The sequence below is a fragment of the Rhineura floridana genome, chromosome 1, assembly GCF_030035675.1.
Source record: "Rhineura floridana isolate rRhiFlo1 chromosome 1, rRhiFlo1.hap2, whole genome shotgun sequence".
In the NCBI taxonomy this organism is placed as follows: Eukaryota; Metazoa; Chordata; class Lepidosauria; order Squamata; family Rhineuridae; genus Rhineura; species Rhineura floridana.
In genome coordinates, this window is record NC_084480.1 from 149,022,465 (window position 1) to 149,080,065 (window position 57,601).

Consider the following 57,601-nt stretch of genomic DNA (forward strand, 5'->3'; position numbering starts at 1 on the left):
CCAGGCTTCATCCCTACAGCACCAGGTGCGGTCAAGCTCTTGAGGTACAATCATCTGCCGCATCATGACAGGCATCACCAGACAGCACTATGCCCCATGCTGAAGCCGCTCGTTGTGTGGGTCGGAACTGGTGTACCAGCTTCCCAGAAGGCGGGTTGCCGTTGCTTACTGGGAGAGGGGATGAGACACTGGGGAGGTTGGCACAGAGCTTGGGAAAGTTACTTTTTTGAACTACAACTCCCATCAGCCCCATCCAGTGGCCATGCTGCCTGGGGCTGATGGGAGTTGTAGTTCAAAAAAGTAACTTTTCCAAGCTCTGGGTTGGCATGATGCAAACACATAGAGCAGGAGTAACAGATCAGTTCTGTTGGTACCTTTGCATCATGGCAACATCCCCTCTGCCTTGTCCCTTCCCACTTGCTGGGAAGCAGACAAAATGACTCCACCCCTCCCGGTGAAGCTTCTACCCATATCCCCAACAGACTTCACCCCCTGATTTCTCAGTCACTATCCTTTAGGTTCCAGATTCTAGAATCTGAGCCTCAGGACCAGGAGTGTAGTTGTCCAGGGTTGCAGGGGGGAGCAGGGTCCCAACCAGGTCTCTATGTATGAGCTAATCATCATGAAAGGGGAGCATGTTAGCCACTGAAAAGAGTCCTTGTCCTTTCATGCTGATTGGAGCCAAGAGTGAAAGGAGATGAATTAGCCACTGAAAAGACTCTTCTCAGTAGCTAATTCACAGGATCCCCTTTCATGCTGATTGGCTCACATGGATGTCTGTTGTAGTGGAGTGTGAACTTGGAGATGACACAGAGGGCAAGGGAGATGAGGGAAAGTGGACAGCGGGCATTGCTGTGAGGGCGTGTGGCTGTGACTATCATGAAGGAATCCTGTACTTCTGAATTTGCCACTACACTACTGCTCAGGACACCTGGAAAACCTAGTTCTCCCTTTCACAGAGCCCTTCCACTTCCATCTTCAACCAAGAAACCAAAGAGATACTCAGGCAGAGGCAGATGTGAAATAGAATTTAATTTTGAGGGTTTGATCTGTTGTTTGATTTTTCTCTGGGTTTTTTTTCTCTCAGTTTAGGTGAAACTTCTGGAAGTCAAATAAGAAGTGAGAGGAGAGCAAGATGGGAAACAGGTGATAAGAGCGCTGTGTGACCGAACAACCAGAGAGAGAGCAGTCTGAGCAGAGTGCTGATCACAACCTCACACCCACAATGCACTGACCCACGACACCGCACAAAGCACACGGCACGATGACCCAGTGTATCACAGCAGCAAACTTTGCCTTTGTGTTTCAGAAAAACACAAATCAACGCAACTTTCAGATCAGATGCAACCTTACTGCATACACAGGTATGGCACCACACACACACCCCCCCCCCAAACTGAAAAGGATACTTGAAGGCTGGGAGGGACAGACTAGGACACACACACAACACACACACACACACACACACACACACGGAGCAACCAGCTATTGGCAATCTGCACTACAAAGTTTTAAACACTGTCATATCAAGTAGCAAAGCACAGACTTCAAGTGGCAACAAAAGAGTGGAAACATAGGACAAACTTCAGTCACGCACATCCTTGCCACACATCCTGGCAAACATGGTAACAGCACTTTTACACTTGGATATACATGGGATTCAAGCAGGCCCAGAGAGCAGACACTGCGCAACATACGCAAAGCTGGCTTGGAGCACCATGACAGGTAGGGGGAAGCTTCGTTCTTGGTATGTCTTGGGGTAATTCCAGTGTGGGGGCCAGAGGAGGTAGCTGGAATGGGAAGAGGAGAAAGAGGACACTGGAAAGATGGAGGCTGTGGTCTAAGGGGCACTCAGAGTCTGTGGACTGGGAATTAGCAGGCAAGCCAGAGTGTGCCAAGGGCAGTGTTTATAGGACACTCGGGTTACGGAAGTTGTGGCCAGCAAAGCGGGCTTCATCGCCAAGCTCCTCTTCAATCCTGTGGAAGGCAGACAGAGAGAGAATGAATGCAACTCACATCACAAACTCTGCTTCACAGAATGGGCACAATCCAGAGAAAGTTAACTTCCACTGAAATGGAAGCAGAAAAGCTAACTGTGTTAGGATCCATTGATGTACAAGCGATGAGTTGGGAAGGCCCCTTTCAAATCTTGCATTTCCCGTGAAGTCACTTGGTGGCCTTAAGCAAGCTTCTACTCTTTCAGTCCCATCTGCAGTGCGGGTATACCGTGTGCCTACCTTACAGGTTAGCTGTAGGGATTACTAAAACAATGTATGGGAAATATTTTATGAATGTTTTGTGTTTCAACAGAACACAAGCTCAGCTGCATCTGATGAAACCATTTCCTTATGCCGTCGGAAAGCCAAAAGTATGAGCACATTTTCCTTTTCCTGCTAACAACTTTGTTGGACTCTATGGGCGATATGAAAAACCTAAATAGCTTAAGGTTCAGGGACATGGAAATCAAACTCCTGTTATGGACAGCTTGGGAAGCCCATGCCTTAGAGGCCAATGCTAGGAGCAGCTCAGTGATTTTTGCTGATTTAGATGGAGCAGTGCAAGCTGTCCTTGCATTGATGGAGAATATGCGCCTGAATTCCCTGCGACATTGCACGATAGAAGCTGAAAGAAATCATAGACTTGCATGCTGTTTGCATCACAATATGTGTGTGTGCAGCGGAGGGCTTCAATTGTACACCTACAGGCAAGCCTCTCCTGGGCTCCGGAAGGTCGCCTGCATGCTTTTGCCTGTTCCACTGAGACTGACTCCTGCTGGAGGATGAACTGATGTACATCAACATTCCCCCCACCCACCCCTGTTGTGTTTCTTACCTCATTAACTGATTATATTTTGCCAGTCGCTCAGACCTACATGGAGCTCCTGTCTTTATCTGTAAAAATCAAAGCTCAGTATTTTTTGGAGAATATTGCCAAAGGACACAATCCTGTCATGGGCAAAGGCAGCAGTCCACCCAGCGTGAGTACAACATTCATTTTTTAAAAAAAATTTTTTGTCTGAGCAGCTCTGCAAAGTGTCAGCAGTTTATGTGATATATGACACGTCAGAGGTCTATGGGAGTGGGAGGGGAAATAAAGGAAAAATCTCTACCTTTTGGCAGAGTGAACGTAACTGCCAACAACTTCTCACTTTTGTTATGGCTAAACAAGCCAACAAGGAAAAAGAATTTGGGACATTATCTACAAAGGACAGATAATGAATGTGCTTGTAGGAACCAGGGGGAAGGAGCAGCCTCAACAGCTGGTTGCAATCCAGCATAAGGAGGGTCTGCAAGAGAAAAGCAGGTGCTCCTAGAAAAGGTGGTCTTATAGAATCATAGAATAGTAGAGTTGGAAGGGGCCTATAAGGCCATCAAGTCCAACCCCCTGTCTTGTATCAGGATCATCTAGTTCAGCCTTTCCCAACCTTTGGGTCCCCGACATTGCTGGACTACAACTCCCATCAGCCCCAGCCAGCATGGCCAATGGTCAGGAATTATGGGAACTGTAGTCCAGCAACATCTGGGGACCCAAAGGTTGGGAGAGGCTGGTCAAGGACCCAAACTGGGAACCTCTTGGTTTGTGCACTGCTATCCCTTATTGCGGAGAAAGAAGGAGCAGTGTTGCTGTTTAGGTTGCAGGATGGCTCCACCCCTATGGGTTCATCCAAGTGTGGCCTGTCTATAAATACTTCCTGGTTAGGTGTGGGTCCTTGCCTAGCCCACAGACAGACTCCAGGCTCACTTTTGCAATTCCCTGGTTTGTTCTAGGAACATCTGCCTGCCTGTTTTTCCTCTGCCTACCAACTCCCTTCCCAGCGTATTAGCTTCTCTGTTGACTTCTTTGCCCACATCCTAATTCTGCCTCTTCTAAGCAGCCATCTCTGCTCAGCCCTTGGCTTGCTCTTGACTCTCTGGCCTTCTTTAGATCTGCCACCACACTCCATCTAGCTCTGGCTGCAATTCTGTCATGGCTAGTGCTTCAGCTTTCAGTGTTCCTACCTGCCTACAGCCTAGTGCTGATGAGCACATGTAGAAGAGGCCTTAGAGCCAGACCAATCCCAACACGCCTGTGAGGAGCCAGAACTCTTGTTCTTTGGGAGGAGGGAAAGATGGTGATGGAGAATGGCCAGCACTGACCTGAAGGGAAACAGATGGTTTTGCCAGGGGATGAAAGATGGGTAGTGAAGCCATGGGGCATAGGTGGTGCTGCAGGCTCATAAAGGATGAGCTAGAATTCTGTGTATGAAGCCTGATCCCTGCCATTCCTTGCCCACTTCCAAATCCAGTGGCAGATTGCAGCTGACCACAGAGTTCTCTCTTCTTCTAGGATCTAACTGTTCTTCCTCTTTTTTGTTTTTTTGTAAAAGATCTGGTATCTTGAAATGTTTGTACCTTTTACACATACTTTCCCAATTTCTGGCCCATCCTGATGCCCTCCTACCATGGGACATCAAGTTAGCTCTGACTGGAGAAAGAGATGCTGTCTCTATAACGGTGCTGCCATTCCAACCTTCGTCTGTTTCTTCTCAATGGGGCACCTAAGAAATGTTTTCCACCCAGCCAAAACTTACCTGCCCAGTACAGAGTCCCACCACCAGGTCAGCAATGAAGGTGTCCTCAGTCTCCCCTGATCGATGACTCACCATCACCCCCCAGCCATTTTCCTGAGCCAGTTTACAGCTGTAGAGACAAACAACAAACTCAGTGGATTTGCCTCCCATCAGGTCTAGAGTTCTTGGGAGGGGCATGACTGGGCACTTGTGGAACATAGCGGGTTGGTGGGAGAACTCACGCTTGGATAGCCTCAGTGACTGATCCAATCTGGTTGACTTTAAGCAGAAGACAATTGCAGGCCTTTTCTTCGACAGCTCTCTCAATGCGCTTGGGGTTGGTCACTGTCAGGTCGTCCCCCACAATCTGAATCCCAACATTGGCTGTGAACCTGGACCACGCCTCCCAGTCATCCTGATCAAAAGGATCCTCAATTGACACCACTGCAGAGAGAGAGAGAGAGAGAGGAAAATGAGAGTACTGCAGCACCCCCAGGGCTCAGCTCCCATCCTGCGAATTGCAAAACTCCCAACACCTGGTGCTCTACTGCTAAAACTTTGGGGGCACAGTAGGCTCACCTGGGTAGTCCCTTACAAAGCTTTGGTAGAGATCACCCAGTTCATCAGCAGAGATGTAGCGGCTGGGGTCATCAGGGGATTTGAAGTCCAAGTCATATTTGCCATCTCTGTAGAATTCCGATGCAGCCACATCCATGCCAATCACAATCTTGTCAGTGTAGCCAGCTTTCTCGATGGCTTCCTTGAGGAGTTCCAAAGCTGAGGAGCAGAGAGAGAAACAAATTCAGATTCACAAGCATCTGGCACATCTGAAAACTGAAAATGTCTTTGAAGAATCTGAAGTATCCCTTCAGTTTCCAGACCAGGTATTTCTAAAGCATTCATGCTGACATGTTTGCACAAAACGTGTGTGGAGGCTATATGACATTGCCTGTTTGTTGAGTGTTCATCCTGATATGTTTGCATACAGGTTATACAACATTGCCAGCTAGTGGTTGTTCCTCGGCACTTTTTTCTGTTCAATTTTTCATCATGCTTTTCTTATTGAATTATTGGCAATTAGAAAAGCGAAGGGATAATTGCCGTTGAAAATGTGGGATAACCACAAACGTTTGTGCACCTAAACAACCAGTCTGGAAGTGCCCAGAGATTTCCAAAGAGCAATAAGGACAAAACATATTTCGTGTATATTGTACTTCCATGTATATTGTCTTTAACTCATTGACAGAAAGGCAAGATATAAATTAACAAGCAGAAGCAGCATCTATCGAAGCTTTATATTTGTGTGTAACATGAAGTCTGGCCCTCAGTTCCTACTCGAGGCAACAGAATTTTATTCATTTATTTTACAGGATTTCTATATCAAAACCTAGAGTCTAAGCAATTTACATAAAATATACACTTAAAATACCAATAAAATAAAACGTTAAAAACAAGTTGAAGCAAATATTCAAAGTGAATCCTTAGGGCCAAACAACATGTTATATTATATTTTTTTGAAAAAATAAGGGTGATTGAGTTTACTACTTTGATATTGAAGGAAAGGCAGCTGTGCAGGGCCCCAACCTGGATTGTGTTCCCAGTTGCGATCAGCACCCTATGTCAATTTCCTGCCAAAAATCATCCCTCTGGCTCCTCTTGACCCCCCAAAGCAGTGTTTTGGGGGCAATGAGCAGCCAGGTGGGATTTTTGATGAACAACTGGCATGGGGCTCCAATCCAGATCAGGAGTGTGTTCCCCACACTCAGGGCTTTACACAGCTGCTTAACATGCTTAGATTAAGCATGCTTTTAAAAAGTGTGCTTAATGCAGCGTTCCCCAAATCTGATGTCCTCCTTTCTGTTTTGGACTACAGCTCCCATCATCTCAGTGATCACAGCCATTTACCCATCAGCCCCAGGTTCGTACAGCTGTGTAGGCTGGGGTTGATGGGAGTTGTAGTTCAAAACAGCTGGAGGACATCAGGTTGGAGAAGGCTGGCTGATGGTAACCTATAGTTTAACCCTTTGGCTGTATGCAGGTATAATGCTTAATCCATGTTTTAACCCTGGTTGCATTGAGACAATTAAATTTTGCTTAATAAACTGAGATATGAACGAGTGTCATATATGCAGGGGATTGCAATGATGCTAAATGGACTCTAAGCTGTTTTAGGAGAATGTGACTTTTACTATAACAAAACATAACATAGCAATTTCTCCCTTGTAAACGAATCCATAATTTGCTATTTGTCACTTTATATTTCCCATTGCTGCCACGTACTACACCCATGCACTTTTGCTATTTGTTGTCTCTGTGCATTCAATAGTACGGGGCTGAGCACTCTCCTGACTGTGTGTTGTTGTCACATGCTGGAAGTCAGTGGAATCTCTGCCAGACCTATTCACATGAGAACATGTGAATAGAGAACAAGCTTTTTAAGTTGAGGCCTATCCCAGTCTGCATCTGTGTTGGAATTGCTTTTTAATATGCTCTTAAACTTTCTTTTTTAAAATGTTTTTAATCTTAGAAGATGTTTTGATAACTTGTTTTAAGTAACATTTTTGAAGATGGTTTGTTTTAATGTGTTTTAAAGTTTGTTTTTATGAAGTTTTAATGTTTTTAGTGCTTTTGTATGCCGCCCTGGCTCCTGCTGGAAGGGCGGGATATAATAACAATAACATGGCTACTATGTGAACCATGCCAAGGCAACTTCCAGGCAACTTCCAGATAAAATTGTTGCAATGCCTTATACAGGGGAACTGTTCTTGAAGACAGATCAACAAATTCAACTGGTACAGAATGTAGTTGCTCAGCTATTAAGAGGATTGAGCTGCTACAAACATATTTTACTAGTTTTAAGACTTCACTGTTTATCATTTGGTTTCTAGGCCTAATTCAACATATTGGTTTTAACCAGGCATGGAGAACCTTTTTCAGCCTAAGGCAGCCTTTCCCAACCAGTGTGCCTCCAGATGTTGTTGGACCACAACTCCCATCAGCCTCAGCTAGCATTGCCAATAGTCAGGAAGATAGGAGTTGTAGTCCAACAACATCTGGAGGCACACTGGTTGGGAAAGGCTGGCCTAAAGGCCACATTCCCTCATGGGCATCCTTGGAGGGCAGCACATGGCATTGGTGGGCAGGGTCAGAGCCAAAAAGTGAGCGGAGCAACAGATGTGACTTTGTACAATAGGCCACATTCCAACCATTAAAAAGTGAGGGTTTTCCACACGCACACCTCTCCAGCCAGGCATTATAATATGGAGTGTTTTCAGGTGCTTCAGAAAAGCCCCCTCATATATGATCCATGTATTGGTAACCTCAAGACTGAATTAATGTAATGTGCTCTATGTGGGGCTGTCCTTAAGGCTGATCCAGAAGCTGCCACTGGTATAAAATGCAGCTGTTTGGATGCTAACTGGAGCAGCTAACACCAGTGCAGAGCAGTACTGATTGCCAATTCGTTAACAACCAAATTTAAGGTTCTGTTGCTGATTTATAATGTCCTAAACAACTTGGGGGGGTGTTCTTTGCCTGAAGTGATACCTTTGTCCACCTAGACCTGCGTAGTTTATGATCTCAGGATAAGGCTCTCCCTGATTATGCCGCAGTCTGCAGAGAGTGGCAACCAGGGAGGGGGCCTTTTCTGTTGTGGTGCCTAGCTTGTGGAATCAGTTCCCCCCTGGAGTAAGGCAGGCACCAATTAGTTGCTGGCACCTCCTGAAAATGTATTTGTTCACCAAGACCTTTGCTAGTTATTGATACTAAGCCATTGAGAATTGTCCGGCTACTGTAGTTGTTGCTGTATTTACTGTATTTATTCCATTTTAATGGCCTATTTTTATTGAATTAGTATTTATGCATTCTAAACAGCCTTGGATTCTTTAATAAAGGGTAGCGGTCACTCTCTCTCTCTGTATGTGTGTGTGTGTGGTAAAACAGAAGGAACAGAACAAACTGGACTGAATCCAGATAAGATACCCATCCTGCTAATGAAAGCAGTCAGAGGGGGCTTTGTTGAGTGGATAAGGAGAGTGGTCGCTTCCTTAGAGGAGGTTATAGTTCCTTCCAGTCAGACCTTTCATGACAAAGCCCTCGCTGAAAGCCAGCATGTTGGATCATTTTTGACTGCCTCAAATTTGCCGTTGTTGGGTAAGGTTTTTGACCATGAACTGGCATCTAATTTTTAGGAATACTTGGATGAATGGCTTATCTAGACCTGGTATTGGACAGAGACAGCTTTGGTTGCGCTGGTAGACAATTTAGATGGTAACTGCACAGGGGGAGTTTCCCTGTTGATTCTGCTGCATCTCCCAGCAATGTTCAATACCATTGACCATGCTATCTTTCTGGACCGCCTGGCAGAGATGGGCTTAGAAGGCACTGTCTTGCAATGGTTCTAGTCCTTCTTTGAGGCTCAGTGCCAAAAGGTGGTGTTTGTGATTTCCGTTCAACACCTTGGCTGTTGGCTTATGGTGTTCCACAGGGATTGATCTAATTCTCCATGTTATTGAACAGCTGCATGGAATCTCTGGGAAAAATAGACCAGGGATTTAGGGTGTATTGTCATCAATATCTGGATGATGTGAAACTCTAGTTCTCCAAGTCATCTAACACCAAGGAAGCTATTGATGTTCAATGGGCTGGATGAGGACTACCAATGGAGGCTTAATCCAGACAAGACAAAGACATTTCTGGTGAGGAATGAGATGGACTCAGGAATAGAGAGTCAACCTGTTTTGGATGGGGTAGTACTCCCCCTGAAGAGTCAGGTGCATAGTCTGGACTTGGCTTTACACTTTAATGAACAGGGAATGCTTTGGGCCAGGAGTGCCTTTGGCCAGGTGATGCTGTTGCACCAGCTGCTCTTCTTCCTCAGAAAGTCAGATCTGACTACGGTGACCAATAACTTTGGTTGGATTAGTGCACTCTACATGGGCCTACCTTTGAGTAGTCTTTGCGAACCTCAGCTGGTCCAGAATGCAGCAGCAAAGATGTTGGTGGGTGCTTACTCGTGGGATCATATTACACTGATCCTGTGACAGCTGCACTGATTACCAATTTGCTTCATAGCACAATTCAAAGTGTTGGCAGTGATTAACTTTTAAGCCTTCAATACCATATGTTCAGGATACAATGGACCTAAGCGATAGGAATTGCCTCCTTCCATACCAACTTGCCCACTCTTAAGGAAGGAGAAGGAGAAGGAGAAGGAGAAGGAGAAGGAGAAGAAGAGGCCCTTCTCTAGATCCCACCTAGGGTGGAAGCATGACTGAGGGGAGCAAGAGAAAGGGGCCTTCTCAGTGGTTGCACCCAGATTCCTCTGTGAAGTGTGGTTGGCCTGCTCCCTCACTGTTCTTTGCTTTTTATTTTGGCAGGTTTTTATTTTATGGTAAGAACATAAGAAGAGTCTTGCTGGATCAGGCCAAAGAGCCATCTGGTCCAGTATTCTGTTCACACAGTGGCCAACCAGATGCCTGTGGGAAGTCAGCAAGCAGAACCTGAGCGCAACAGTGCTCTCTGCCACCTGTGATTCCCAACGACTGGTAGGCAGAGGCATACATACCCATCATGGTTGGAGCCACTGACAATAGCCCTATCCTCCATTAATTTGTCTAACCCTCTTTAAAGCCATCCAAGGTGGAGGCCGTTTTAACTATGTACTGTGTGAAGGAATACTTCATTTTGTCTGTCCTAAATCTTCCAACATTCAGCTCCATTAGATGGCCCTGAATTTTAGTATTATGAGACAGGAATTTTTTTCTTTATCCCCTTTCTTTACACCATGCATAAATTTATAATTTTGAATAATGAATAAATGTATGCATCTTTATCATGCCCCTCTTACTAATCTTTTTTTCTGAAGTACCCCCTCCCTATGTAGCCAGTATTTTTATGGTTTTTAAACTGCCAACTCCTGTCTCCTTTGGAATTATTTTGTACCTTTTTTAAATTAAATTGTAATTTTTTTATATATTGTAAGCCACCCTGAGTGGTGCATTTGTACTAGAAGAACAGGCAGGCAGGATGGATAGATAAATAGATATGGTTAGGGGCTCAGATGATCCTAAAAGAGACAATTCCACATTTTTGCACTCCACATGCACCCCACGGTTTATAGCTTGGGAGTCACCCTAGACCCAGCACTGCTCTTGGATATGCACATAGCAGTGGTGACTAGGAGGGTCTTTTGCCAACTTCACCACCTGTTCTCTTTTGTTGAGACCTTGCCTTGGTCATTCATCCTCTTGCCATGTCCAGATTGGGTTACAGTTATGCACTCTACATTATTTTTAGTGTTTTGCTGTATTTTAGTCTGTTGTTATATTATCTTTTATCATTGCAAGCTGCCCCAAGTCTGGATATAAAAAAGACAGGATATAAATCATATAATAAATATGTCAAGGGTATGATCTTGGGAGAGGCGATCAGGGACACTAGCAAAAAATCAATTGAGGAAAGTAAAGAGAAAAATATACCTCTGAGTGAGTGAGGAATTTGGGATTGTGGAAACTCCAAATAGATAATACACATAAGAATATTTTGTCCTGTGGGAATGGAATGTTCTTCAGAGGCTACAGGAAGAGAAGTAATTATCCTCTCTGTTCTTTTTCTCACCTTCACTGTTCTCCAGGATGTTAGGAGCAAAGCCTCCCTCATCACCCACATTGGTGGCATCTTTACCATATTTGTCCTTGATCACACTCTTGAGATTGTGATAGACCTCAGCACCGATGCGCATGGCATCCCGGAAGCTCTCGGCCCCAACAGGCAAGATCATAAACTCCTGCATGGCCAGCTTGTTTCCAGCATGGGAGCCCCCATTGATCACGTTGAAGGCCTGGAAGAGTTCGGCAAGAAGTTAGAGGTGAAATTCACATAGAGCACATTTACATGATCAAATTACAGCAGTTTGAACCTGGTTTAACTGTCATGACTTCCCTCAAAATCCCCTGGAAATGGATGTTCTGTGAGGGTGCTGAGGATATTTTGTTAGCAATCCTGAGGTTTTACACAGAATTAAAATACCAAGTTTCCTTGGGTTGGCAGCCACGACAGTTATGCAGGTCTGGAACTGGTTTACATTTGTAGTGTGGTCATAAAGTGTATACAGAGGATTATGGTAGGTGTGACCTCCCTTCTGCTATTAAGGGAATGCAGTTTCCTTGCACCTTTAGTTTCTCTACAGCCCCCTGCATCCCTTTTGTGTTGTCTTTGTGAAATTAGGAGTGATTGGATTCTTACAGGTACTGGCAGAATGAGATCTGAATTTCCAGCCAAGTCAGCAATATGTCGATACAGAGGAACATCTTTCTCTGCAGCAGCTGCTTTGCACACAGCCAGGGAAACACCCAGGATGGCATTCGCTCCAAACTTGGCTGTGAACATTTTCAAAATTAGATAAGCACCATCAATGTGCATAGCACTTCACATGGAACAATGCACAAAACAAGATAGGTCCCTTGCCCCAAAGATATTACAATCCACTTATTACTCCACAACATTTGCTAGTAGTTGAGCCTTAGATTCCTTGCATATCTCAGCTAGCGCCTTTATATCAATCAAACTTTTATTAACAGTGTGAAGGAATGAATACATTGTTCTTTAGAAACTATAGTTAAGAAGAGATAAACATATTGTTTAAACTTGACATTTTAAAGGATATAACTCAATGAAGTGATTACTGTGGTTTAAAAAGAAAAAGCAAGAAAAAGAAAGGAAAGGGGGATAAGGTGAAGGAGAGAGAGAGGGAAAAAGGGAACCGTTTAAGATTTAATATGACATTGCCTATAATTGAATTTATATTTTGACTAACAAATACTTTACTTGTTCTAATGTGTTTTACTTGCTTTTAATGTTGTATTTTAGATTTTGTAACCTGTCCTGGTGTCTACTGGTGAAGGATGGGCAATAAATATAATTAAATCATCATATTATTAATAATAATAGTAATGTCATAAAGCTCTCAATTGCCCTTCCAGCTTGCCCCTCTGTCCCCAAGACCTTTTTTTGTATTGAATAGAGAGGGTAGGATTACATTTATTCTCTGTTCCATCCAGCTCCAGCATGAGGTTGTCTATCTTCTCTTGCTCCACTACTGAGAGACCCTGCAGAAAGAAATATATCTTAAATTGAGGAAGTCTGGGTAAAATAGCACAGGGTGTTTCCACACTGAGGACACCTAGTGCTACAAATCATTGGTCTTCTGTTGTCAGCTATAAGTTGAATTGCAGCTGACTATCCACCCTTCAGGGGGTCTAAGCACTTGTGTGTGTGTATGTGTGAGTGTTCATTACGCTGTGTTCCATCTAGATAGCGGGCATGACGTAGTAGGATTTGGCCTCTTCTTTCACCACTCCTCATTGGTCATCACACATCCCCTTCTCCTGATATCTTGAGATGGGCGTGTCTCAGTGGTATATTAGCACCCAGTTTTTTATTTATGCCTGTGTGTATGAGTTTTACAGTTCTTGCAGTGGTATATTTGCAAAATTTAAAAAGAGTGCCTGCAGCACAGAGTAAGATGATTGCAGCTAATCTTACTACCAAGTCAACATGGTTACAGATTGGGCTACAAATTCCATAGATTTCACCTGGGAATCAATGCCTATTCAATTCTAATGAGGTGTCCAGAGCTCAGTCTTGTCATGTTTTATTGGATGAGTTTCAGTTGGTTCAGCTCGAGGACGTGGACAAGGTGCTTGGACAGGTGCGTGCTACCACTTCGGTACTAGATCCTTGCCCCTCTTGGCTAATAAAATCTAGCAGGGATGGAACAGCTGGCTGGGCCAGGGAAGTGATAAATGCCTCTTTACGAGAGGGAGTGGTTCCTGGCTGCCTGAAAGAGGCGGCAGTGAGACCGCTTCTGAAAAAACCTTCCTTGGACCCAGAAAATTTTAACAGCTATAGACCAGTGGCGAATGTTCCATTCCTGGGCAAGATCCTGGAACGAGTGGTTGCTGGCCAGCTCCAGGCGCTATTGAATGAAACCGATTATCTAGATCCATTTCAATCGGGTTTTAGGCCCAGTTTCGGCAACGAGACAGCCTTGGTCGCCCTGTATGATGACCTTTGTCGGGAGAGGGACGGAGGGAGTGTAACTCTGTTGATTCTCCTTGATCTCTCAGCAGCTTTGATACCATCGACCATGGTATCCTGTTGGAGAGGCTTGCAGAGCTGGGAGTTGGAGGTACTGCTTGGCAGTGGTTCCGCTCCTACCTGGCGGGTCATCTCCAGAAGGTAGTGCTTGGGGAACATTGCTCGACACCATGGGCTCTCCAATGTGGAGTCCCGCAGGGGTCAGTTCTGTCCCCCATGCTTTTTAACATCTATATGAAGCCGTTGGGTGCGGTCATCAGGAGATTTGGAGTGCACTGCCATCAGTATGCTGATGACATGCAGCTCTATTTCTCCTTTTCATCCTCTTCAGGTGAGGCTGTCAATGTGCTGAACTGTTGCCTGGCTGCGATAATGGATTGGATGGGAACTAACAAACTGAGGCTCAATCCTGACAAGACTGAGATGCTGCTGGTGGGTGATTTCTCTGAGCAGATAGTGGATATACACCCTGTCCTGGACGGGGTTACACTCCCCCTAAAGGAACAGGTTCATAGTCTGGGAGTTGTTTTAGATCCTTCCCTGTCACTTGAGGCTCAAGTAGCCTCGGTGGCACAGAATGCGTTCTACCAACTTCGGTTGGTGGCCCAGCTACGTCCCTATTTGACCAGGGAGGATCTAACATCAGTAGTACATGCTCTGGTAACCTCGTGATTGGATTACTGCAATGCGCTCTGCGTAGGGCTACCTTTGAAGACAGTTCGGAAGCTGCAGCTCGTGCAAAATGCGGCAGCCAGATTGATAATGAAGACCAAGCGGTCTGACCACATAACACCTGTTCTGGCTCGCTTGCACTGGCTGCCAATATGCTTCCAGGCCAGATTCAAAGTGTTGGTTTTGACTTATAAAGCCTTACACGGCGCGGGACCACAATATCTGCTGGAACGCCTCTCCCGGTATGAACCTGCCCGTACAGTACATTCTACATCGAAGGCACTCCTCCGAGTCCCGACTCAGAGAGAGGCTCGGAGGGTGATAACAAGAACTAGGGCCTTCTCAGTGGTGGCCCCTGAACTGTGGAATAGTCTCCCCGATGAGGTGTGCTTGGCGCCGACTTTGCTATCTTTTCGGCGCCAAGTTAAAACCTTCCTCTTTTCTAAGGCATTTTAATTTAATTTTAATTCTAATCTAGTTTTAAATCTGCTATAACTGATTTTAGATTTTTCATTTTCTTATATGTGTTCTTGTGGTATTATTATGGGTTTTTATTGTATGTATTTGTATTTTTGCTGTACACCGCCCAGAGAGCTATGCTAGTCGGGCGGTATAAAAATCTAACAAATAAAATAAATAAATAAATAAATAAATTTCACAACTAGCTGGAATCAGACAGCCTGATCTAGTAATTTTCACAACCTACCTAGGAAACTTGTGGATTGCTTTTCCCTGCTTGTTTGTAACACTATTCTGCCATAGTACAACCTCAAGGGAGAAAAAAACAATTTTTGTGGGGAGGAGTGCTTGCAGCATAGGGTGAAGTCCTACAGGATTACAGTTGGAACCTACACAGGGTTACTCAGATGTAAGCAATACAAGGTTAAATATAACTTTACAGGATTATACTCAGAACCTACAGTGATATTTTTAATGTAATCTACTAATTAAACAGCTACTTGACATGTGTGGTTTGAGGAAACCTAATTCTAGGAAGCAAGCAATTAATGAAACCTGAGAGCCAGTAGATCAGGGAAAGGACTTGCACTGCAGGGCATGAAATGGTTCTGAAGCTGGAAATAGGCAGCAAGCAATAGAGGTGAGATGAGGAACCTGTGGCCCTCCAGGTGTTGTTGGACTCCACCTCCCATCAGTCCCAGGAAGCATGGTGAATGGTCAGGGATGATGGGAGTTGTAGTTCAGCAACATCTGGAGGGCCACCCCTAAAGTAGAGAAAAGTGGGGCATCCCATACATGTCATCCACTTTCCCCAGGGACTGTTCCTCCCACTGCACCTCAGTCATGCATTTTCTTGTTCAAAGCTGCAAAGAGATTGTGCTGGTGCTATTTTGCTTTCCCCCTCCTTAACAGATTTTTTTTTTTTTTTTGTAGTAGGAAAAAAGTTAGGGAAAGGGGTGGGAAAGTACAGGAGGATTACAACGTCGTCTAGACCCTCCATAAAACTGTGTGAAGGAGGCATTGGGACTGCACATTAAAAGCTTCACCTGGAAGTATCCATAGTGCTCTGGAATGAATTTGCCACAAATGCTCATGCTCTATCATACTACCTTCAAGTTTCAGAAAAGCTGTTGCCTTGTACCCAGCATTGGTCATTTCGTTGGCCTTTACAATGGCCTCCACAGGAAAAGATATTCCTCCATCCTTTGATAATGGGCAAGCACACACACACACACACACATGCGTTTGCACGCAGACACAGAGACGGTGTGCCTGGGCATCCAGAAAATAAAGTAGGATGATGGGAAGGGACACACACACACACACACACAGAGAGAGAGAGAGAGAGAGAGATGATGAGAAAAAGAAGAGGAAAGGGGGATCCTTACAGCGCTCAAGAGAGCAGGGGCGATAGTGCTGTTGATGTGGTCCACCGCCTGCAGGACCCCTACAGAACGAAAAAGACACAGAGAGTGTCAGAGGCAGAAAGAAACAGAGACAGACTAAGAAAGGCTCACAAGATCATCAGCTCTTTTCTGTGGAATTTCACCAGCATCCACCTCCTGTTGTTGCCAGTCCAAAAACAGTCCATAAACACACACATATGAAGAAAGAGAGAAAACTCTGACATCATTGCTTGTTGTTCATTGGGCAGAAGTTGGAATACCCCTACCTTTTCCAAGGAATCTGGATTTATCATTGTCACGCAGTTCCAGAGCTTCGTAGATGCCAGTAGAAGCACCACTGGGGACAGCTGCCCGGAACATTCCTGAGGATGAGCACAAACCAGAGGTTAAAACCATTAAGGAAAAGAGCAGCTGAAATCATCTGAGCCCAGAACTCTTCCCTGATTATACAGCTGTCTTTTCATTTTATTTTAAGTAAGTCACTAGCTCCTTCTCTCTCTTTTTACTTTATTTTCTGTTCAATTGCTCTGTAAGTAGTGAGCTGGTTTCCACTTTGCAATGTTATACCAGTGAGTCTGAAGGCATTATAACTTAATTTAATAAACACTATTTATTAAATTTAATAGCTTTAAACATATATAGTAACCTGTTTTCAAGTTTTTTGCTTGAAAACTTGATTTCAGAATCCCTTCATTATGTACATTTAAGCCCATTAACTCAAAGGTGTTTGGCTTTGGCTCAGGTTTAAACTGCTCTGCCAAGTTTTGCAATCCTTGTAGGATTTATGTGTGATTAGACCCATTGCCAGCTGTGGGGCTGCTCCTGCAATTATCTCTGTCCACCTTGTGCACAGGCTGAGGTTCAAAATGGGATCCGACTCCAGGGCTCAGATGTGCCATCAGTCAGCAATACATCCTATAAGGATCTAAGAACCACCTTGCAGTCACGGGCCATCAAGTATAGTGTATTGTTTCCAACATCACCCTGCAGGTGCCTTTGGGAAGCCTACAAGTAGGGCATTCAGGAAACAACTCTTCCTCCTCACCCATTGTCTTCAGCATCCGCTATGCAGGAGTATCTCTGTGAGACCCAGTGGATCAGCCCTAGTCCCTTGCTCAGAGATGGCTGCTGCCTGGTATGATACCAGAGAAGGGCAAGGACAGGAAATGCTAAGTGGAATAATCCTAGTGGTTCCATAGGGACACTAGATTTGAGTCTGATTTTATTCTGACCACCTTTTGCGAGCCACTTTGAGAGTCTATTGAGGCTAAAAAGCAGGATATAAGTATTCTACATAAACAATATTTTGTACCGGTGGAAATGCTGTTCTTCCCCCTAAGTGCACATTAATTCCGACTGGTCAGTATTCCCGTCAGCACTAGGATTACCATTAGTGCAGTAGGACTTCCCCCCTCTACTCCCCACATGCATGCACCATGCCCTCCCCACATCTGCTCTGGAGGGTTGGTAGAATCCCTAAAATAGATTTAGGGGCACACGGAGGGGGAAAGGGAGGGAGGGAAGGTCCCACTGTGCTAGTAGTAATCCTTGCACGACCCTGGCTCAGTGCTTATGTTGAACATAACCCACTGTGTTTAGGGATTGCAATAGCGTGTCCAAGGCACTAAATAGATGCTATGGTTAGGTACCAAGAACTGCCTCAGGATCACTACCATTTGTGAACCTTTCAACAGGTGCTTGGAGGCGGTGTGGTATTTTGATATGTTAAGAAAAACACCACTGAGATACTCACCTAGCCATTGAAAGCAAAAAGAAAACATTAGCAATTAACAGCAGCAAGGGTATCCTGCGTAAAAATCAAAGGAAAGGCCATAGCTCAGTGGGAGAGCATTTGCTCTGCACGCCTAAGGTCGCAGGTTCAATCCCTGGCATCTCCAGGTAGAGCTGGGGGCAGGTTATTTTCTTCTTGGTTTGCTGTTCACTCTACCACCAATATCCATCAAACTTAACCCAGCCAGGCTGTTCCCCTGTCCATCCGATGCCATCCTCAGCCCCCACCAGGGAGCCAATAGGCTCCACCCCATCCCATAAGGCTCCACCCCTCAACCTGTAAAGCACCATCCTTTCGCTCCCAGGTTCCACCCCCTGAATATCAGTTTATGTGCCTAAGGAGACCTTGGCAACCTTATAAGCACTCACAGGGTAAGCCACAGTTACATGAATTTCAGGAAGTGGTGAGCAGTTCCATGAACTCTGAATGACAAATTCACACATTTAAAGAGAATCTGAAGCTGAATTTTACACATGAACATTCCTTATGTTAGTTTAAATCAGTGCTCAATGTGAATGTTTGTCCAAGCTCTAGTAATTTGATGGGGGTAACTGTTATACTCTCATCAGTAGCTATAGCTCCCATAGAGAGAAATTATCCTAATGCAGCAAATCAGGATCCTCCTTGCAGAGATATACTTATGGGCCTTGCCCTATGATCACAAAAAGCTAGGGTGACAAGATGCAGCTTGTTATGTAGGGCTGAAAAGCTGCACCTGCCAAAATCCCATGTTAGTATGGTACAGGAGAAAGCACATTTTACCACTGGAGCTCATACAAACTAGATATGAAATTAAACGAATGAATATGCATGTTTTTTGTTAGCCTTGGAGGAACTGAGCAGCCTCAGGACTGGAGGGAAGTTTTAACTCTTTCTCTTTCTCTCCCTGTCATGGTCTGACTCCTGCCAAAATTTGCCTCTCTGAAGCTGCTATTTGCATTTCAGGGAAGTTCCCATTGGTGCTAATGGAGGCTTTCACGGTACGGAAACAGCAGCTTTAGAGAGAAACAGTTAAACTTTTCCATGGTCCTGAGACTGCTTAGGCTTCCCCAAAAACACGCACAATCATTGCATTCACATAATTAAAACCACGTAGTTTGGCCCTGACTGATACTCCTGCAAGTCATTTTTCAGTGATCATAGGAAAATACACCATTGTGATGCGACTGGGAAAGCCTTGCTGGGGAGTATATAGCATTGCTGTGGTGGGATAGCTGCAGCTATAACAAATAATGAAACGGTAGGTACCTTTTAGAAACATAGGAAGCTGCCTTATACTGAGTCAGACCATCGGTCCATCTAGCGCTGCATGGTAGTGATCCTGAGGCAGTTCTTGGTACCTAACCATAGCATCTATTTAGTGCCTTGGACACGCTATTGCAATCCCTAAACACAGTGGGTTATGTTCAACATAAGCACTGAGCCAGGGTCGTGCAAGGATTACTACTAGCTGGCAGTCAGTGTAAACCATGCAGCGCTAGATGGACCGATGGTCTGACTCAGTATAAGGCAGCTTCCTATGTTTCTAAAAGGTACCTACCGTTTCATTATTTGTTATAGCTGCAGCTATCCCACCACAGCAATGCTATATACTCCCCAGCAAGGCTTTCCCAGTCGCATCACAATGGTGTATTTTCCTATGATCACTGAAAAATGACTTGCAGGAGTATCAGTCAGGGCCAAACTACGTGGTTTTAATTATGTGAATGCAATGATTGTGCGTGTTTTTGGGGAAGCCTAAGCAGTCTCAGGACCATGGAAAAGTTTAACTGTTTCTCTCTAAAGCTGCTGTTTCCGTACCGTGAAAGCCTCCATTAGCACCAATGGGAACTTCCCTGAAATGCAAATAGCAGCTTCAGAGAGGCAAATTTTGGCAGGAGTCAGACCATGACAGGGAGAGAAAGAGAAAGAGTTAAAACTTCCCTCCAGTCCTGAGGCTGCTCAGTTCCTCCAAGGCTAACAAAAAACATGCATATTCATTCGTTTAATTTCATATCTAGTTTGTATGAGCTCCAGTGGTAAAATGTGCTTTCTCCTGTACCATACTAACATGGGATTTTGGCAGGTGCAGCTTTTCAGCCCTACATAACAAGCTGCATCTTGTCACCCTAGCTTTTTGTGATCATAGGGCAAGGCCCATAAGTATATCTCTGCAAGGAGGATCCTGATTTGCTGCATTAGGATAATTTCTCTCTATGGGAGCTATAGCTACTGATGAGAGTATAACAGTTACCCCCATCAAATTACTAGAGCTTGGACAAACATTCACATTGAGCACTGATTTAAACTAACATAAGGAATGTTCATGTGTAAAATTCAGCTTCAGATTCTCTTTAAATGTGTGAATTTGTCATTCAGAGTTCATGGAACTGCTCACCACTTCCTGAAATTCATGAAACTGTGGCTTACCCTGTGAGTGCTTATAAGGTTGCCAAGGTCTCCTTAGGCACATAAACTGATATTCAGGGGGTGGAACCTGGGAGCGAAAGGATGGTGCTTTACAGGTTGAGGGGTGGAGCCTTATGGGATGGGGTGGAGCCTATTGGCTCCCTGGTGGGGGCTGAGGATGGCATCGGATGGACAGGGGAACAGCCTGGCTGGGTTAAGTTTGATGGATATTGGTGGTAGAGTGAACAGCAAACCAAGAAGAAAATAACCTGCCCCCTTGTTTTTGGCTTCCCAGCCTCAGATTTTGCTCCTTTCCTGGGGACTGAGAGGAAAGTTTCAGATTAATCCCAGAACCTTGGCAAGCCTAGGCGTTTGCGGTTGAATATATATGTGAATGAAAGCATCGTTATTGTTTGTCTCTTAGACATCTAACATTACCAGTACTGCAGCTATGGAAACAAGGCAGGTGATTGTTTCGAGGGCTACGCTCAGCACCTCTACCCTGAGGCCTCTCTCTCTCTCTCTATGTATGTATGTATGTATGGGGGTATGTGAATGGGGAATGATACCCATGCATTGCTGCCTGCTTAAAAAGAACAGCAGTGCTGAACAGAGTCTAAATATCTCACATTTCCCTTCCCTTTACCATAGTCTCCTGCTTCAAAAGTGGGAATGCATCACAGAGCACAGCTAAAATTAGATGCTTTTGCTCTATGGTAAATTTCCTAGGGACAGGAAGCAACAGAGAGGCATAGCTCCACTCCTGGGCCATCCCCATTTGGCGCCTCCTGCCTTTGGACTGAGCTAACTTGTTAGCACAATGCACTGGCCTGCAGATTAGATGCCAGCTGCCCACAGTTTGCTTCTGTTGTATCAGTACATACCTTTAGCAGTGTACAAATCCACCTCAACGGTAGGATTCCCACGGGAGTCCAGGATCTCACGAGCGTGAATCTTCTCAATACACATGGTGGGATTGGTCTTTCCTGGAGGAGAACAAAAAGAACATCAGATGCACAGTCCAATGAGAGAAAGTGGGACATAGATTGTATCCTTGATGCCCTGATCTCATATATCCTCGTCACAAGACCACTTGGCCTCAAATTGGATGGCACTGAATGAAAAGCTTCAGGAGGGTGTGGAGAAAGAACAGAGCTAGCTGACATGGTGCACTGGTGAGAGCATTGGACTTGGAAGATGAGGGTTCAAATCCCCTCTCAGCCACGAATCTCACTGGGGGACCTTGGGCCAGTCACTATCTCTTAGCCTAGCCTACTTCACAGGGTTATTGTGAAAATAAAATGAGGAGGGGGAAAACCATGTATGCCACCTTGAGCTTCTAGGAGGCAAGGTGGGATATAAATGTAACGATCAATCAATTAATTAAAGTGCTTTTGGCTTGGAAATGGGTTTGCCAGCAACCTAGAATTTTACTGAATTTTTGCCCTCTTGGTGCAGTTGCCAGAATTAGAAGATATATGGCTAGAAAGTATCCAGTTGAGCTACTGCTGCTATTTCTGTGCATGCATGTGCCATCAGAACACAAACTGTGAGACTGCATGTGAATCTGTAATGTAGTGCACATGTACATGCGGTGTATTGGCCCAGTTTGCACATAACACTGAGCCAAACTATGGCTAAACATAATTGCATGAGTGTGTGGGTACTCAGAGGAAAAATCGCAGCTGTCTTGCTCCTCTGCTGGTCCTCCTGCTGCTATGCTGCCCATAGTTAAGCCATGGCTTGGCTTAGTGTTTCATAAGAACTTGGGCTAATGATTTGTCTCCTCCAGACAAACCATGAGTGATAACAAAACAAACAAACCATGGCTACAATATGTGGTTTGTCTGGACTGAGCCTGGGTTCAGACATAATACTAAGCCAAACTATGGCTTAGCTCCAGGAAGCACAGCTGGGCCAGGGGAGGAGTGAAGCAACCACAACTTTTCCTTTGAGTATCCACGTACTCACGTGTTCAGACTTATCCATGGTTTGGCTTAGCATCACGTGTGAACTGGGCAATTATTTATTTATTTATTTATTTATTATTAAATTTATACCCCGCCTTATGGCCAAAAGGCCCTCAAGGCGGCTTACAAAAACACGAATGTAGCAATTACATACATCAATAAAATAATGCAATTCTCAAAATTAAATGACAAATAACATTATCAAAAGAAAAGGAAAAAAAAACGTTTAAATGCGTCGCGATGAGAGAGCCGCTATTTCCCTCTTGTGCGTTGCTGACGCTTGTTTTGGCTCCATTTGCGACAGCCCCTAGAAAAACAAGTGAGGTCACCACGAAGTATATTATATACTGGGCCAAATATATTTGCACACCACTGTGGTTCATCAACTCTGCTTCTTAATAAAAGGATCATGGAGGTGGCTGCAATATAGCAGGGTGTATTTGGTGAGTCTGCATGCATACATATTGGTCTTGCAGCTGTCATGCAGATGAGCTAGCCAAGCCAAAGTAGATTCCAGTGACTGTCTGCCATCTCTTCTACAAAAAGATATCCTAGAACCCTCTGGTGTAGAAGCCCTTCCCCCAACCCCTGATGTTCGGGGATTCTTTCTGATAACTCAAGGCCGAGGGAAATGCACTCTGCATCTCCCTAGGGCCATCAGTTCAGAGGTCCCAGAGCTGAGTTTTTAGCACTGAAAAGAGACGCTGAAGCTGAGCCCTTGTGGCCCTTGGCACAAATGAAGTCCTGGCTACCTCTCTCAAGGAGCACAGCTCATGGGATTTCTGCTGCAGGCAGGCTAGGATGTCTCTGGACAGATTCTTTCACAAAGGAAACCCTCTTCACACATGCATTTAGTTGTTTCTCGGGGGAAAGGAACGCACTGGGCATATATGCACAGAGAAACTAAAGCCAAGAGGTCCAAATGTGTTTGTGAACAAAGAGTAGCAGTGCAAGAGACACATAGCATGCCCTGGCTTCCAACAGCTAGTCTTAACCCTATGGGCTAAGCTGTAGGGTTCAGCCCCACAACAATTTCAGGCAGAGGCCTGAGCTCTGCTTGAGAGCCCTGCTCCCGATCAGAATGCCTTGCAGGGAAGCCAAGTGCTCCCATGAAAGTTGTCCATGTGCACAAACTCTATATCCTCCTTCCCCATCTTTGCTGCTGTGAATGCTGTCAGAGTCCATGTCCCTCTGACCAGACGCCCACCATAGACAGTGGGTAAGGATTACATTTCCCACAGTTATATGTCATTGCCAGAGAGCTGACACAGTAGCGGTGAAGAATGTGAGCTGTGAGGCTGGCAATCCACAGTTCAGATCCCACCTCAGCCACAAACTCATGGGAAAGTGACTTGTCCCCCTCCAGCTGTAACATGGGGAAAATACTCCTAACCTACCTTACTGGGTTATTGTCGGATTAATGAGAGAATGTATGTCAGCCTTTGCCAACCTGGTGCCCTCCAGATGTTTTGAAAATGAGGTGTCAATTTAAAAAATCCAAAGAATTTTGAGGCAAGCCAAAACAGTTTAGCTGAGATTAGGAAAACTTCCATACCTCTTCCCCTGATTGTTGCATGTTCACATTTGTCTCCATGCTAATTTCCCACTTCAGTTGTATTTCTGTCTTATGTGTGTTTACATGGGTAATAACTAGGGTTGCCATATTGCACGGTTAGCCAGGTTTTACCTGGGTTCTAGCCATGCTACCCGGTGCCCACTTATCCCATTAAGTGTTCCAGATTCCCAGATATATATATATACACACACACATACACACGCAGAGGGGGGTGTAACCTTCCCCCCCCCCTTAAAACCAATGGGAATGGAAAAGCTGCCTTGTCTAATGCTAGCACAGCTTGCTAGGTCTCTAGAATTCACTGCATTTTTTATTTTATTTTTTTAAAAAGAGGTGCCAGCACTCAAGTCTCCCCCATGTTGACAAGGCTCATTTAACACTGACACAAAATCAAGTCTTCATTGTCATTGGCCTAGTTCTCTGGAATGCTCTGCCAACAGAGATTCAGCAGGCGCCTTCTGTTTTAACTTTTAAGCACCTGCTGAAAACCTTTCTGTTTTGCCAGGCTTATGCAGGCAATTAAGAACATGCTTTTTTGCAACTGTTGACCTTTGTTTTTATCGTATTTTAATGTTTTTTTAAAAAACCCTATGATTGTTGTTTTAAACATGTTGTAAACAGCTTTGATGTTTTTAATGAAATAGCAGTATACAAATATTTTTATAAATAAATATAAGTTCTAGCCTTTATCATAGAAGGCTGTGTTTCCCCTCTCCCTGATTGGATATGTGAGAATCAGTGTACTAAAGACACTTCTCACATGCTCAGACACTACTCCCTTTAGATGATTGACAGAACTGATAATATTGAAATCTTTATTTCTATCTGTGTTACAAGTTGTTGTGGTGTGTTCATTTCATATATCCTAATTGTTAGTGCAGACAACCTCTCGGTCGCAATATTGCTTTTAATTAAATTGGACTCATCACAAAACAACAAATAACACCCAATCCACTTGCAGCTCTTCTTTCAATATTCCAGGGAGACAGCGAAGCTTTGCACTTCAGAGAGTTACCAGTCTCCTTTTTCATAGTGGCTTGCATCATTGTGGCATGCCACTGGAAACAGGTTGACCATGACTTCATGAAAGAATGGCACAGTACCAACAAATTTGGGCAACAGCCCTTGTGGAGAAACTCACTCAACAACAAAGAAAATGAGATAACCCAAAGGAACACAATTGGAGACCTGCCTCCACCCATTACTCTCTATGGAGAGATGTTATTGGTTGAAAAATCCTAGAATCATATTAACCATCACCCCTCTAACATACCTCCTCTTATTGTCACTAATATGTCATGTATACTAATTAAATAGTGATATATTATAATTTAGATGTCATTCATATAGCTCTCCTCCTCCTCAGCAGTGTCTTATTCTGATCTCTCTTCCAACTTCTCTTCTATTACTCTCTCTCATCTTTCTCTCTTCTCTTTCTTCTTTTCCCTCCTCCCTCTTCTTCCCTCCTTACCACTCACCCTTCCCTTTATTATTGTCATTACATTTATTTATTTTCTAATTGTATTGAAATTGTTTCTTTTGAATGTTGGACATCATGTCCCCTTCTTTCACGTATTTGAAAATGTTTACAATAAACAATTTGTTTTAAAAAATTGCTTTTGATTGATGCTTTGCTGGCTTTTTGTTTATGCTGGATTTTTATACGGCTGCATTGACTTGTTTTATGCTTGTTTCTGTTTTGTGTATTATTATGTTTTTATAATGATTGTGTATTTTTATTGTTTTTATGATGTTTGCAAGCTGCCCTGAGCTGTGTTTGTAACAGTGGAAGGGCAGGATATAATTCCTTTTAATTAATAAATATTCCATTGTGTGGGAAACTAGAATCTAGGCGTTTAAGGCTGAAAATATAAGTAAAAAAAAAGATTCCTCACATCCTCCCCCAGTTTTTGGTGGCAATTACTAGGCACAAAAACAAAACAACTGGACAATATAATTAATATGCTTAATTTACATAATTACCAAGTAATCTGCATAGCATGCAAATTAGTCTGCCTGGATTTGTGGGACAGGAATACGGCAACCCTAGCAATAACATATTATTCAGTACCTCCCATGCTCTGAGCGGGTAATCTAACCTTGAGCCTATGAAATCACTGATACCGAACAGATCTGTAAAGTGTGCTATTCTGGAAGAAGAGAGCAGTTTCCATTCACTCTGGGATGAAATGTAAAGGGAATTAAAAAAACCCAGCTGGTGTTGGTTTTGAAAGAAGCAAGATGATAGTGGAAGAAGCAAAGCAGTGCTGATGTTTTTTACCTTGGTCTACACTATTAGGGGGATATAAGACACTGTTAAAAGACCACTTGTAGTAGTACTTTAGACAGCACACCCTTAGATACTGGCTGATGTAACCCATGTTTGTTTTTCTATCTATATACCCTCCTTTGCCGCAAAGTTTGGCTCCCAAAGTGTATTATAATAAAAAAATGAATGCCTGCATTGCAGTCTCTTGTAAGAAACTAGGGTGCCCATGTTTCCTACAGGGACGATCTTCTATTTGAAGGAGTCCTCCGTGTGAAGGGCTGTCTGGTCCAAATCTAGTTTAAAGATAAAGAACCATAAGAAAGAAGAGCAGGGAGGGGGGCCTTGAAGCTGCACATTAACAACCAACTCCTGGAGGCACATGGGTCAATCTTCCCCACTGTGATGAAATGTATTTTATTTCTATTTAAATTATAGTAATTGTTTCTACATGTGCATTTATAGAAAGTAGCACATGCCAGTACTTGTAATGCACTCCCTCTTTTTAGTGCTTTGTTAAGTGGCCATCCTGTGTGAAATGAACATGCAGTAGGCTATGGGTACAAATTGCTTTCTCGGAGGAAGTTGCCGTGGATCCTCTTTGGTTGCAAAGGTGTGGAGAGAGGGCTACAGACGTCTTCCGAGATTACAGGGAAAGGGCTGTAGCACTCTGTCTTGTGTTCAGTCCTCGGCATTTGCAGGAAGGGCTGGGAGAGCCTCCCTGTCTGAAAACCTGGAGACTCACCTGTGTAGAGACAGCACTGAGGTAGATGCACCGGCAGGCCTGACTCAGTATAAAGCAGTTTCCGGTGTCCCTTACAATTATGTTCCCACATAATCCAAAACCTGTGCCGAGGAAAACTGATTTCTGGGACCTGCATAAATTATGCAGAATGAGCATACTGCACAATTTCTGATTTGACCCTAATATAGTATTCTGCAATGATCGTGGCAAATGATAAACATTTGTTCTTGTTTTGCAAATCACTAGGAGGGGCGAGAAGATATGGCACTGAAGCCTGGGCCCATGACTACTAGAAATCTTCTTTAGCAACACTCTTGGCTCCTGAGGTTCACCAAGACTCTGCCCACTATGTTTTCAAGCATACCTTCATGACTACAATGCTCTCTTAAAAGCTCCATTCTGTGCCTACTCCCACATCCTGCATTTTTTTCTGCACCTATGGAATGGGCAGGATACTAACAGCCCTCCCAACAGCATCACTGACGAAAAGGTACATTTCCCCTCCCTCCTCAGCTTGTGCAGTGTTAATGCCAAGGCGTCAGGCAGAGCAGGGGGGCAGATTATATTTAATGAGCTATTCTCCCCCGTATAGTGAGGTTTCCCAATGGGTTAGCCATTTAAGGCTGCAATCCTATACACACTCACCTGGGAGTAAGAGCTTGTTTGTCGCCCTTGTCATTAAAAAAAATGGTAATATGAACTGAAGTGCATATCCAGTAAGGACAAAATAAAAGAAAGATTCCTTCATGGAAGGCCATTGTCCTCAGGAAGGCTGATTTATTTGTATCTGTTTACTTACCACTTTTGTTTCTGCCAGGGAGCTCATGGCAGCAAATATTTGCCACATAGACAGTGCAACGCTATACACAGAAGTACATCCCACTTAGTTCAATGCGATTTATTTTCAGGTAAGTCCTCCCATGCACTGAGATTTTCACCACCTCAATTTCATCTGTATAATTTGTGTGCTTAAGTAACAGGACTGGTGCACAGGTGAGCTAAGGGAGGTACTCCTTTTGCTCCTGAAAATTACTGAATTTTCTTAACATACCCATTGCTCTTCCTCCGAGGATCTCAGAGTACTTTCTATATAATTTTGAAGCAGATTCTCATCCAGGCAGCAGGTAAGGCTAGACTTGCTTAGCATCGGCAGTACAACCGTATTATGTGTTTTCAGATCATTCTCAGATCTGTCACCTTTACACTCTATTGGCTCCAAGGGCAGATATGCAGTCTTCCGGGAGAGCAAATTGTTTGCCCGCTGGTTTCAGAATATTCTTATTTTAATATTTGATTTGTGTCTTCTTGTTGGCTTGCAGAGGCACTGTTCAGATTGGCTAATGCATCCTGATCAGCTAATTGCCTTGAGAACAGGTGAGGAAGGTCAGAAGAATCCAGCTATCATCCCCCCACCCCTACAGCAAGGTCTCCTTCCAACCATTGGTTGACTTGTCTCCTTACTCAGTTTCCCCCTTCTTCATTGTTGCTAAGCACTTTGGTTAGCAACAGCAATAATTGGAACAGAAGAATTCAAGTAAGAATGGCAATGCCATGTTGACCTTATGCTGTGCCAGAAAGAGATTTATGGACACCACTCCACCTGCATTGTGTGTGACGTAAAGGGCAGGCTACAGAAGAGTGGGGGGCAGAATGGAGAAGGCCAAAAATACCACAGTAGGAAGCGGGGGGGAGAAGTGAAACTGGAGATAGAGCCTGACAAAAGCCTGAGGAAGAGGAGAAAAGGTACAAGATAAAGCCTAGTGCAGCTTTTAGTCTCCCTTTCATTGCCAAAATCTGCAAAAATTTCAGATACCATGCCAGGAAAAGCCTCCAATCTCTAGCAATTCCAGCCAACAAGGCTGGGATTCTCTGGAGCCTACGCAGGTCTGTATTTCCCTCCCACCATCTTCCTCAGCACCTTCTGGGTTGGTGTCCCCCATCAGCTGCTTCAACAGCTGCTCTGCATGCTGAAATGGCTTGCAGTCTGTCAGATGCCACAAGCACTCTCCGTGGAGTGCTGAGATCCAGGGCCATAGAAACATCCTTGCCCCTGCATCAGAGAAACTTTTTTCTCTGTAGTGCCCAGACATGCGTTTGTCTGCATGCGTATATACTGAAGACTCCATCAGTGTCAACATTTCTGCAGCAAAGTCTAAACTGCAATTCCCAGAGCTCATCAGCACTTTCGCCCGCTTTGCCTTTGATTCATTCCTGTTCTGACAGAGATTAGATAAAGCTGTTGGCTTTGTGCCCGATCTGCTTTTGCCCAGTCTTTCCAAGGGTCCTTGGCTTCAAAGGCAGGAGGACTTTTTTAGGCTTCGTCCCTGTCTTCCCACTTTCACTACTAATTCTTCGTCTCTCTTTCCTAATCCCCCTCCTTCCCCAACTATTTTTCAAGCCAAAAGTGGGGGGAAAGCAGAGGCGATAACACTGTCCTCTAAGGAGGTCACGGCCAGATAAGCAGTGATAAAGGACGGGATGTGAGACCTGCAGCTGGGAACCCAAAGGCAGCTACTGGGATCAAGAATGTACAAGGTGCTGTGGCATGCTGGTTTCTTTTGCATGCACTACAGCTCTAGTCTGTCCAGGTCAGGCACTGCCTCCAGTAATATCCACTCCAGCCTGCATCTTCTTCATGTCTCCTAGGTGCCCCCAGGGCACTAGCCTCGGAAGCACCCTGCAGTCCTAAGATGGTGCAGTGAGGGCTTGTCTGTCTTCCTCTGCTTTCCCTTCAGTGTACTGAAGTGGAGCACAAGCATCCACCTTATGATGACTTTTCACTCTTTGGGCAGCGACAGTTGGCATGGATGCAACCACACCACACAACTGCTTGTGCAATTTGCAGGCCATCATGGGAAAACACAGCTTGCTCCCGGGGGTCATAAAGTCCCGTGCTTGCCAGACTTCCCTCTTATCCCCCTTATCAGTGCCCTGCTCCTCCAGTGCATTGGTTAGATGTCTCCAGCATAATGCCCACAGAGAGGGGATTCTGCAGGAGCCAAACGTGGGGCAAGAAGCTCAAAAGCCAATCGATACCAATATGAAGAAGGGGTGGAGGATAGACAGAGAAAGTCAACATACAAATTGGAGGTGGGCTACAGAGAGTATTTTGAGACACCTCTTATGGAGGAATCTGAGAACCAGGGCTTAGCCGAGGGAGAGGGGGAAGCCACTTACCTTCCTAGAGCAGCAGTAGGAAGGCTAGCCAAGGCAGCACCGCTAAGAAGAGTTAGATGGTGAGAGCAAGGCTACGGGACTTGATACGTCCTCTGAGCCAGTGGCAGGAGCAGCAACAGCAAAAGCAGCAACGCTGGGATGGAGCCGCCCCTGATAGGGCCTGGATGGTAGCATGTGACCCAGAGCTGCGATGAGTCAGGATTTCAAGGGAGCTTTGCAAACAGCACGTAGAGGATGGAGAGAAAGGGAGAAGGGAGGGGGTGGATGGTGCTGCAAGCATGGGATGCCAAAAACAACATACTCAGCCCTGCTTCATCAGCCTTTTTTTTTAATTCACAATCACATGCATCCAATTACATCCCATTGAAAGCACGGAGGCACTCCTCCCTCTTAGCACCACAGCCTTCTGTTACTACATGCCAGGGAAGTCGCACTGTTTGGGTGACTGCTTTACAGCACAGGAAAGGTGGCTCTGGAAGGCAGCCTGCAGCTCCTGCTCCACTCTGGGAAGCAGCTGGCATGAAAAAGCTCTCTGAGCAGACCTACGTTTGGGACTGACATCCATGTCACTCCTGTACCTCCTCCTGGGTTCCGTTCTCAATTTCCTGAAAAGAAACGGGAGAGGGGGATGGATAGGAAGAATATGATGAAGGCTCTTTCAAGTGAGAGGTAAACTGATTTGGCACACTCCACAAGCCACACATGGGGAGAGGTAATCCCACCCCCTTTTTGATAGCCCAGATAAGAAATCAGAGGTGCATAATCCACAGAGCAGCTCTTCTGTGCTAGCTCTATTTAAAGGAATGGGAATGTGGAGCTTCCAGTAATTTTGATGTGACTTAGGTGAATTATGCCCTGTCCAGGACCTTCAGTGCAATATTTTTCCTTTCTCTCCTTTTCCCTCCCACTGCTTTCTCTTTTTGGGTCTTAAACAAAAGTAGTTCTGAGTTAATAAGAGAAATGTTTTTTTTTAATTTTTCGTACAGCAACTTTTAGAGGCTTTATGAGCAAAAAATGACAATGATGATGAACTGGGTATTATTATTTTTACAAGTATGGCTTTATTCATTTTTGAATTAGCTCTACAATCAAACAAGCCTAGAAAGCTGACATTTAGGATACTTCCAGATAGGCGCTCAATATTATAAATGGATCATTGAGATACTGAAAATGAGCCACTGGCAACAGTTCTTTTTAATGCATTGGATTTTTTCCAGAAAGTGTAAATAAAGATTAACTGGGGGAGGAGGAGAATATGGGCTGGCATATGCTGATGCCAATTATGTTTTGTGGATGCCTAAAAACTTGGATGCAGGAGGAGCACCAATCCTACAATAAAACACTCATCTGAAAACACCTCCAAACATTGCCTTCGAAAGAAGGAAATTGGCTTCTGGAGTTACTGCCTCAGCCGCATCCTTCTCCGTGCCTATCACCAGACACTGTTGCTCCCAGTCTGTGCTGCTTTAATGTCCTGTTCTGGCAAGCAGCACATTATCCTGTCTCTGACCAGGACCATGGTCACATGCTGTGGGATTTTTTAAATTACTTCATACCTTTTCTCATCCACTCCTAGTCCTGACAGTCAAAGATTTAAGGACAGCTAAAGAATGATGTTATTAGGCTAGCAATGGACACCCAGGGCTATGAAATGCTAAACACATACCTATAATTATTTACTTTCCATCATATGCTTTTAATCCTCATATTAATGTTCACTTACCATCTGAAATATCTAAGAGATTCTGCCCAGAAGAACTGTCTTGCTGGATTAGACCAAGAATCATTGGTGGCTATAGCATCCTTTTTCCAACAGTGGGATCTCTGGGATCTCAATAGCGGGACCAGACACTATGTCCTGTTGCTTGCACCAAGTATCTTGTTTTCAGAGGCATACCAGCTCGGTAAGTTAAGGGTCTATCTAGTGATCATGTGTAATACCTGAAGGCAGGCCTATATGTGAAAAAAGTTGTCTGAATTTCAAAACTCTCTAAGCTAGTGACAGTTACATCTTACTGCTGTGAATTAAATAAAAGAAGAATTTATGTAGTGATGAACTTCCTTTCATCTGTTTTGTCCTCAGCCTCCTGTTGATCATCATCATTGGATGACCCTGTGCCCTTTAATGTCTCCACTCATAATTTTGTACACTTCTATCATGTCCCGTCCCTCTTAGTAATCTTCTTTCTAAATGAAAAAAGGAAACACCAAACCCAAATGCTTTCCTCACAGGAAAGGCAGCACAATTCCATGATCACTTGGGTTGCACTTTTCTTGCACCTTTCTAGATCTAAGCTATCCTTCTGGAGATAGGAGAAACATAAACACGCACAATATTCTAAATGTGGCTGTGCTATAGATTTATAAAAAGACATTATGACTTGTTTTATTTTCAGTCCCTTTCCCAGTAATGCGCAACAGTTAATCTGCTTTTTACGTTTTGTTGGACAACACCTACAAACAGTAGCGTAGTGACAAATTCAGAAATGCAGGGTCCCTTCATGATAGTCACGCCATGTTTCTTCACAGCCATGCCCCTTCGCTTGTCATCTCTACACTCCTCAGTTCTTCCCATGTGCAACTTCTCCCATAACAACAGACATCCCTTGGAGCCAATCAGCATGAAAGGGGAGTGTGTTAGCTATTGAGAAGAGTCTTCTCAGTGGCTGACTCACCTCCTTTCACTCTGATTGGCTCCAATCAGCAGGAAAGGACAAGAAAGCGTGTTAGAAGACTCTTCTCAGTGGCCAACACACTCCCCATTCATGTTGATTGGCTCATAGGACGCTGGAGACATAGGGACTCTGCTCCCAAAAAAGTAAAGGGTCTAAGACCCCCTGAGACCCTGAACCACTACACCCCTGCCTACAAATCAGCTTAAGTGTGCAACCTCAATGTATGTGATTGAATCCCACCCAAAAATAGTGACTATCCAGGAGTGCCCTAAAACTGAAAGTGACCAGATTCCTGATTTCAGACTCTTCTCTCTTGGGTTGCTGCTGGGTTGGCATTGGCCTGTGACAGGGCCTTCTCAGTGGTGGTTCAGTTTGTGGAATGCTCTCCCGGGTAAGGTGTGCCTGTGTCTCTCATTACTGATTTTCAGGAGACTTTTAAAAACATTTGTTTACCCCATTCGATGGCTGAGAGATACTGGCCATGGCAAACATGAAAGTAATAATTGTGAGGGCAATTGCTTTTAAATGTTTTTAGATGTTCAAAGATGTTTAAATGTTTTTTATAATTGTTTTAAATATGTTCTCATTTTAAAAATTGCACTGTTTTAACAGTTTAATGTTTGCCGCCCTGGGCTCCTTTAGGAGGAGCGTGGGATAAGTATTAATTAAATAAATAAATATATTCTTATGTGAAGAACCACACCATTCATACCACCAATGGTCAAGTTATGGGAGGGAGACCTTAACGGAATCCACAAACTCTACCCCCCCACTCCCTCACCCCCATTATACCCAAAATGTATTACTTTAGAAAACAGTAGTTCAGGAGGTGGTGTCACAAAAGGTAAGGCAGCCAGATCCCCAAGGGCCCTGGGTAATTAGGGCACTACTGCCACTCATGACATTCCCCGTTGTGTCTCACATCTAGCTCTTTCTCTCTCTCTCTCTCTCTTTCCAGTTCCAACTCTTCTTCCTGCCGTCGCTGCCGTATATCTTCAGCCTCAGCCCGTTCCTCCTCCTCAAAGAAATCCTTATCAAGGCGTTCAAGGCGTGGGAGCAGCACTAGGACTTCTACTCTGTAGTCCCCCTCATCAGAACAAGGATTGTCAAGTAAGACCAGGGCTCGTAACATGGGCAGCACCTGCAGCTTCATCACTTCCTGGGACTGTACAATTGCATTCCCCCTGCAGCAATGGGAAAGATACATTTTCTTTATAAAATATCCCCTCAAGAAAACAACGAACAAACATTAATTTAAATAAATAAATCGAAACCGAAACACCAAGAACAAAGGGTATAAATGAATAAGTAGGCCTACTTGGTGAGCGTTTCTTCTGGGCCCTCCTATTTAAAATGCTTCCTCTGCGAGTCTCTTCTATTTTTCAGATCGATCTTTAAAGTCAGTGTCTTCTTTTTGCAGCCAGTGCCACATCAATATGAGCCTTTAAGGCAGGGGTGGGGAACCTCCAACCTGGCACAGGTCCCAGTTTGGCCCATGAGGTCGTTCCCCCGTAACCACATCCACCTGCCCCACATCTGACATGTTATGTCACATCAAGTGACAGACAGGTAGCCAGCTGAGCAAGCTGTGCTATGGAGATCCCCATGGGAAATTTTGTGGCCAGCCAACACTTGAAAGGACTTGATCCACACATTAGTCCAGGTCAGGAGGTGCAAATTAGGTTAGTTTGCATAAGAATTTACAGGAATTCCTAAGCATCTCTCCAGCAACACTATAGAGCAATGATGACCCTCCAGATGTTGTTTGGCCTCAGTTCTCATCAGTACCACCAGCATGGTCAATGGTCGGAGATGATGGGAGTTGTTAGCCACTCCTGATTTACAGCAAATACTTCAAGGAGTTAAAAGTTAGAATCAAATGTAGACTTTTACCAAAGGTTGTTGTTTGCTGTGAAGACAGATGAACATGTCCCAGATACCACTCCCTGCATTCGGTAGCATTCCCCCTTTACTTCTAAGGGTTCCAAGGTGGAAATTCTGTACGAGGAACAACCCACCTTAGGTTGAGATATTGAAGAGATTTCAGGCTTTCTGAGAAGCCATCCAGTGTTTCAAGCTGATTGTCACGTAGATGCAGAGTCGTGAGTTGCCCCAGGCCTTCTAAGTCCTCTAGACTAGTAATGGAATTCTGGGCCTAGGTTGAAGATGTTGTAGTGTAAGAGATAGGAGATGGCATATTGGACACAGATCCAGGGTATACATTCATATATCCAGCAGGCATAAGTGAACCTTATAACTAGTAACCTGTTGCAATCTGATAGCTTTGAGGGCATATCTATGCTACAACACTCTATGGATTTTATACCAGTTTAACTTCAATGTCTTCTCCCAATTACAACTTGAGGGGGCACAGATAATTATTTGTTAGAGATCCCTAGCTCTCTTTCACTAAAGTACAATCTCCCTGGTAATCCAAGAACTACATAGAGCTCAGCACACACAAATGCTTCTGTTACCTTGGCACATCCTATTGTGCCACCGGGGGATATTTGGTACAGAACTATAGAATCCAGCCTTGCAACTTCGGTGTTTATTAAGATCGAGGACTGTCTGGGGCATTACAGTGGAATAGTTCTTTTCATAAAATAAAATAAATAAAATATGTAAACTAAGACACAGGAACTTATTGTTTCAGAGGAATTTACCAGTTGTCAGGGTTTGAAGCCAACTGTTTTATTTATTATATTTATCTCCAAGTATATAGTTTAGATCCTACCCTTCTTCCAAGGAGCATGGTGTGGCTTACTGGGGTTTTCTCATTCTCACTGCAACCCTATAAGTTAAAGCTGCTGGGAACGTGACAGGCTCAGGATCATGAAATGAGTTTCGTGAGAATCAGAATATAGATTTGAACTCACGTCTCCCATATCCAAGTTTATTTATTAGGCTACATTATTTTCCTGTTGGGCTATTTGTCATTATATTTCACAACTCAGGATTGGTACCTAAAGTTATTTGGTAAATCATGCACCAGCATCAGGCTGGAGTTCTGGGACTTAATGGACTGAGTCACCTATAGCCTGAAACACAACAGGGCCTAACTATTTGTGACATTACATGTACATTTTTTATATGTAAATAGTAGCTATATGAAGCCTGAAGAGCCTGGGGTTGGTGATATTGAAAACACATCTGTTTGCTCAGGCATCTGGCATGTAGATCGTGTTTATCTGTTGATTATTTTATTGCTGAATGATTGTTGCTGTGATTTTTTTTTAATGCCTTTACATTTAAATTGCTGGAATCGTTGTTACGTTTTATTATACCCTGCCCTGGCTTGCCTTTCAAGGAAAGGCAGGCTAAAAATGTCCTTAAAATAAAAATATTGTGGGTGAAGAAGGGAAGTTTAACCATTTCTCTTGTTGACAGTCCAGAAAAAAAATGCCTGTCACGATAAGCTTCTATTGGTACCAGTGAGGGCTTCCCTTAAAGTGCAAATAGCAGCTTCAGAGAAGGAATTTTTCTCAGGACAGGGAGAAAAAGAGTTCAACCTACCCTCCTCACCTTCTACAGTGCCAAGGGTACTCAGGCTTCCCCAGAGCTGTTGTTTACATAACAAAAACATGCGTGTCTTGGTGGGCCCACGGTGACCACAATGTCTGAGGGCAGGTTCTCTTACCAGGTACAGATTTTTGAGCTTGGGCAGGCAGAGTCCAGCTGTAGACTTTAGGTTGTTTCCCCGCAGCTCTAGTGTGTGCAGATTTGACAACTTGTCTGGATCCAGGCCTGTTATTACATCAATCTCATTACCTAGAATTCAGAGGAATTGGACTATGATAAAGGATCATTTTCTCCAGGATTTCTTTCCCAGAAAATACAGAGCAAGAAGTTTTGCTCTAGCTTTAGAGGGAATCTTGAGTGTTGACCTACCTACCTTTCAAGCTGAGATTGGCCAAGCGTGGATGGTTAATGCCACTGGTATCCTTGATGTGGTTGTTGGCGAAGCTGGCATTCTGCAGGTACGGCAGCTCATCCATGCTGGGACTAGTTAGCCGATTGCCATCCACTTTCAACCACAGCAAATGAGTGAGTGCTGATAATGGAGACAGGTCTTGGAGCAAGTTGTCTGACAGGTCTACATAACGTAAGTGGATGAAACTTTGGATGAGGGTGATGTCTGTCAGTTCCCTACCACAGGATGAGGGCAGAAATAATATTATTCACAACTAGCTTTCCAATGTGTCTCTCCCAACAGTTCAATTTTTCCAAGAAACTGGATGAGGAAATTATCTGTGGGCAGGTGGCACCACTGGACTTTGGAAATGGGAAATGGGTACAGGCGCTGATTTAGTTATGTCTGTGCACTCACTTTTCTTTAGCCTCTAATTTCACAAATGCATGAGCCAAGCCATTGCCAGTTTTACATAAAAGCGAAAGGCCTTCTTTCATGATCTCCTCTGTGAGAGGGTTTGAGACTTGGTGCTAGGGGAAAAAAGCACAGTAGGAAAAAGAAATCAGATAAAACCAAGATTGTTGAGGTGCAGAGATTTCTTCTGTACTTTTAGATTTGCCACTGAATCAGGAGATGAAGCATTGGGGTTTTATCCCATGCATCCCTGCCCCTCCATCCCTTCCCACCTGTTGTGGTTTCACCTGGAGTCCTGTTCATTACAGCAGGCAGGATGGGGGGCAGACAGAAGGACTAGCGTGGGGAGAAAGGTAAGCAAAATTGTTGCTGCTTTGTCTCCAGTTTGGTGGCAAATTTAAAGGGCAGGAGGAATTTCTGAGTTGCAATTTGGCAATCTTAGATAAAACTAGGGGCCATTGTCCTTGCCAGAAAGTTCTCTACTTCTCTTTCACAAGCACAAATCTCTGCCCACATATGCTGCTTTTCTGTTTCTTCCCTTTACTCAGTTGTTTCTTCTATTTTTTACTTATTTTTAGATTCTGAGATTGTAAGCTACTTTGGACTTGTTTATCTTTTGTAAAGCACCATCCAATTATAGATAACCCCCACTGATTCTAGTGGGAAAAGGTAAGCATTTGCTGAGCAAAGCAAGTCTACGTGCAATCCACACACAGGGGAGCCAGTGAATTTACGGCAATGGCAATATACCCCCCCCAGCACGCGATCCTGCGTCTACACACACAAAAATGATACCAGAGTGACCCTACCCCAACAGCCCATGAGTCAGCCAGCAATGAGTCTGCTACTTCCAGTCCCCAGGCATCCCTACAGGCAGGGAGCTGAATCCATTTATGGTGCTCATAAACATCTTTCGGGAGCACAACACACAAAGGAAAAGAAGGAGTACACAGTACACGCGTAGCTCTCTGGGAATGATGCCTGCAGTGAGCACATGGCCCTTCTGTAATGCCAAGGAGGCAAAGCCTGGCCAAAAAGGCAAAACCCAAAACCAATCACATTGGGGGTGGGGGGCAGTCCTGGGACTTGAACCTACACTGAAAGCTCCACAGAACAGTTCCCTAACCACTCAGCAGACAAGAAATGGTCACATCATGGGCATTTGTCTTCCTCCAGCACTGAAGCCCATGGGAAGGAAATTTCTTATGCCAGGTCTGGTACTCGTGTAAAGTTGTGCCATGAATGGGTGTGTGGCCATGGTCTCGGGGAGTCCAATATACAGCAGAAATGTGCTCCTCCCCTCTGCCACTCACATCACACCCAGAACCCTATTGCGTTCCGCTGCTGGTGCCTTATCTTAAGATCCACTGGCAAAGCAGAGCTTCCTCCAAATCCTATAGCTCCTCAGCAAGCAGAACTAAGGTCCAGGATTGCACCCTAAATCTCTCTCACTGAAATTAACAAGACTTTAAAGAGCCTGACTTTGTCTGGATTGTGTCCTGTATTTTTACAGGATAATGTAATGAATAACATAAATCTGTTACCTCTTCTTCTTCCTCCTCTGGTGCTTCCTTCTCCTCCTCCCCTTCCCCCTCTTCTTCCCCTTTCTCTTCAGCATCATTGTCATCTTCTGGCTCCTCATCCGACATTTTCAAAGGCTGGTACAACAGACAGACTACAAGTGGATTTCAGCAACTGGCTAGAGAAAGCCCCCTCATTTCCATGTAATATGATGTTATTCCGTGTTGGTACATTTATCCCTTCCTGCCTCAGGATGACCCCGTGGTAGGGAGCCAACCCTTTTTAGGAAAAACAGGGCTTGTGAACGTTTTGGGGCCTATGGGCACATTTGCAAACCAGAGAAACTGTTGTGGGACCCACAGGCAACCCCCAGCACACCCAACCACCTGTTCTATTGGCTACAGTAGAAGCCTTCTTGCAAGACAAATTTCAGCAGGGGGAGGGGACCACGGGTGTTCCTTTGGGGGCCCCTGCTGTCTTTCAGCTGCTCCTTGGCGTAGGGGCCAGCCCCTTGAGGTCACTTTTTAAAGAAAGACCCTTGCTGCCTGGTCGCAGCCATGTGGACTGGAATCCCCTGGTCACAACTGAAAGAAGCCTCTATCAGAGGGAAATGGGCTTGAAGATGAGGGACCCATCTTTGCGGGGTCCGATACAAAATGGATCCAGGGTAAAAAAAACAAAAAACCCACCAACCCTAACAGGTAAGCCCATCAACACAATTCTGCCATGTTTTAAACAGAGATAAAGCAAACGATGGCTTAAAGCCCTCTGCATCTGCTCCCCCTAAAAGAGAAGACGTTTCACGCTCGCAACTTGTCCCATAGGGCTGAGAGAAGCGGCACCTGCCGACGTTCCCTTCATCGCTATTGCTTTCGTGCGCGCCTGCTGACAGGTGACCCTCCTACCCTCTTGCTCTCCGGAGCAGCCAAACTCTGGCCCCGTAGCCTCAGCCCAAACCACCTCTCCCCGTTACTAAAATCTTCCCCGAGGGGCGCAGGAGGCGGCGGGAAGAGGACAACAGCTACCCACGCTCGGGGTCCGAGCCGCTGCAGGAGCTTTAGCTGAAGCAAGGCGGGAGAAGGGCTGTTGTTTTCGTTGCTACAGCCCCTGGAGGCAGTTGGGGAAGTGGAAACTGTTGCCGGGAGCGCCGCTGCCCGGGTAACCGCGGCATGACTGACAGGTTTCGCCGAGCTGCAGCAGGGGAGGAGGCGGGGAGAGGCTGGAACGAGGCAGGCAGAGAATGCAGCGGCGGGGATGCTAATTGGATGAGAGAAATGCCCGCTTTGCATCAAGAGACTGCGGGAACGCAGACAGAGCTCCCCAGCAGGCTGGTTTAAAGCGACAGCCGCTGGTCAGCCCTCTCCTTTCTCCGCTCCCTTGCTTTTGTGGATGCCCACCACCCTTGCCACCAGTGCAATGAGATAGCTCAGCCAGCAACCATCTTGAATGGCTTTGGTGCTGCTGCAAAAAGTCAACCAAAGTGTAATCTGGGGTAATTCTGTTGCTCATCACTAGGTATGTCATAGGCCACAGCCAATAAATGTGACAATTAACTATATTGTATAACTGAAATTATTAGGGGGGAGGAAACACATCTTCAGCAGAGATGGACAACCTACAGCCTTCCAGCTGTTACTGGATTCCCGCTCGCATCAGCTCGTCCAGCATGGCCAGCGGTCACTCAAGAGATGATGGAAGTTGTAGCTCAGCATAGGTTAGTCTATCTGCAGGGCCACAGGTTAGCCACCCCTGCAAATGCCATCTTACTGAAGGGACTACAAAGCCCTTATTTGTTAAATCAATTTATTTCTATCCTACTTTGTATCTCCAGCTTGGTTTATGTGAGGTAGTAAAATATAGTTATGAGGGACATTGCTTTGGGGTTGCTTTCCTGCCTCCAGCCCATCTATTGTAGTTCTTCCCCCATCACCCTTCATTCTAGTCCTCAACTGGGTATTCCATTGTCTGCCTGTGTGCTTCTTGCTTCCCCCATCTCCCAAGAATGCAGGTTTTCCAAGTTGTGCTAGGACTCCAAATTACCTCTGGCATTAACAAGAATTGGAAGTTATCACTCCAGTGCTAAAAGACCTGCACTGGTTACCAGTTGTTTACCGGGCCCAATTCAAGGTGTTGGTGTTAACCTTTAAAGCCCTACATGGTTTCGGTCCAGTTTATCTAAAGGAACGCCTCCAGCATCATCAGATAGGCCGCCTGACGAGATCAGCCTCACAAGACCTTCTCTCAGTCCTGCCAGTCAAAACAGCTAGGCTGATGCGGACCAGAGAGAGGGCATTCTCAATTGTGGCCCCCACCCTCTAGAATTCTCTGCCTTATGACCTTCGCCATGCCCCCTCCCTGACAGGCTTCCGAGGAGAATTGAAAGCTTGGCTGTTTAGGCGGGCCTATGGGACTCTGAGTAATCTAGTTTGATTTTATAAAGATGTGGGTGGGTTTTGGATTGAGTTGATGTTGTATTGTATTTGTTATTTTATTTTTTGTACGCCGCCTAGAGTGGCCGTTAATTCAGCCAGATAGCCAGCTTAGAAATAAAATTTATTATTATTATTATTAAGCATATAATTTAGACTGTAAGACCTATCTGTTTTGCTTATGAAATTCTGCAAAGCACTTCAATAGAGCTGCACAAAAAACCTGGCTACATCTTGGGAAGGGAGGTAGTGTATATGTGATGCCCCCCTGCTCTCCAGCAATCTACTTCCTTCCCAGTAAATAGTTGTAGGTCTATACAGCAGACGTAATTATCCAATTAACATGTTCCTATTATGAAGGTCCTATGAAAAATTTCTATGTAAGTTCTATGAAAAAATTCAATTTTTGATAAATTGTATTTACCAAGTGTAAATGATTCTTCCTACCTGGAACAATCATTCCTCAGTAGTGCATAAAGTTGTCTTATTTTAAAATATGCAAATATTGCTACCTAACTACCTGCCAGGACACATGCAAATTTTAGGAAGCTCTGTTCCTAACCTGCAAACACTCCATTCACACACATTCCTATGGGAAATCCCAATTCTAAAATTTAAATATTTGGCTCTGGGCATGCCAAGGTTTTATTGAAAGTGTTATTAGTCTTGCCAAAAACAAAACCTTCTCATATCTTCCAGCTAAAATATCACTGCCTTTATCTCTGCTGTATTTTTGGGCATAAGCAGGAGCCAAATTTGCAATGCCTTTTGTCTGAGTTCCCATTTGAAATTGTTTTCCTTGCTTTATTTTCCATGCCTTCAGCTGGGATAGCATACTCCATTCCAAGCCAGTTTAAATAGAGCCTGGATGAGCAGTGATGTGGATCTGCAAGTACATCTGAAGCAAACATAGATGGCTGATTACACACCAAGATCTCTACCTACCTCATTATCCTGCCTAGATGCTAAGAGCCCTCCTCAACGGTTTTTACCTAGATGGAATTAATTCTTGAACTATGGAAATCTATTTTGTTGGTCTGGATGGAGAGGTGAATATAGAAACCTGACTTTTCTGTAGCCTACTGTACAATGCTAAGTTGCATCCACTGATCTGCCGCCTCTTGCCATGCTCACCACTGGCATGCACCCCCCCCCCAAAGGGACCCTTGGGAAGAAAGATGCCTCATTCCTGCTTTAATGTATTTAAGGAGAGCTAACACATGCTGAAGTTAAAGGCACAAATAACTGTAGACATTAGGCTTTGCCATGCCTCCAAGCAACTTTAGGTTACATTTCTTCTTCAAGAAGGGAAATCTTTGCAGCCAAATATTCAGGACCGCAGATGGATTTTTTTTTTTTAAACTCAGTTTCACCTATTGTCTTCTGGAAATAACCCATACTTCCAAGGTTTAAGTCTGAGGTGGAGTGATAAAAACTCCTTAAGCTGAGCTCGTATCATCATTAAGAATAGCAGCAGCTGCAGCACTGCCCTCTTGATTCTTCTACTCATATACCCAACAGTAACAGGAATAATAAGGGCAAGGAACATGCCCCAGAATAATCATAGGGCTGGCTGCCTGGTAAATAGACCGAGGGGGCAGCCCCTGGCAGATTGGGGGGGGTAGAACTCAGTGGAGCAGGGTATGGGAGCTGGCTGGTCAAGGAAGAATCTGTGCATGGTTGGTGCCTCAATAGTAGGACCTAAGGGACAAGGGGGGAAAGGGTAGAATGAATGGCAAAAGCTCCCAAGCCAAGCAGCAAGTAAACTGAGCTCTTGCCCTACCATAGATTTTTACTCCTTCCTCTGGACACCCTGAGACCAATCCCCTCAAAACATAAACTTCTATTTTCCCAGCATGTTCTCACTCATCTATCTTACCCCCAACGAAGTCCCAGTGAGTCTGCCCTGCAAAGGGTTAGAAGCAGCTCAACTGAATCATGAATTATCAGGGGAAAGGGAGTGGTAGTTTCTGATTCCTAACAGCTTTGCCCAGGAGGCAAGGGAGATGCAGAAGAACTGACAGCACAGCAAGGTTGTCTCTAGCCATTTTCTAGTCTCCTTCCTGTGCAAGACCTCCTTTTAGCCCCTTTTGTGGCCACAGTGTAGCCTTGGTCCCATATTGCAACAATAGTTTTCAGAGTCTTTCTTTCCCTTTGTTTATTTCTGTTCATGGTTGACTTGGGGGACGTGGAACTGACATAGATCTTACATACAATACAGGCCACTGGGTACCGATTCCAAATTGGCTGAAACAAGAGGCAACACTATGTCCTCAGCAAGACAGGTGGCCCTAGAGCAACATTATAGACACTGATCAGAAAAAAAACAGGTCTCCAATTAGCCTATGGGGATAACAGCAAGGCAGGAAGTCCCACCCACAAGCACAGGGCAGTGAGCAAAGCCCTGCCTGCACAAAGACGTCATCTAACTGATACATGGCTTGGCAACTGTTATGTTTAGCAGCAATGTTGAACAATTAACAGCAAGTGTGGGACAAGGGATTTGAAAGTGAGACTGTTTAACCCTAGTGCATTTTGCAGCATCTATTCTTCCATCCATGATGAATTCCCTCTCTGGCCCCACTTCAGCCTCTGTAGAGTGGTTTTCAGTGTTTCGCATTGATGATCTCTACAAATTCAGGCTTGAGGGAAGCCCCACCAACAAGGAAACCATCCACGTCATGCTGAGAGGCCAGTTCTTTGCAATTGGCACCAGTGACTGAACCTGCAAAGGGATACAACCCATTTTAAAAAAAGAGGTGCAAGGAGGAAAATGCAGCCAATAAGCATCAGAAAATGCAAGGTTTGGGGCTGCGTGGCATTCCTAAGGCTAATTTTGTAACAGTCACAATGCCTTTTTAAAGCAAAGCTTCTTTGGGAAGGATGGGATTGGAAAGTGGAGAAGGGGCGTGGAGGGAGTGCTGCATCCCGTCCCTGTGTAGTACTTTTCCACTATAAAATTGTACACACACAGACATTCCACAGGGGAGGGGAACTTGGAGCAATGCAGGCAGATAAAGGGTTACGTTTCTCCCTGTTTCTCTGCTCCAAAGTATCTCCTTCAGAGCAACCACGCTTTCAAAATAAGGTACCACAATTACATATTAGCCATGCTGACCGTTCTGTTTACATTAGAAAGGTAGATTGCAAGTCCTTTATTACATTTCAATTTCACCTTTCCTCCAAGGAGCTCATGCGGCATACATGGTCCTTCTCCCTCTCCATTTTATCCTCACAACTATCCTGTGAGGTAGGTTAGGACTCAGAGACAATGTCTAGGCCAAGGTCACCCAACGAGCTTCATGGCTGAATGGGGATCTGAACCCTGGTCTCCCAGGTCCTAGCCCAATACTCTAACCACTACACCACACTGACTATCAATAGGACTTTAGTATCTATTTTCATTGCATATTTATAGAATGTAGGTTTTATTAAAGGAAAATAAAATAAAATATGAACATGGAACCTAAATTGGTAATGTACCATGACATCTTTTAGTATTAAGAGTGGCCATGTGCAGTGCCTTGCAGCAGTAATCAGACCCCTGACCAATGCTCTCATATTCCTGAATTGCAAATGGTGCATTGTAATTTCCTTCTGTATGACATTGTATTCACTAATAGGCAAAAAATCTTGCAGGCGCCCATGGAGAATTAGTTTTGTATGTTTGCTGGTGTTCTTCTTACTTTGCTTTTCTGTGTTACTACTGTTTCTACAAAGAATCTAACCTAGAAAATTGTATTTCTCTTATTATGCATTGTAGAAATTTGTGTCAAATTTATTTTTATTAATTTCAAAGACTTTTTATTGGTCGATGTCATATGATGGTGAAGATAGCTTTTTTGTTTCAAACTAGAGGTTATGCTCCATTTCTATTTTGGACGCATTAACAGTTGAATCTGAAACTGCAGTTTGATGTAAAATCAGACTGATTACAATATGTTGCTACTTAAGCAATGAATCTAGCTACTGGAAAAACAAACTTGGCCTGCCCAAGATGCATGTTTTCAGCTTGCTATGCTTAAACTACTCCACTTAAGGAAAGGTGGGTATGGTCAATTAAAAACATAAGAGCACACCTAGAATTTTGCTAGAATATATTTCACCTCCCACTGTTTTATCTTGTGCAAACTGAGACACTCCTCATGTCCATTGGAAACTATTCTGCAGAACAGTCAGTATTATTCCACAATTGTTTTTGGAGCATTGCAAAGTGTTGCTGTACTTCACATATTCACAGAAACAGAAGCAAAAGGGAATGATTTACCATAGAAAACTTCACTAAAATTGCAAAGTAAATCAAACATACTGAAAGTGACTATCTGAACTATATCAACTGTTTTAATATTGTTGCTTCCTCCCTGCTCAAACAAGATCAGCACAGCACATGTCTTGTTTCTGTTATTTGGGCTGACTGCAGGTGTTGCCACCACTCACCATATGCTCAGAGGCACAGGTTACCACATTCTTCCAAGCTACACAGAAAGTGGATTGGACTGTGAAAGACCAACCCAAATTGTGTCTGCATTTTGACAAAAAAAATTAAAGTTTGATAGAAATATTTGTTGGCATAGGTATTCTTAAACTGCAAGGTTTTTTGCCTATTAGTGAATTTCCCTAATTTTTAGTCTGGGAGGCAAGAAATGGGATGCTGTGCAAGTGTGCTGAGAACGGATTGATCATTTGCATGCTTACTGAATTCAGTGGGATTTACTCCCATGCAATCATGCCTGGAGTGGGCAGGGGAGTTAGAAGCAAGAGGGGAAGGGAGGAAGAGGGGAGGAGGGAGAGGAGAGGGGAAGGAGGAGAGTGCAGGTTTGATCATTTGCATGCTTATTGAGGTCAATGGGATTTACTCCTGTGCAATCATGGCTAGGATAGGTAAAACTGACCATGGGGGAGGAGGAGGGGAGAGTAGAGGAAAGGAAAGGAAGAAGAGGGAGAGGGGAGCAGGAGGGGATTGGAAAGGGAGGTGATGGGAAGGAGCAGGAGGGGAGAGCAGGTTTGATCATTTGTATACTTTTTGAGTTCAATGGGATTTTGTTGTTATGTGCATTCAAGTAGATTACGACTTATGGCAACCCTATGAATCAGTGACCTCCAAGAGCATCTGTCATGAACTACCCTGTTCAGATCTTGTAAGTTCAGGTCTGTGGCTTCCTTTATGGAATCAATCCATCTCTTGTTTGGTCTTCTTCTTTTTCTACTCCCTTCTGTTTTTCCGCAGCATTATTGTCTTTTCTAGTGAATCAGGTCTTCTCATTATGTGTCCAAAGTATGATAACCTCAGTTCCATCATTTTAGCTTCTAGTGATAGTTCTGGTTTAATTTGTTCTAACACCCAATTATTTGTCTTTTTCGCAGTCCATGGTATGCGCAAAGCTCTCCTCCAACACCACATTTCAAATGAGTTGTTTTTTCTCTTATCCGCTTTTTCATATTAAACGGTATTCAGGGGTGGTTTACAATTGCCTTCCTCTGAAGCTGAGAGGCAGTGACTGCCCTAAGGTCACCCAGTCAGCTTCATGGCTGTGTGGAGATTTGTACCCTGGTCTCCCAGGTCGTAGTCCTAGGATAGGTAAAACTGACCATGGGGGAGGGGAGAGGGGGGAAGGAGGGTATTGGAAGGGGATGGGAAGGGAGGGGTGAAGGAAGGGAGGGGTGAAGGAAGGGAGAGGGAAGGGCAAGAGGGAGGGGATAGGAGGGCAGGTTTAATCATTTGCATGCTTTTTGAGTACAGTGGGATTTACTCCTGTGCAATTATGCTTAGGATAGGTGAAACTGACCCGGGGAAGGGGTGAGGAGGGCAGGAAGGGGAGGGAAGGAGATTGGGTAGGTGGGCACTGGGCAGAGGGGAAGCCCCTTTCCTTTCCAAAAGGAAAACATTGTGAACAGTATCATTCTTTTTCAGCGTTTCCCCCACCTTTTTATTCTACAGCAGGCACATGTAGCCTCCCACCCAAATTTAAACCAAAGCTGTCCCTGGCCACATCCACACCAGACTGTTATTTCACTTTAGGCAGTCATGGCTTCTCCCAAAGAATCCTGGGCAGTGTAGTTAGTGAAAGGTGCTGTTAAACCACTCTGGTCACTGCGCTCTGTCAGGTGAATAGGAGTCTCCTCTCAGGACCCTTCACAAACTACACTTCCCAGGATTCTCTGGGGGAAGCCATGACTGTCTCACGTGAAATCAAAGTCTGGTGTGGGTGTGGCCCCTGATTAGGCAAGCCCAGCAGCTGTGAGTCTGGCTTTTGGAACACTGACAGTTGGTTCTTACTGAACATGCCTGACATTATCATCGAGTTCAAGCCAAAATTTCTTAAATTAATTAAAAATCAGCCAGGCATTTTTTAAACTTTTGAACTGCAGAAGATGAAGGTCAGAGTATGGGGCAAGGTGAGTAATAGGATTACAGGTACTCTGTGAACATGGCTGATTTTAATTAATTTCAACAGATTATGAGAACTCTGGCAGAAAAAAGTCCAAAAGGGGTCTGGGTTTTTTCTCTCTTTTTACACTTTGAACTCTCGATTCTCTCTGACTGTTTTGTGTATTGCCATGAAAGTTTAGAGGGTTGTTATTATTATTTTTTATTTATTATTATTTAGTTGCATTTCTAAACCGCCCTATAGCTAGCAGCTCCCAGGGCGGTGTACAACATGATAAAACCACAATATTTAAAATACAGCAAGTGTGTATTGCGCAGACAATATAAACATTATATAAACAAAGTGAAAGAAAACTAAAAAAAAAAAAAAGATTAAAAGATTAAATACTTTAAAATGCCTGGGTGAAGAGGTGGGTTTTTACCTGGCGCCGGAAAGATGACAGAGAAGACGCCAGGCGTATCTCATCTGGGAGGGCATTCCATAATTCGGGGGCCGCCACCGAAAAGGCCCTAGATCTTGTTACTGTTCTCCGGGCCTCTGTATGGGTTGGGACCCGGAGAAGGGCCTTAGACGTCGAGCGGAGTGAACGGGTAGGAACATAGCGGGAGAGGCGTTCCATCAGATATTGCGGTCCAGTGCCGTCAAGGGCTTTACAGGTAAGGACCAACACTTTGAATCTGGCCCGGAAACATATTGGAAGCCAGTGCAGTTGGGCCAGAATAGGTGTTATGTGATCGAATTTCTTCGTCCCAGTAAGAACTCTGGCCGCAGCATTCTGCACTAGCTGAAGTTTCCGAATCATTTTCAAAGGTAACCCTACGTAGAGAGCATTACAGTAATCCAATCTAGAGGTTACCAGAGCGTGAATAACTGAGGCTAGGTTCTCCCTGTCCAGATAGGGTCGTAGTTGGGCTACCAGCCAAAGCTGGTAGAACACATTTCGTGCCACCGAGGCTACCTGGGCCTCAAGTGACAGAAGCGGATCTGATAAGATCCCCAAACTACGGACCTGTTCCTTTAGGGGGAGTGTAACCCCATCTAGGACAGGTCTGACATCAACCATCTGAGCAGAGGGCCCCCCAACTAGCAGCATCTCAGTCTTGTCAGGATTGAGTTTCAGTTTGTTTTGCTCTCATCCAGTCCATTATCGCGGCCAGGCAGCGGTTCAGTACAGCAACAGCCTCACCTGAAGAAGATGAAAAGGAGAAATAGAGCTGCGTATCATCAGCATATTGCTGGAAACGCACTCCATAACTCCTGATGACCTCACCCAGCGGCTTCATATAGATATTAAAAAGCATGGGGGACAGAACTGAGCCCTGCGGGACCCCATACTGGAGCACCCAGGGACTCGAGTAGTGTTCCCCAAGCATCACCTTCTGGAGACGACTCTCAAGACAGGAGCACAGCCACCGCCAAGCAGTGCCTCCAACTCCTAACTCCGCGAGTCGCCCCAGAAGGATACCATGGTCGATGGTATCAAAAGCCGCCGAGAGATCAAGGAGAACCAACAGAGTTACACTCCCTCTGTCTTTCTCCCGACAGAGGTCATCATACAGGGCGACCAAGGCTGTTTCTGTACCAAACCCCGGCCGAAAGCCAGATTGAAATGGATCCAGATAATCAGTTTCATCCAAGAGGGCCTGGAGTTGGCGAGCGACCACGCGCTCTAGAACCTTGCCCAGAAATGGAACATTTGCTACCGGCCTATAAAGTTATCAGGGTCCAAGGAGGACTTTTTTAGGAGCAAGCATTTCTGAGTTCAGGACTATAAGTTTTGTAAGGTTTTGTTTTGAAATGAGCTTATGGGAAGGATCAGAATGACATGGGTTTTTTTTAATTTAACATTGCAGAATGCAAAAAATCCACGCTGACTATAGTATACAGCCACTCTCATGGCTGTATAATTTTGAAACACTGAAACTCAAAATCAATTATTGTAAGGTGACATTGATTTTATGTTGGGAAATGTTTGTAAAAAATAAATAAAAAACTGAAACACGTTGCTTACATAAGTATTCAACCCTTGTGCTCTTTTTCATTTTGAGTTTCAGTGTTTCAAAATATCATACAGAACAAAATTACAACATACCATTTGTAATTCAGTAATATGAGAGCGTTGGTCAGGGGCCTCATTATTTTTGCAAGGCAGTGTATATCAGTGGCTCAAACCATGTTCCCTTATTTCTTTCAGTTCTACTCCACCTTGCTTTTAAATAAAACTCTTCCATTTTTTTTGTTATGTTATTCCGACTCCACATTCACAGGTGTTCCTGACAGACCTATCTGCAACTTTTATCAACTAAGTTGCTTATTTTGCCACAAATAGGCCTTTCCAGATGGTTTCCTCTTCCAAAAAATAAGTTTCCATACCCCACTTAAATTACTGATGTGGGTAACGGGGTCAATCTGGCCATGGACTCTACTGGCCCACTTCCCAATTTGTTGCAACCACTGTGAATATTCTGTATGGACAACAGTACAGAAAGTGGATGTTTGCTATGCAATCAGCAGGGAAAAAGCCAAATTCTTTGCCACATTTTCTTTCTACACTGAGGGCTCCATTTACCTCCATAAATTATTCGAGTTGATTGTGAAACGGCATCAGATACATGGCTCTTCAGCCAGCCCCTCAGCTTCTCATGAACCTCCTGGGCCTGAAACAATGTAAGAAGCACGTTACTACAACCTGTAAGGGTCACCCAGTGTCTCTGAAAGCAGGGCTCAGAGCCGTTTTCCATCCTCCAAAATGCAAAACCACCTCTCCCAAAAGGGAAACCAAATTTGGAAACACATTCTCTCTTAAACATATCCATACCTGCTGAGGAGTTGCAGTTTTACCAGTTCCAATGGCCCAAACTGGCTCATAGGCAAGAACGACTTTGCTCCAGTCCTTCACATTATCTGGGGGCAAGAATGGGGGGGGAGGGAGACACACACAGTAAGCACAGTACTACCTAGTGAGAAGAGCAGGTACAGTTAGATTTGGAGTAGGATTGTGCATCTCAAAAGATCTTAAGTTTCCCATCATGTTAAGAGGGTAGAGAACAGAGCTGGGAGCCTCCATGAGTAGAGCAGACTCCCCTCTGCAAGCATTCAGTCTCAGTGGTTGTAGGGTGGTGGGGCCAGAAAATGCACCCTTACTATCCCCTCCACACACACAATGGGGAATACATGAGGGGAAACAGTCACGTAGGGTCCAGCTCTTAAGTGAATGTACCCAGAAGCCAAAGCAATGAGAGAAGATCTGGTTCTCTTAAAATGAACGTGAGTTTACATAGCATTTCCTGCCTATCGCTGAACGATCTATTATGAATAATTTGTCTAATTATTTCATACTACAGTGATTGGGATGTGTACAGCAGCATTTTCTGTTGCTCATTTGAACCCCACTAAAGCTTCAGTTCTGTTGGGACTTCCATAAGTCTTCTATGATGTGACTCTGCTGGGCAGGATCTTTTGCTGTAACCATGATGGGTAGAAAGCAAGAAATGAGAGCCTCCTTTCTTATATGAAATTTCAAAATCTCCCATAATGCTCCTCAATGCCCTCTTACCAGCAATGGCCTTGGTCTGCTCAAATACCACCTTCTCTGTGATGCCGGCCTCTCGCTCATCCAGTTTCTCTCCAATGCAGGCAATGACACCAAGACCCTCAGCTAAGGCGTGGGCCACCTTGTGTCCAATGAGCTGGGAAAGGGGCAGAAAACCAGTTTTTAGAGTGTTATAAAAGTTATACCATCTCAGCACATCTTCTTGCTGCAGACAAATCCCAGCCAGCCGGGGGGGGGGGGGGACTTTGAAAAGGCAAATCTGCTACTGCATAACCCACCTCATCAGACTCGCCGAAGACATGCCTTCTCTCAGAGTGTCCCAGTATTACCCAGGTGACACCAACATCCTTTATCATGGCTGGGCTGAAAGAGATCACACACAATCTGATCTGCCATTTCTTATTGATTACTTTAGATGGCTTTTTGAAATCATACCAATTCTTTGTGTCTGCTGCACCCAGAGACTCACCTCACAGCACACTCACCTGATTTCTCCTGTGAAAGCTCCCTTAGCAACCTTGTAACAATTCTGGGCAGCCACACCAATCTTGGCATCAAGCTTCTGGCGGACAAAGTCGAGGTAGATGGAGGGGGCACCACAAACAACCTCTGGGGATAAGAGACAGAACAGCACTTAGGATGATGCAGACACTCCACACATTCTTTCAGCTACAGATCCCACCCCAAGTCCGACTCACTATCCATTTCTTGCACAAGAGATACTTACGGTCAAATCTGCCACGGGGTCCAAAGGATAACTGTGAGCAAGGAAGCCCCTTCCTCACCAATCTGCCCTTTGTCTTTTATGGCTCCTGAAAATCTATACAGCACCATGCTGTAAAGCGCCAACAACAAATTCTTCCACACACACACACACACACGTAGCTGGCTGTTTGGTTTGCGTGTAAGCCTGCTGTTCTCACATGCAACCCTGATACCCCTTCAGCATCAGTTAACACTGAGACCTGTATGCACTCCAGAATTTGGCACCCTAAGGGTTAACAAGGGCAGCAGAGACAGACCAGAAGTATATTGTATCAAAAGGGCACGAGCATACTTATTAAAAATATCTGACCAGATGTAAATTGACTTAGATCTTGATAAACAGCACCACTAACAGACACATTTCAAAAAGTGAACGCTAACAATATAAGCTATCAGTTTTAAAAGCAGTTCTGAAAACACGCAGAGCAACTAGGATGCAGTACAATGGTGAAGGAAAGAGGGGGAAGGATGGATGTTGGCTGAAATGAGAGGAAAGGAGATTTCCGGCTGACGGAGTTAAGGTGGTGTCAGAAGGAAAAATGATGCTGACTATTTGCTTTAGAAAGAGAAGGAGACATTGTCAGAAGAGGAATGGCGTTTGAGTAGTGATTTTGTAGGTTTTGGGGAAAGGTTCAAGGTTAAGAATCAGAATAAAGCAATTGGAAGACTCTGGAGCACTGCTAGAGAATGGGCTGAAGTAAATGTTCCATTTCTGCTAGAGAGCAGGTGAGTAAAAGACTACAGATCCTGTCTTCCTGCTAATGGTGGGGTGTTAAAAGTTTTAAAATGGGGCCAACCAAAAGGAGTTTGTCCTAAATTTGACAACTGGCTTCTAAAAATGCATCTTCATTCTGCTCCCCAGGTGGTGATGGAGGGGAGAGATTAATATATCTATTAGACATTTCTGGGAGGAGCCTGAGACCACAGACACTTCTTAATTAGTTATTGTGGGGAGAGGAGAGGAGAGGAGAGGTTTTAGGTGATCCTATCTTGGCTTAACTCTTCCAGAAGGAATGTGATGCCCTTTTTGTCTAACTTTAAATTAGCACAGGATGAGAGAGAATGGCAAAGATTTACACAGGAGATAGCAATCAATGGATGTAGCAGGAGGCTTTCCAACTCAGCTTGCTTGAACATGCCCTACCTGTGTTACTATAAGTGGAGGCTCTCTCCTTGCCTCTCCAGGCCAGTAGAACTTCCCTTCCCAGGTGCAGGCTACCATCTCGTAGGAAAAGTTGGGGTTTAGAGGTATCTCGTAACATGGTGCTGTACAAAATAATTCAAATCTCTATTTCTCAGCCTAGCCTACTTTGCAAGGTTACTTTGAGATTAAAATGTGGTAGGTAAAGGATATATTGTAACCCATTTTTGGTACTTTTTCAATTAGGTTAAATGCATCCCTTCCCTTCAGAGAAGCTTCAGTGAGAAAAACCAATATGCACCAAAGGGTATGTCCCAGGCTGAGAGATGTAAAATTTCTAGAAATTTTCAAGCTGTGGAAATTTTTTTGAAGTTTTGGGGAAAATTGAAAAATATGCAATACTTACTTTTTTTGGCACTGTTTACAGATCAAAAGTCTTGTTACTTTAGGAACATAAAATGTATCATGTATAACTTGGTTTGCCATTAAATTATCCTGTCTGGCATATTAAAAGTACAGTTTATTCAGACAATTACAAATTTAATTTACTTAAAAAATAATAATTTTGTGTTACAAACAGAGCTACAAGCTGCTGAACTGTACAGAACCCAGCATATATGTCATTTTGCCAGTTTATGAGAAGCGGGCAAAAACACTGAACACAGGAAAAACCATTAGTGTTACAGTAAAAAAAGAAATCATTAATTCTGAAAATTATAATTATGTCTCTTCTAGTCCTGCAAAGTGTCAAGCAGACAAAAAGCACTCATTTCCATAAAAAGAGCTGGGAAACAGAGGGGAGAAAACTAAGACTCATGGAATACTACGTGAAATTTAATGAGTCTCATTTTCTGATCTATCACTGTTAGTTTCTGCTTCTCCATATTTGTCATGGTATTTATCCCGGACTTCTAAAAACTTAAGGTTTGCCCAGGATGAAACAAGCTTGTATACCCCTTCACATGTCACAGTCCAAAATTTCTCAATTTTTCAGAAACCCCCCCAGAAGGCTTTGGATTCCTTTAAATTGGATTCCTGCATTGAGCAGGGGGTTGGACTTGATAGCCTTATAGGCCCCTTCCAACTCAACTATTCTATGATTCTATGTACTTACCCTATAGGCCAGGAATGAGGAAGCTGTGGCCTTCTGGCTTTTGGACTATTAACTCCCATCATCCATGACCACTGGCCATGCTGGAGCCCCCAAATACCTGGAGGGCCAAAGGTCCCCATCCCTACCAAAGGATGATAGCAACTTACAAAATGTTAATATTACTTCTTCCATGGCTTCTCATTCTCTCATTTTTACCCTCCCAAACCACTATCTTTGACAGGCCAACCCTGACTCATTAGAAGCACAACCACTTTGAACCCGTCCAGGGAACCTGAGACAGGGGGGAGTGTTGCAGGACAGCAGTCGTTTACTGAGACCTCCCACACCTCCTTTTTCCTAACACAAGTTGAAGTGGCTGCCCCACAACCTCAGTATCCACTCTTCTCCATTCACTTGAAGGGAACCCAGGAGCTGAGAGAAGTTTGGGACCAAGCAGGCACCAGAGAGTGGATGAGACAGTCCAAGCCTAGCATCCCCAGAAGAGGCATAGGCCTGATAATGACAGTGGCCAAGGAGAAAGACTGCCTTTAACACAGGGAGGTGCCCCCCATTGCTGACATCTCTCCCTCTCATTGAGAGATAATAAGAGGAGCCAGTGGGCAAGGGTAAAGGTCAGAAACCTGAAAGCTGGACTCCATGGGATAAAGGACAAGGCCACTCCCTACAACCAAGAATCATTAAAAAATATATTATATCCTTGAGAAAATAGGCTTGGGGTGGGTGGGTTTAGTGTTTAGCCATCAACATCATTCTGAATGTTATTACAAGATGTGTGATACTGCCATGGTATCCCCCTCCAGTACTGAACATTACTATCAGAGAACAGGAAACCCAGAGTTCATTAAATGTTTCAAACAGTCTGTATAATATAAAAGAGGAAGAATATCTGGGACAATTAAGTAGATCACCCTCCCACTTGTAGTTCACTTGGGAGGCCTTTTTCCTGACCTTTAGCAAGGTACAGGGATAAAGTTTCCTAACTCCAAGTACAGTAGCTGGTATTTATAGGCAGCTGCACCGTCACCTATATTTAGGATCCCCTCTCCTCTAGACCCTTTGACATTTCTTCAGGAACCTACTCCAGAAACTGTAGCTCTCCCTCAACCCACCTTGCCCTTTTCTGACTTGGTAGGGAGACTGCAAAGGATCTGCCCGTTGAACCGTTTGGCTCAGGTATAGCTTTCCTCTGGCACTGATGAGTCTACGCTAGGGGCAGACCTCCCATTGGCACAGTCATGCCAAATAGAACCAAGAGAGGCAGACAGACAGTCCTCCTGGCCTGAGAACTGGGCATCACGCCATGTCCATGCAGACAAGAGAGAATTCTGAGGACAAGAGGAGGGAACCAGGCACCAACTGCATCTCCTACCTTAGTGTACTCTCACTTACATGAACTGTGTGAGGATTAGTCAGATCATGTTGTTCAGCTTCTCATCCACTGTCAGTCACCAGTTAAATGTCCGGGGGGGGGGGGTCATAAGCAAAGCATACACACTGACAATGTTTATACCATGTAGGCATGGGGATTTCTGTGGCACAGGACAGTAGGCTGTGAGAAGGGAAGGTCTCCCTAGGACAGCCTTTCCCAACTAGTGGGCCACCAGATGCTGTTGGACCACAACTCCCATCAGCCTCAGCCAGCATTGCCAATGGTCAGGAAAGATGGGAATTGTGGTCCAACAACATCTGGTGGCCCACTAGTTGGGAAAGGCGGCCCTAGGATCTTCTAGGCCTGTTTCTTGAATTTTCACTTCTTTTTTGTTAAAGCAGGTCTCTGGTCCTTTCACTTACAGAAAGAAAAGAAAACGTGCAGGCAGTACTTTACCTAACTGGACTGTAAGGGGTCACTCTGCCCCTCTCCCCATTTCACACCTATTAGTGCAAAATCACCAGGCTGGCCCACAAGCACTTGGCTGTGTTTATCAAGAATATAAAATCTACCGGTATTTAAAAACGTACATTTTATTAAAATAGTTAACTGCAAGCTTGTCTTAGGTTTCAACTGTTTCGTGGTGCCCTCCCTGGCAAACACTCAGGGCTCCCCGGCTACCGCTGCCTCTCTTGGGCCTTTGAACCCAGCTCTGCCAACACCTTCAGCCAAACAATGAAGGACAGTGCAGATTGAGGGCCTAGAAACAAGAGGGCCTGTTCCAGAGCAGGGACGGAAAGCTGCTCCCCACATCCGCCAAAGAAGGGCGTGCAAGAATGCCTCCTTCTCCCAGCCACTTAAGGGCCTCCGGGGGTTCCTCAGCCCACCTCTGCTCCGGCCTCCCTCTTCCCAATGCAACAAACTTGCGCGCCCCTCTCCCGCGGAGCGCCGCCTAAGGAAACAGGCCCTGCACCTCTGTGCAACAGCGGCCAGCTGCTTTCATGTCTCTCTCTCAGTGTTTTTCACGGCATGGACCTAATTTGGCAGGAAAAGCCGACATCTTTTGCTGGCCAGAAGGCTGTTAAGCAGAGTAGCGGTAAAACGTATGTAGCCATCTTCCTGTCCAGAGCCGAGAAGCGCAGCCTCGGGGGCTTCTTCGGCTCCCTTCCTCCTGCGGGGTTTTACAACGGAAAGAGGACGACAAAGAAGAAGCGGCAGCCAGCCAGCCGGGCCCTGCAGTACGTGCGGGCGAGCACGCGGCGCAGGGAGGGGCAGCCGGGCCCCTCCCCTATGCAAGGCGCCGCCGCCGCTGGGTCCCCTCTGGAGCAGGCGAGCTTCGCGCGGGGATGCGAGGAGGGGAAGCAGGCCTCCTCCTTATTCTTCTCCACGCCTCTCCTCGCTATTCCGGCGCTTCGCTAACTGGGGCCCCTTTCTCATGCTCAGTCCCGTTAGAGGCAGCTGCGGATAAGCCCTGCGCGGGTTGCAAGGAAGAGAAGGGCAGCGCTCCACTCCACCGGAGGAAATCTCGGAGGATTTAGCCGGGGCTGCCCGGGTCTGTTCCCGCCTTTCGAGTCCAAACGGGGCAACCACTAGCCCGGCTTGCCTCCAAGGCCTTCCAGCTCCAGCAGTCCTGTGCGTGCTTACCCAGAAGTCAGCCCCATTGAGTGCAACGGGGCTTACTCCTAAACCAGCGTGCACAGGACCGCAGCCTTGCCCCATTCGCCCCAAATGAGCTTCCAATCTGGGTGCCAGACTCGCCGCTCAGGGCTTCCCCTCACCGGTTCCTGCGGGGATCTTTGCGCCATTGAGAGTCTGGATCAACTCCCCGAGGCTCTTCTTGTCGCCATTCAGTTTCCAGTTCCCGCCCACGAAGAATTTCCTGGGTGCCATGATGGGTGGTGGTGGTGGCGGTGCCCGGGTCGCCGGCTCAGAGGAGATTGGAAGGTCAGAGAGCGCAGCGCCGGGATGGCCGTTTCCCAGGCGTTTTTATAGAGAAGCGAGGGAACCACACCCACTGCCCTGTCAACGTCACTCAGGCCCCGCCTCTCCTTCCATCCCTCGCTATTCTGAAAGATCGGGTGAGCCTTTTCACTCCGGCACAAAGCAGGAAGCGCAAAAGGGTGAGCATGCTGACTGGCAACATTATTTCCTAGTATCGATATAAGAAACAGCGAGACTTTTAAACGTGTTTTACTTTTTTAAAAGTATGCATGACATTA

General features: G+C 44.8%; 3 protein-coding genes across 7 annotated transcripts; all 3 read right to left on the reverse strand.

The window, feature by feature from the left end:
• Nucleotides 1-1,046: 1,046 nt before the first annotated feature.
• ENO2 (enolase 2) lies at nucleotides 1,047-30,204 on the reverse strand. 2 transcript variants are annotated; one of them, XM_061624706.1, is made up of 12 exons: nucleotides 30,100-30,204; nucleotides 21,250-21,351; nucleotides 16,452-16,547; nucleotides 16,168-16,226; nucleotides 12,588-12,657; nucleotides 11,795-11,928; nucleotides 11,168-11,390; nucleotides 5,129-5,326; nucleotides 4,792-4,993; nucleotides 4,571-4,679; nucleotides 2,833-2,891; nucleotides 1,047-1,977 (listed from the first exon to the last, which is right to left on the reverse strand). In XM_061624706.1, exons 2-12 carry the CDS (start codon nucleotides 21,332-21,334, stop codon nucleotides 1,908-1,910), a joined length of 1,305 nt encoding a protein of 434 aa, XP_061480690.1. In that variant the 5' UTR covers nucleotides 21,335-21,351; nucleotides 30,100-30,204; the 3' UTR covers nucleotides 1,047-1,907. The 2 variants fall into 2 exon arrangements, with proteins under 2 accessions (XP_061480690.1, XP_061480603.1); XM_061624619.1 differs by lacking the exon at nucleotides 16,168-16,226.
• A 258-nt stretch (nucleotides 30,205-30,462) lies between these two features.
• Nucleotides 30,463-39,767, reverse strand: LRRC23 (leucine rich repeat containing 23). Of its 4 annotated transcripts, none has more exons than XM_061636863.1 (8): nucleotides 39,652-39,767; nucleotides 38,646-38,759; nucleotides 37,105-37,217; nucleotides 36,670-36,923; nucleotides 36,415-36,545; nucleotides 34,793-34,929; nucleotides 33,697-33,958; nucleotides 30,463-30,704 (listed from the first exon to the last, which is right to left on the reverse strand). In XM_061636863.1, the coding sequence occupies exons 2-8, from the start codon at nucleotides 38,748-38,750 to the stop codon at nucleotides 30,666-30,668; spliced, it is 1,041 nt and encodes a 346-aa protein (XP_061492847.1). In that variant the 5' UTR covers nucleotides 38,751-38,759; nucleotides 39,652-39,767; the 3' UTR covers nucleotides 30,463-30,665. The 4 variants fall into 4 exon arrangements, with proteins under 4 accessions (XP_061492847.1, XP_061492855.1, XP_061492864.1 ...); XM_061636871.1 differs by having other exon boundaries at nucleotides 39,648-39,767; XM_061636880.1 differs by lacking the exon at nucleotides 37,105-37,217.
• A 3,427-nt stretch (nucleotides 39,768-43,194) lies between these two features.
• On the reverse strand, nucleotides 43,195-57,354 carry TPI1 (triosephosphate isomerase 1). The gene is made up of 7 exons (XM_061636905.1): nucleotides 57,161-57,354; nucleotides 51,479-51,602; nucleotides 51,272-51,356; nucleotides 50,997-51,129; nucleotides 50,259-50,344; nucleotides 50,010-50,097; nucleotides 43,195-43,776 (listed from the first exon to the last, which is right to left on the reverse strand). The coding sequence occupies exons 1-7, from the start codon at nucleotides 57,270-57,272 to the stop codon at nucleotides 43,658-43,660; spliced, it is 747 nt and encodes a 248-aa protein (XP_061492889.1). The 5' UTR covers nucleotides 57,273-57,354; the 3' UTR covers nucleotides 43,195-43,657.
• Between the last annotated feature and the right edge of the window lie 247 nt (nucleotides 57,355-57,601).

Bases quoted from the DNA above. Each gene is read 5' to 3' on its own strand.
- LRRC23 (XM_061636863.1), bottom strand. From the start codon at position 38,750: ATGTCGGATGAGGAGCCAGAAGATGACAATGATGCTGAAGAGAAAGGG. The intron at 33,959-34,792 runs GTGGGTTGTTCC...CCATTGCTGCAG, and splicing joins CTTCAATATCTCAACCTAAG to GGGGAATGCAATTGTACAGT. The intron at 30,705-33,696 runs GTGAGACACAAC...GTTTCTTTTCAG, and splicing joins AGAGAGAGAAAGAGCTAGAT to GAAATTGAGAACGGAACCCA.
- ENO2 (XM_061624706.1), bottom strand. From the start codon at position 21,334: ATGTGTATTGAGAAGATTCACGCTCGTGAGATCCTGGACTCCCGTGGG. The intron at 5,327-11,167 runs GTGAGAAAAAGA...TCTGCTCCTCAG, and splicing joins CATCCTGGAGAACAGTGAAG to CTTTGGAACTCCTCAAGGAA. The intron at 1,978-2,832 runs GTAAGAAACACA...TGCCTTCCACAG, and splicing joins AAATATAATCAGTTAATGAG to GATTGAAGAGGAGCTTGGCG.
- TPI1 (XM_061636905.1), bottom strand. From the start codon at position 57,272: ATGGCACCCAGGAAATTCTTCGTGGGCGGGAACTGGAAACTGAATGGC. The intron at 51,357-51,478 runs GTGAGTGTGCTG...GATCTCTTTCAG, and splicing joins GCTTTCACAGGAGAAATCAG to CCCAGCCATGATAAAGGATG. The intron at 43,777-50,009 runs GTAAATGGAGCC...ATCCCTTTGCAG, and splicing joins AACTCGAATAATTTATGGAG to GTTCAGTCACTGGTGCCAAT.